This window comes from Euprymna scolopes, chromosome 5, assembly GCF_053919585.1.
Source record: "Euprymna scolopes isolate OS-2025 chromosome 5, ASM5391958v1, whole genome shotgun sequence".
NCBI lineage: Eukaryota > Metazoa > Mollusca > Cephalopoda > Sepiida > Sepiolidae > Euprymna > Euprymna scolopes.
Genome location: NC_136486.1, coordinates 9779824 through 9851912, shown reverse-complemented (window position 1 = coordinate 9851912; position 72089 = coordinate 9779824). Strand labels below are relative to the sequence as shown.

The 72089-nt window shown below is 34.3% G+C and overlaps 1 protein-coding gene across 1 annotated transcript; it reads left to right on the top strand.

Moving 5' to 3' along the window:
* Window positions 1-20780: 20780 nt before the first annotated feature.
* On the top strand, window positions 20781-46307 carry LOC145276699 (TM2 domain-containing protein 3-like). Its single transcript, XM_080127891.1, has 5 exons — window positions 20781-20955; window positions 22452-22690; window positions 30099-30258; window positions 38544-38619; window positions 42486-46307. Exons 1-5 carry the CDS (start codon window positions 20841-20843, stop codon window positions 42652-42654), a joined length of 759 nt encoding a protein of 252 aa, XP_079984017.1. The 5' UTR covers window positions 20781-20840; the 3' UTR covers window positions 42655-46307.
* Window positions 46308-72089: the final 25782 nt, after the last annotated feature.

Sequence of the window (72089 nt, the reverse complement as noted above, 5' to 3'; positions counted from 1 at the left end):
ATGTTGTGATTTGGTCGTCACCTGTAGAGGGTGGTTAACCTGAGCATTCTTCATTATCAAGGCTAAAATGTCCAACTCTAAACTTTGAACCATTTTACATACAGTTTTGCTAAAATATCTTCACCGTACACTACATATTGTTTCGTCATTTTTTCTTCACGGAAATAAAAGCATCAAATGCTTAACATTTTTTTTTTTTTTTTTTTTTTTTCGGCATAATTATTTTATGCAATTTTTTAATCATGAAACTCGCACATAAAAGTTAGCATGCAACTGATGCACAAACATAAACAAACCCCTCATTCACTTATTGAGCCATGCATAAACCTGTACTTTGAAGATCAGTTGGGCTGGCAAGCCATAAGAGTAAAAATATTTCCTATACTGTTTTTTTAAAAAAATTTTTTTTATATATAAAGCAACTTAAAAGTACAATTTGGCGATAAAGGGTTAAAATGGGTTGTAAAATCTATTCAAATTGCTTCAAAATTAACGCATAATTTTCAATTGTTTATTTTTTTTCTAAAATAAATTGAAATATGCTTTAATCATTAATATACATTAATTTGTCCTGTTCTAATTTGTTGAAATGTAAACTAAATCTTAGCACAAACTTTCCCGACATGTAATCATAAATATTTGTATGTCTTTATAAATTATTGTATCATTTAAGAATTCTTTGATTTATGTTTATATCATGGCACCAAATTGAGTATGTTACATATGAGTGTATATTTTTCATTATGCCTCTGTTTATCCTCTTAAGTGTATTCTTAATGACACAAATCGCGTCCAATAAGTAATGCTGTGTTTATTAAATAAATGACAAATTTTTTGGTTATAAAAAGCAATCACATTTTATGTGACAAATAGTTTGATGTTATCAAGTGAGGGTTCTAGATATGTTGAAAAACTGCACCCACAGGAATTTCTAAACTATTGTCCCGGTGATAAGATTTGTTTCCTAATTAAATGGTGAAATTTGAAATGCATGGTAAAATTTAGAAATGCATTCATCTTACTGAAAAACGAATACGATTTTGGTCCATATTGTAATTTTCAACTACATATCTGTTTAACATATGAAACAGTAGCATTCATCAAGAAAGTTAAGCTGTCTTCCTCCAAAGGAGGAAGTTCCTTGGGAATATTAAATTCTCAAGCATATCCCAGCCGCATGTATATCCCGGTTAGAGGAAATGATGTTAAGCTTTGCAATTCGCAAAAGAAAGTGTTGATATTCTCATACTGGTATTTCCAAATAGTCACCCATCTAATATTGACCGAGCTCAATGTCACTTAACTTCAATGATCTAACAATCAGTGAATCTGAAACCTATCCCAATGTTTAATTTTAAACCAACTTTTTGCAATCAGAAAATGGGACCATTTTTAATCTCGAGCAAATTAACTTAAATGTGTAAATGTTTTAAGAAAAATTAAAATAGTTATTTACTAATTTTCCCAAAGAAAACCAAGGGAGACGCATTTCTGCTGCCCTTTATTGGAAAAAAAAAAAAAAAAAAAATTTGGAATAAAATGATCAGTTTATCTCTTTAATTTTTTTATTTTATGATTGAAAAAAAAAAAGTAATTTATGGAAAAAATATTTACAAGCAGTGGACTGTTGAACACTGCTTGCTGAAAGATCCATTCTATTATTCACGGACAAAGGGAAATAACTCTGTACGTTTATTTTAAATAATACTTTTACCTAATTTTGTTATACATGGTACATCTTCTCTGGTAAGATTTGGATGATTATCTTTGACTTGCTTTACGACCCCCTCAAAAGTCAATTGAAAATCCCAGTGTTGGGAGTCTTGTTTTTAGGTAGATTTATCAGATAAATAAAACTAATTTAAGGCTAAGTAATATTTCTAAGATCATGTTTAAAAGTTGCCGGCATTGCCTCATCTTGGTTTTCATGTTTTATTAGTTCTCTGTTCAGCATTAAATAGATTTAATAATCCAAGTTTATGAAAGCGTTTATCAACCACCAAATTTAAAGTCTGTTCAGAAAAGCAGGTAGTTTCATTGAATATCTTGCTAGCTCAGCAGGCTCAATCAAGATGCTTATCCAAATAATTTAGAACCAAGACCATTTATAATTCTCAAACCTGGCACATCAATTAACAGACTAACACTCTGCTCATTTCCATGATGATTAATTGGAATGAAAATCTGTTGAAGACTGATGTACTTTCAGGGTTTTACATTAAGTTAAACTTGCATTTGCAAGTGATTTTTCTTTTTTTCTAGTGACAACTAGAAATAATAAAACGCTTATTTTTTGGTGACTGTCATTTTTCACTGAATGTTTCAAAGCTCGTTGCTTTCAACTTTTTGGTTTTTAAATAAAACTAGCAAAACCAAATTATTTATAAAAAGATTAATAGAACAATGATTGATTTTTTTTTTTTTTTTTTTTTTTTTTTTTTTTTTAAACAAAAGCTGGTTAAAAAAAAATCTGAATAATTTGAATGCTTATATCTTCAAGTCTCAACATAAAATTTCCTACATATTTAGAATTACATTTGAAAAATATATACAGAAAAATCTTTGTATGTACTCTTCATGAAACAAGTGTCATGTTCCAAAAATCATGTGAGTTTCGCTAGTAAATGAAAATATTTAACTGCCAAAAGTAAAGATAAATTTGTCTGTAAAGCCCTGACTTTGATCACATGTTCTCTACTAACAGTGAACCTTTTTCTATTAACTGTGCAATTTTCACAAATTGCCTTGGAAGTTTTTCAATCTAAAAAATTTAACATTTTTGTTTTATTTATTTATTTTTTTATTTTTTTTACTTAAAAATAATCCCAGGTCCTTTGTTGGAAAAGTTTTGCTTGTAAGTCAATCTCTTGCAATCACTGTATTAGCTTACTTCTAATAATTCACATTAGGGATCAGTGGATTACCATGAAAAACTCTTGTATGTGCCTACTCTTTCCTTGTGAACAATTATAGTACAGATATAATACTTTCAGAAAATTGTGGTTGATTTTAATTGAGGTGAAAATCTGAAAATTTAATCTGTGATATCAATCTGAAAAAAATTATGAAAATTCAACAATGAAAATTTTAGAGTGGGGATCACTACATTGACACTCAACTTAATTGTATTAAGACAAATAATTTGCTTACAAAATGAATTTATTAAAGTTTTTTTTTCTTTCCCTCAAGTCTCTCTTGCATGTAAATCTGTATTCATAATGGATGATTATTGCATGTCGTTTTGAGGTGAATATTTTATTCAAAATAAGTTTCATACTAAAAACAGTTTTTTATCATCCCCCGGTTCAGTTCATCGACAACTTGCGATTTATTTGAAGGTGGATGACATCAGTCAACTAATCATTGTAAACTTGCCAGTTTTCTTCTATACTGATGGACATGTTTGTTTGTGGAAGTCTGCTGGAAAGTAGGAACTGATAAGAAAACATGGATTCGAATACATAAAAATTATAAAATAATTAAAAAAAAACAAAAAAAAAACATACAGTAATTATGCAGCAAATTTATATTCATTTATATCCTAAAATATATTTTTATTTCACTATTTACGTCAAGTGTTCAGTACATGAATAGAAGTTAGTAGTATAAAAAGTATACTAATGGCAAGTGAGCTACATGTTTCATTCCAAGAAGGAATTTGTAAGGCTAACTGCACTTTAACAAATTCTTTTTGTTGGGATGACAATTATGTAGCTCACTTGCCATAAGCATATTTTTGTACTACTATGCTTTACTAATTGAGCACTGTTAAGGTCAATACTGAAAAGGAATATATTCCTAATATATAATTTGATAGAGGAGGGTGTAGTTTGCTTAAAGCATTGTGTGTAGTGTATAAGTTATAAGTTTTTTTTTCAGAGTTGTGACAGTGCGGTTTTGTGTGGAACACCATGGTCAATGTAGTAAAAGAATGACAATATTGAAGGAATTTAAATAATTTTCTATTATAGTATATTTACTTGCCAACATAATGTGTCGTACAAGATGGTAAGTTTTGTAAATTTCCCAAATTTCTGGTAATAAAATCTTTACCAATGGAAAAAAAAATGTACAACTACTCATTCTTTATTTCTTAATTTATAAATCAAATGTCAGTTGTACATGATTCTGTAGGTAAATGAATATATAATTCAAAATGTTTCAATATTGTCACTTATTTACTACATTGTCACAGCCTTCAAACTAGTGTTGGAATGATGAATTGGATAATCAGTACTTTTAGGGATATCGGTATTGGAAGTGGAAAAATTTGTATCTATTGTCCGATGCCAGAAACGATTTTAATTGTCTTTTAATTTATTTTTTAATTTAAAAAATTTTTTTTTTTTTTTTTTTTTGTTAAAAGGAAAATCTTGCGCTTGTAGTGTGCCTATTTTTCAATACCAAAAACAATTCTTTTGATTGTCTTTATTTTTTTTTTTATTTAAACCAAAATTTTCCACGGCTGATAGTAATGATAACATAATCAATATTTATTGATTTTAAACTAATAGTAAAACTAACACCTTTCCATCACATCTTACAAGTGTATTTTTCACGTATGAGAAAATATCTGCACATTTAATGTTAGTTTTTATCGCAAGTGGGGAAAAATAGCTATTATAGTTAAATATTTAGATTTATAAAGATTCGGAATTGGAAAGATATTGGACTCGTGCCATCACTACTTCAAACACAACTCCTTTTTCATAATTTGATAGCATGTATAATATATATATATATATGTGTGTGTGTATGTCCCATGCTTTGTTGGGCTGAAACCACTGCCACTATTTATTCTACATTAATTTCATTCAAAAGTTCATAAACTGTGATGTCTCTTTTAAAATCATCTTTGGTGCTTGTGTACTGCTAGTCACAATCGTTCATATAAAAACACCTTAATGTACATACGAGCCATAATGAAATGACTATTCTCGCCAAAAATTATATAAAAAAAAAAAATTGGGGATTGCCAAGAAGTTTTTATTAAAAGTTAAATATCTGTTTTAATGTATATTCTTGATTTACCATTGATAACAGAAGTGCCGGAAGGTGCGGTAAAACAGGGGAGATAAGTCACTTTCATTTAAACAAGTAGAGGAGATAAGTCTGTCTTTGATTTAAGTAAAAATGAATGATGGAATACGATGAAACTGCAATTTACAATAAAATTGATTTTTTTACTTGTAATGTTCTCATCGATCACTTTTTATTCGATTTGTGTGGATATTTATTTTAGCCAGACACCTAAGGACATCAAAGTTTTTTTTTTATTTTTTTTTTTATTTTTTATTTTTTTTTTATACTTGAAATGCAAATTTTAATTGTGACTAATACTAAAAATGCACACATTCTCATTGCACAACTAAAAATAAACCCCATTACTTTTATATTATTTATTCTTATATAAAAGTAAAGACTTATTAATTTGCTAGTGGTTGAATTAATGAGAGAATTACTTAAATGAAACCCTCTCTTATTTAATTATAAATTACGTTTTAGTAGAATAATGAAAACATAATCTGTATTTGAATGTTTTGGACTGTTTTTTGACTTGTTTGTTATTCTTGCAACGTTTCTGCCGATGTAGCCTCCATTCTTCAAGTGTATATTGGTAGTCGAATGTTTTAGTTTTATTTTTTTTTATTTTATTATTTTTATTTATTTTTTTTTTTTTTTAACAAACTGTATTTGTTAGAATTCAAAATGTTTTTATGAAATGGAGTTGTTTGCATTTTGTATAAATTCAGGTCAACACTAATTTCATATTTCTGAATTCAAATCATACATATCAGTCTTTATCTGAAATTTAGAAACAAAATAGATTTATTTTGCAAACATAACTCCATCCATGAAGTATGGTATGTTTTAGCATGTATTTTGTGCTGTTAATCAATACTTTGGATTTTTCTATAGAATTTAACTTTCATTTAGTATGAGATCCCGTGTGCGTGCACACACCCCTTTCTGATTTTTTTTTTTTTTTTTTTTTTTTTAACCTAGTAATTATTGGTCCTCAACTGGCTTACTGTAAGGATTCGTATCCCCCTGCTCCATGGTATCATTTTAAAAATTTTATTCATTTTATTTTTTATTTTTGAGATGGTCAGTTCACTCAACAATTGTGAAAAGTTTGTCTATTTAAAAAACAAAAAAATTCTTCGCCCGACATTTAAAGACTGAGTAAATGAAAGTCTTTCATTTTCAAGCATGGAATTCAAAACTTATATTAAACAAAGGCAACATTCTTATTAAATATCTTCTGAGGAATTTTATCAAAAAAAAAAAAAAAAAAAAAAAAAAAATCCTAATTATGAAGAAAAGGGTGGAAGAAAAATAAAATAATGAATGCTGAAAATCTAATGAAAATAAAGGGAAAGTAAGAAGTTGTGCGAATAATGATGGAATGATAAGTCTTGAAAAAAAAAAAATGTCTTTCTTTCACTGATCTGAATTTTTAATTTATTTTATTTTTTTTTTACATTGTTTGACACCCATAGCTATGGCACCTCTTGCTCAAAACAATCTGATTTAAGTGACAGTCCTATCGAGGTGGAAGATTCCACCCAGGCAATTGTAAAATGAAAATTAACACTTGTACTCTGGCATGACTGATGGAACAAGAACAATCTACCTCTATTCATTAAATAATGGGTTCAGCTTTAAATTCCATATAGATTTGGCGGCTCATCTTAAAAATAGTGGGTAGTTCCATCGGCTGAAACCTGAAAATAGATGAGAACAAAAATCTGGATATTTGGATTCATCGGACTACTGTTCTCGTCTTGTATGTTATTTTCATGTTTCGATCGATGTAACCTCCGACCTTCTTCAGGTGTATCTTGTCGAATTTGAGAATTTTTCTGTAGCATAGCGGATAAAATACTTGGTAAAATTCAGTTACTCTTAAGGTTTAAATTTCAATCCCTAGTGCAGGGTGACACCCAAAATACACTTGCAAATTACTTAACAGTGCTACCCAGTCATGGCTGACGGAATGAGAACATGGTACCCCCTTAGATTAAATAAAAGGCTTCTTTCGAAAAGATACACCTGAAGAAGGTTGGCAGTTACATCAACCAAAACGTGAAAATGACACTAAAGTTGAACAGTAGTTCAAATAATACGGATAACACTGGCCATTTTTATGTGCAATGACATAAATCCATTTCTAACCTTTTTGTCGAATTAGGCAGATTTTTTACTTTTGCAGATAATCTTAAATGTGAGTGAGCATAGCGAAAGATTCCATCAGGATATTTTGGTGATGGAGAAACATTTTAAAGGAAAATGTAACAGTGACATGTTGGCAGACTACTGAAATATAAAAAAAAGAAAAGGAAAATGATGTTTAACACAAGAGGGTTAAGACATGTTTTAATTGTCAATTCTGTATTTCGTTCATAACCAATAAAATGATTTGACATGAAAATGGTGCCTAATCAAGAGCAGTGGTTTTCAACGTTTTTATTTATTTTTTTTAACCAAGTTATCTCTTTTCCTTCTATTTTGGTGGACACCCATTCCATAATTTTTTCATTAATAATAAAAAAAAAGTATTATCAGTGGTTTATTTTAAAAGAAAACTGAAACCATCGTAATGTCCACATGAACCACAAAGGTTCATGTGGACCCCCGATTGAGAACCAATGATCTACAGAAATAAAGATCAGATCTAGTATCGGGATTTATTTATTTTTTTTTTTTTTACTTGAAATTTGTTGTGCAATGTAATTAATGCTCAGCTAAAAAAAATTCAGAACCCTAGTAATCTGGATCATGTTAACTTTATCTCTTCGAATTTATTGAATATTAGACATATTCTTCTCGGAAGGTCCACAAAAGAAATTTTTGATAAATATTGAAAATAAAAATGCTTTTTTTTTTTTTTTTTTTTTTTTTTTTTTTTTTTTTTTTTTTTTTTTTTTTTTTTCTCTCCAGCCTTTTTACCTCCATATGAGTGTTAAATATTTTAATCACTCACGTTTAGAAAAAAAATCTTTTTTACTTGCTAAAAAAACAAACAAAAAAAAAACAAAACTAAGTTTGTTTACAAATTCCCCTTCAATCAAGTTGAAAGATTGTATTCATTTCTTTTTGCTTTTATTTTATTGATAAATAATTTATAAAATATTAAATTATTCACTGGATACACATGTTTTTCCTTCAGCCTAAGAGTTTGAAGATGTTATGAATGATAAACAAAAAAAAAAAAAACTCAGTTTAATAAAAGAAATTGGCATAAATTAATTTTCAATCTTTGTTCCTATTTGTAATGTTTTAATTTTTTCATTGTTTATCTGGTCTTTCTTTAGCTACATAACCCCCCCCCCTACCAAATTAATGCCAAAATACAAGTACAAATGGATGTTTTTAAGAGTTAATTTTTTAATATAATCCAAACATTCCATACTGCCCGAAATCAAAAATTAACCGAAAGTGATGTTCATATTCTCGAATAGTTTTGCATGAAATTATAACCTTTTTGTTTAAATTTATTTTTAAAACTCACATTTGAGGGGAAATAACTCTTAACAATCTTCCAGACATTTACGCCCAGGTCATAATTATTTCAGTTTCTGTTGATACGACCATGTCTTTCATTAAATGTATTGGTCATATTATGATTAAATCCCATATCCATGTTTTGATCATTTCTAATGAGCATGACTATTCTTTTGACGTTATAAATCGACAACCATGCATACAAAATAGTGATGAGATGATTCTATTTTTTGCCGATTTCAGACCTTAAAAACCTAAATATTTAGCCTTTTTTTTTTCTTTTTATAAGTAATCCTTAAAAAGTGCATATATTTATGGCGGGATATATAGATTTGTTTTAATGGTCGTTTAAAATAAATATTCATTATATCATTAGAAATGGAAATTAAATTTAAAGCAACATCGCATATAAAAGAATCATTTTGGCATCAGAAAATAGTCGCAAATTTTTCTGACCCCCCCAAAAAAAAAAAGTTATATTTTCTCGATTTCACTTGTCTTAATCCTACTATATTAATGAACATAACCTCTGTTGCTATCGGAGATTTGGTATCTGTCTGAAACTATACTGTTACTACCCTATATTTGTGCTATCTTTTAAGGATCAATTTGGAGAGTAGTACTACAGTATTTTTTTCAGTTGGCATGATATCTCCTCCGTGCATTCTCTTTTTGGGGGGTGGGTAGCTGTTCTGTGGTCATTATCTTCCCAGGAAATTATATTTTTGCAAGTAATATTGAAAGGATATTTTATTTATTTATTTTTTATTTATTTATTTTTTTTTCCCCCTCAGTAATACTCATTGCATAACGATCAAACCCAAAATATAAATTTAAATGAAATAAAACTTTAAGAAAAATATCTTAATTCCTTACAGAACTGAAATTTTGTTAATCTTCAACAGAATATTAAGAATAGCAGACGATCAGAGCTTCTCATAGAAATACTGGGATGCATCTAAAAAAAAAAAAAAAAGAAAAAAAAAAAAAAATAATCTTTTGTTTGAAAGAAAAAAAAAAAATAGCATTTTTGTAGTCATTTCAGATTTTTAACTATCGTTTCTCAGGGAGAGTTTATTGGTTTGTCTGTGCCTTTTCAAAATTTATTGTTCTGTCCTGTTCTGGCATCAGCTCTCTGAAAATAAAACCAACAAAACAATAGGCACATCCTCCTACATCAAGGGGTTGATATGACATCAGCTGTAATTGATGGGCGGGTCTGGTCATTGTCATCATCGTACCGGGCAGCATTTCTATTGTCGTTAATGGTAGACATTATTCATGACAGGGCAGTCTCTGAAAATTGAACGCTTCGGAAAATATTGAACAAAGGCATTTATTAATAAAAAAAAAATATATATTTTAGCAGTGGAGAAGCATGTTGAAACCGATGTGTACAGGCTTCAACTGTTAACATCTGTTGCTGATGTGTTCATGGCCAAACTGTTATGCTTTGCCTTCTCGACAATAAAATTCAATTTTCCTTTCTTCATTGACAGTGAAAAGGAAGAAAAAGAAATGCATGCATAACATTTACATTGGATTGTCAGCAAGCAAGCAAGCATGACCTATCACCTCTTTGACAGGTGTTTTGTGGAGCTGGTACAATCTCCCATGCTGACTGCATCACTCTTTAAAAATGTCACTGAAATGTGAGTTTGGCATAAGGGCCCAAAGTATGGGAAGCTCAAGGCTCCTCCATAAGGGTTTCTCATTCATTGTGCCACACTCTTGCAAATTTTCCAAGGATTCAAAAAAAACAAAAAAAAAACAAAACAAAACATTAAAACAGGTTTTTTTATTTAAATGATTATAGTGCCTTTATTTTTATTTATTTTTTAACAATTCGACACTAGTACTGGAAAACTCCAAGTTTTTAAAAATTCCTTACAAAACTGAGACTTTGGAGATCTTCAACAGAATATTAAGAATGGCAGAAATGTTTGAATGCATCAAAAGAAAAAAAAATTTTTAACTGAAAGGAAAATTTTTTAACATCTTGCAAATTTTCCAAGTCCAGGGTTTCAGTCCGCCATGGATTTAACAGCGACAAAAACAGTGACAGCAAAAATGCATAAAGACTATTCTTTTCATTTAAATGATTATAATGCTTTTTTTAAAAAAAAAGTTGACACTAGTACTGAAAAACTATTATTAATGATGTCATTTTCACTATATTTTTTTCAATATTGTCATCAAACCATTATGCAAACGATGATATACTGAAATAAGTATCAGTAGCCGGATGTAAGTTTCACTGAACTAATGAGTTATTTCCCCTTGTTTTGGAACTTTTAAATATATTTAAAAACTTGATGTGTATACGAACCGTTTTAATAAGAGTGCAGAAAATAAATTAAAAACTTAATCAAATAAGACTTAGTTATAAATACAACAGATATTATAGTAAAAATAAGGTTGAATATTAACACAAGCCTTGTATTAAGTTTAAATAATAGACTTAAAAGAGATCAATTCCCAATTTTAGTGGAATAGCTCATTTGTGAAAGTATGCAGATTTGAAGGTTGAACGCGTCTAACGAAGGCAAATTTCTTGAAATATTACAGTATTCTCCATCTAACCATCCTGTAAAATGTGTGTGATCGTGTGTTTGGAATGATCTCTACCAAACCACCATGTCAAATTTTGGTCTACAAACTTGAAATTTTTTATATAGAAGATTCCAACCCGTGAAACAAATTTGATTTGGTTTTTAGTTGATAAAAATAACTTCTGAGAGGTCAAAATTGGAAGTTGGTAGACATAGGTCGACTTCAAATGTTCCTCTATGCATGCGCAAATATATATTAAATATATATTATTATGCTATGGTCCAAGATCTTGAGATCCGAGGAAGTGAAGAGAGTTTATTGTAAAATTAAGAAAAAAATATCGGCACGGAGTGTAAGGCATGTGCGTTGCGATATGAACCGAGCAGAGAATTATGTCCTGCATTTGAAAAGATATATTTTAAATGCAATGGGAATGCTATTAAATGGAGATCCGCGAGCAAAAAGAATATCCAAAACACAAGATAACAATAGTAGTGGTTTGTACTACAGACATGTAGATATAGTTACAACAAAAGAAAAAATAAGTTTTATAAGACCAGAGGTAATAAAGGCGGAGATGACGGTGAAAGGAAAGCTAATCGTTTTCTAGCTTTATAGTGGAGCATTGGTCAATATATTGAACTAGTCTGGGTGCCTGGCGTTGCCCCGGGTGTTTGGAGATATGTGTTAACCAAAAAAAAAGCGATCACCTGAATTCTTAAATACAGGGCATACTGATGAAATTTTCCAGGGAGATGGGAAACTATTCTCCTTAAGACAACGTTTAAACAGTTTTGTAAGCATGGGCGCTAGTTCAGGTTGAAGTTTTTTGAGTACTATAATTGGATAACAATTTGGCTAACTTGGAGAGAGTTGTCAATAAAGTAGAGGGAAAAGGAAAAACCATGGAAGAAGCAATATTGGATCATCACATAAAGCTCAAGAAGCTTTCCAATCCAAACTTTATAGCTAAAGCTCCCCCTTCAATTGGTGCATACTGGTTTTCAGCAGGTCTAGTGAATCGAGAGTCAGCAAATACAACTTTCCAATGTCCTGGCCCACAACGGTGGTCCATTGTGGATGGGCATGCACAATGTTTTTGGAGTAGGGTAAATCGTATTCCTGCTCGACTCCAGTCTGTAGTCAGACATGTTGGGCGATCTATTTCAAATGTTCGAACGCCATCCTGGATGCTCTCTAGGATTGTTTCTTTGGATTGCTGGAACAGTTGTTCCAATGTATCGTCCCAGTAAAACCTGCTGTTATGTTTCAGTAATTCTCTGAAGGGCGACATGATGGGTGCTTGAGCAAATGCATATGAAACTTGGTTAATCAGACCAAAGAAAGATCTAACTCCTGTAATGTTTGTCCGTGATGGGAAGTTTCTGATGCCCTCAAGTAATTTTTGAGATGGTTTGTACTCTGTTAGACTGATGTCGAAGCCAGCAAACTCTACATTGTTATTTGCAAATTGTAATTTTTCTGGCAAAGTGGCATTTGATTCAGATTTCTATCTCTCCTCGATAATCAGGTGTGGCAGGAAATGGCAGCTTGTCTGGCAGTGGTGGGCATGGTGATCTATATGGGCATCTGCAAGGGGCTAACACTTGGTCAGTTGGTTTGGGGTCCATCTTCGTTGTGGCTACCAGACTACTAAGTTGTGCTGGAAAGTCGTCGTTGATAATTTTTAGTTTTTTCAGGGCCGTCTGTGATATATACAGGCCCTTAATCCTTGAGCTGATGTATATCAGCTCCGAACATGCTGCCTTACTGAGTGACATTGTAGCAATTAAGGCCCCCATGATAGGCAGGTTGTCATCATTAACGACATGTAACTGGTGCCTCGTGCGCAGCAGATGTTCAGAAGTTTAATAAATCTACATCAGCTGTACTTGTCTGAGCTCTCGTGTCTGCTAAAGCGGCAATTGGATGGGTTGGTGTTTCATATTCGTATGTTTGAATCGTCCGAGGTGTCGGTGGGCCTTTGTATCTAATGTGATGGTAATATTGAAAAATGGAGGTGGCTCTGGTCGGCCTGGTGTGAACTTTTTGTTGGTCCATGCACGATGCGGGATTCCCTCTTCTTCCTCTAGTCAGTCAGGTTGCACAGTCATTGTCGATATAAATGAAGAAACTTCATCCTGGTTGTAATTTGGGTAGTCTCCCATTATGGCATTTGACGATGCTGTGCCGTGGCATGTAGTTGAGAAGTGGTTCTCTTTGCCACATTTGTGGCATGATTTGCCCCAAGTGGGGCATTGTTTTCGTCCTTTTGGGTGTGTCTTGTGTCCACAACCTTTGCATTTGCCATCGTTATGTCTTATCTTATTTGGTGGTAGAAACTTTTTTGATGCCGCAGATTTAAATTGGGCCACTTGATCTCTGCTGGTCGGAAGTGATTTGATACTCTGGCGGTAGATTCCAGTCAAGAGACGTCTAGTTAAATCATTCAGAATTGGCAGGGATGTAATCTCTGCTAAAATTTTGCTCTGGTGGGAGGTGTTCTGTAATCCGGCAATGATTTGAGATTTGATCAGGTCCTCGAAAAATGACATTGCACATTGCTGGTTGCCACAATTGAAAGTGCAGAGCATCGCTTGTGATTTCAACCGGGAAATAAAGGATGTGATAGTCTCCCCATCACTTTGCTTCATTATAAAGAATTGCTGACGGTATACCTCAGGATGGACGGTTTTCACTGCGATGGATTTAATATATTCTAGCAGTTGTTCCTCTGTGGTATTATTCAGAGCATCCGGACCAACGAAGTTGAACAACATTTTGTTTACAGATGAACTGCATGCAGCTCGTAGCTCATTTCGGATTTCTGTGGGGTCAGTAAGTAATGGTGCTGGAGGTAAACATTTCATCTAGACTGACGTTATCCACCTAGTAGTCAGGGATCCGAACCTTGGATTAACCACTAAGGAGGCTGTCCTATCAGCAGGTGCAAAGTACCGGGGCTGCTGTATTGCCATTTGGTGAATGGATTCTGGACCATCCAGTAGTTTCTGGTAGGGCCTCTTGATGCCATACTAGTGGGTAATTGTTACGGCTTTACCTTATCATGTGCAACAAAAAAAAAAATTTATTGTCTTTTTCTCTCTTACTTTCCCTCTCTGTCCTGCTCCAACCAAGTCTATCGACTTGCTCCACAAATTCCAAAACCTCAACATGACAAATCACAAAAAAAAAAAAACACGAATAAACTTAGAACCCCATCTTCCAACGTAGATTCCTACTACTGTTTCGTCGGGTCCCTGTAATTTCTATGCTACCATGTGGTGACCGCTGCTACTACATTTAAGAGGAGGAAGGAAAGAACCAGAAACGCGTCCGTTCACATCAAATACTTTATTTAGACTCCCCCTGATATTAACCAAGGGCAAGTAACTCTTTATTATTACACATCTCCGTTTGTCGAGATCCGTTTTTTTTTCCTTTTTTTTTTCTTCTTTATTTACAAGCAGTTTTAACTTTTATTTACAAACGGTAACATTTATTATCTTTGCAAACAAAGTCTTTCAAGTAGTTCGGTTTTTTTGATAATCGTCCTCTGCTTAACTTCACTTCTTCTGGAGGAGTTGTCTATGTTTTCCAAAATAGGTAGTAAATGTTTTCTGTTCCTTTTTAGACTTTCTCCAGAGTTCAACTTTACTGTATATGTCCTATTTTTCTTATTTGTTGCTGTGACTATACCAGTATTCCTCCACATTTTCTCTTCATCCATTTTCTCTCGGATTCTGTCTCCCACTCTTAGTGGTTTCAAGTCTTTACTTTATCATAATTTATTTTACTTTTTGTTTTGTAAACCCCATCTCTCTCTTTTACTTTTCGTAAATTTGGCCATTTGGGTTTTAATCTATCTGGATGACTGGGTAAAGTTGTTTTAATTTTTCTACCCATCAAGAGTTCTGCTGGGCTAACTCCCGTAGCAGTTATTGGTGTACTACGGTAAGCCATTAATGCGAGAAATATGTCTGGCTGTCGTAATATTCTTTTCGCAATTTTCACTGCGCTTTCGGCAGCTCCATTCGCCTGAGGGAAATGCGGACTCACTGTGGTGTGTGTGAATCCATATTGTTTTGCAAATTCTTTGAAATATGTGCTTGTGAACTGTCCTCCATTATCACTTACGATCTCCTCAGGTATTCCCCATCGAGCAAATATTTCTCGTAATTTCCCAATTATCGTTTTGCTGGTTAGTGGATTTAATCTCGCGATTTCCAAGTAACGGGAGAAATAGTATGTTATGACTTAGTAATATTCTCCCTCCAATTTTAGGATGTCTGTCCCCAATTTCTGCCACGGCCTATCTGGCAAAGTAGTTGGTTTCAATGTTTCATTGGGATTTGCAGCACAATGACTATTGCAAAAATCACATCGTCTAATGAGATCTTCTATTTCTTGTGATATTCTCGGCCACCATACTGACATTTTGGCTCGTTCTCGGCATTTGTTTAACCCCAGATGTCCTGTATGTATTGCTTGTAATATTTCTGCTCTGAGATTTTCTGGAACCACTATTCGATCTTGATAAAATAAAATTTCCTGATGAACTGATAGATCATTCCTAAAGTTAAAGTAAGGTTTAACTTCCTTGTTTAATCTATCCTCCTTGCTCGGCCAACCATTTGATGTTAAATGGATAATCTCCTGTAGTTTTGAATCCTTAGACGTAGCATTCCTAATTTCTTTTAATTTTCTATCAGTAGCTGATCTGGTCTTTATGATAGTGTCTATATACATTTCTACATCTTTCTCCGTGGTGCTTTCTGCTTTTTCGGTTGGACTTCTAGACAGTGCATCTGATACTAGCAAAAGTTTCCCAGGAACATACTCTGCTATAGGATTGTATCTCCTAAGTCTCATCAACAGTCTTTGACATCTCAAAGGAGTGTTATTCAGATCCTGAGTATTTATCAATGGTACCAAAGGTTTATGATCCGTTAGAAGACAAAACTGATCTAGTCCCGCGATGTATCTGTCAAATTTCTCACAGGCCCATACGCTCGCTAAACATTCTTTTTCAATTTGAGCATAGTTTTATTCTGTTTGTGTCAGCGTATGAGAGGCATAAGCTATGACTCTCAATATTTTATTTTCTTTCTGGAAGGTTGGAACGTAGACCCCTGATGTTGGAGAAGGAGACCTGGTAGTTGTGTAATAATAAAGAGTTACTTGCCCTTGGTTAATATCAGAGGGAGTCTAAATAAAGTATTTGATGTGAACGGACGCGTTTCTGGTTCTTTCCTTCCTCCTCTTAAATGTAGTAGCAGCGGTCACCACGTGGGGGCATAGAAATTACAGGGACCTGACGAAACATGGTGTCAGATTGGGATAAATTTTTTTCTTTGAGTAAGCAAACCTTATAACGAGAAAAAAAAGGAGCGGTAGAAGGATCCTACCATTTTCCTAGCGGCCCAGGCAACTGACTTGATGTACATGTTCCATTCCAGGTCAGGAGTAAAGGTCAAGCCCAGAAGGTTATAAAAACATGGAGCTTTCCCTAAATGAGAGCCATCCACTTCAATTGATGCCAGATGGGGATCAGAGCATTGATGATGTAAAGATAGGAGTTTGGTTTTGGATGCATTAAAAGTGACCAGCCACCTCTTCCCCTACTGTACCACGCGCTCAAGATCAGAGGAGAGAGAATCAGAGAGAACTTTGTCATTTATGGTCTTTGATGTGTTGCCATAGATGGTCGTGTCATCAGCATAGATGTCAATGAATGATTTAAGTATGTGTTTTGGGAGATCATTGATGTAGATCAAGAAGAGAGTTGGGCCCAGGATGGACACCTGAGAGACTCCAGCATTAATACTGTGGGCCTCTGATTTCTGCCCATCAACCACTACTTTTATGAACCTATCGGAATGATTTAATGATTGAGAAAATATTTCCAGTTATACCGTAGTGGGAAATCTTGTGAAGTAGGCTCTTATGCCATACCTTATCAAAGGCCTTCGATATGGCAAGAGCAATTGCCCTGGAAAGGAAGCCTTTGTCAAGAGATTCACTAATCCTATGAGATAACCATTAGCACATCTGCTGTAGATCTTGCGGAGCGGATCCATATTGCATGTCACTAAGAAGGTTGTTTGTGCTGAGGTGGTTGACTACTTTATTTAATATAGATTCAAACAACTTACTCATGATACACAGGAGACTTATTGGTCTGTACCGAGAGGGAGATGATTTTTCACCTGAGTTCTTAAATACGGGCATCCTCATGAGGTTTTCCAGGGTGTTGGAAAGCACTTCTCTTTAAGGCAACACTTAAACAGTTTTGTAAGTATGGAGGCAAGTTCTGGTTGGAGCTTTTTCAGCACTATAACTGGAATGCCGTCAGGGCCAGTTGGTTTACTGGAATCAAGGTTCTTGATTAGCTTGAAATCATGCACAGTTATTTGTATGTTGCATAGCGTGTTGTCTGTTATAGGAAGAAATACGGGAGTTGATAGCCTTCGTCACATAGGTAGAATTAGCTGCAAAGTTCTTGGCCTTGTCTGATGCTGACGAGATGATTGATGATGGTTGGGATAGAACGCACGCTTCTGTTCAGCATCCTGTTTGCTCTTTGCCAAAACTGGTGGGGAACCAAGCCGCTGATCAGCTACTTTGAATTTAACGGACTGAGCATATAGCTCTCTTGCATTTTTTATTACTCTTTTACAGTGGTTGCTGGCAGTTCTGAAAGCAGCTTTAGTCTCAGTACATCTATTAGGTTGGTAGCTATGGAAAAGGTGATTTCTGTGCATGATGGCAACAGCACATTTTGGGGAGAACCATGGCTGGCTGTTAGGTTTTTGTTGGAATTTTTTGGATAGTATGAATCGGTCTATGCCTAGAATTAACCATTCGGTCAGGTCTGATACTATAGAGGACACATCCTTTTTAAACATGGAATGCAGAGGTAGGTCAGATATGAATGTACGGAAGCTATCCCAGTCAGCCATAGAGTATCGGTATACAGTACGGTGGAGAGGTACGTCTGAAGGCTTATTACGTTTTATTTTTATCTTAACTGCTACAACGGAGTGGTCGGAGGATCCCAGAGGAGATAGAATGGAACATGAACATAGCTCAGGGGAAGTTGTGAGGAAAAGGTTTAGAAGGCTTGCCTACTGACCGGTAGTATCGGGCACACGGTTGGGTTTGTGAACAATCTGAGTGCGGTCATAGGCAGTGGCAAAATCATGACAGAACTTCCTCTCATCATCGGTCTTATTTGAGTGGGTCAGCCATTCCACATTATGGACATTGAAGTCACTGCAAATGTGAATGTTAGCCAAAGGATGAGCAGACAGGATGTGGTCAATTTTCTCAGATATGCTCTTAAAGATAGTAACCCCACTGCTGTGGAGGCGATAGAGGGCAAATATAGATGCAGTGGTGTAAGCTAGTACAACCTGGAAGCACATATAAGGTAAATTAGGGTCTTCTCTGGAGATATTCCTGCCACATGGAAAGCATCTTTAATATAGGCACATATTCCATGCCCATGGCGATCTTGGAGGTCAGATTTAGATGTTAAGTTAGAGTATCCTTTAATTATGAATTCGTCTAGGGAAGTGGTTGACCCTATACCAGTTTCACTTAGAAAGAATATGTCCGGTTTCGTCTCCTGTAATGTGTTAATGCTTTACAGGCACTCTCTAATAAAATAAATATTTCAACACAAGCTACTAAATAAACGAACAAACGACTTCGTAAAACTTGCAAGGAAAAGGTTTATTGAAGCAAGGGCATGATGCCATTTAGATATAGCTAGGATAGAACTCGTCTGCCTTTGCCCGGTAGTTAATCCCAAGTGGGAATTGTAGATACCGGTGTAGGCAGAGAGAGAGAGAGAGAGAGAGAGAGAGAGAGAGAGAGAGAGAGAGTGTGAAGAAACAGGTCCGTTCTCTTTGACGTCTCGCTGGAAAAGGGTAGAGTTTTTCTCGTCCAGGACGGAAGCAGTTATAGTTCCGTAAGAGGGGTAAGGAAGATCCCTGCGCTATGCCTCTGATTGGTCAGTATGTGCCATATTGCACAGTCAGGGGAGGCACTGACGCACAAGAAAAGAGTTCTATTTGTTTCTGCTACAGTTAATTTCTGGAGGGAAAAGAAAATAGTCATTAAAACATATATGCGTCTTGCATGTGTGTGTGTGTGTGTGTGTGTGTGTGTGTGTGTGTGTGTGTGTTCACTACATATGAAAATAACAGTTTGAAATAATTTGTTGAATAGAATTAATTCTTGTTTGAAATGGTATTTTCCATGATGAGAATTTAGGTGTATGATGCACGTGAAGCCATATTGATGATTTTAGTCCCACAAGACGGAGTCAGCAGCGATGTTTTTTTTCATAGAACTGTGTTTGCACTATGTAGCTTAGACTGGAACGACAGGCGAAGAGAGAAAGAGGAAAAGAGTTCATTCTCATCTGATATGGTACTTTCGTGTTGAAAATTTAGATGCGGAAAGTCCTGTTGGTGGTTTTATGCCAGCTGGCGAGTTGCTTACTGCATCCTGACTAGTTTGGATTTCGTGCACAGTGCCTTTTATACGTTCTCGCTGGCTCCCAGAGAAGGCTGTCAGAAAGAGATTTTTATAAAAGTTTTTTCTTTGAGTGTTGATTGAATAGAAAGTGGACACCCTGTCACGTGGTATAGTCTTGAATTACGTTCGCTTGCAGAGGCACAGATTTACTTCTTATTTTTACAGAATTTGCGTGGGTGGATATGACAAATGTTTACATGACTGAAACATTCTCTATCCATCCATTTTAATGTACGGCAAATACGCACATAACTGGAATGTTATTTATTTATTTTAATATCTGTGGTGTATTGCTACACTGGCTTAGCTCATCTACGTTGCAGAACTAATTCTTTATTCCGACTACTACTGACCATAACATGTGTAAACTAAACTATTCTTCCGTCAACAAGCCGGTATAATATTCATATTATCCTTACACACAAGCACACTTTCTGCTATCAACCCGTTTCTCTCTAACGAAAATGACAAATAAACTTGCTTTTAAATGTTAAAATGAGACTTCATTTACATTCTTTACAGAGGCAAAGTAACTTATAACTCGACATTTAAAGAAGAATTATTCCAGTTATTTTAGTATCAGACATAAGGAACCATATACATACGTCCAGTATAGGCCTTATATTTAAGCATACAGTGGATCCTTGACATACGAGATTGATTTGTTCCCAGATGAACCTCGTATCTCGAATTAAAATGGCACGATTAAGGAGATGTAGTGAAACACGACACACTTGACCACCTAGGGGTTGCATCTGGAAACTCATAACTTGGATTTTCGCTTATATGTAGGGGAAGATTTTTGCTTTGAAGCCATCTCGTATCTCGAATTTCTTGTATCTCGGGTATACTTGTATGTCGGGGGTCCACTGTACACTTATTCAAGAAATGATAATTTAAGAGTTTAAAAAAGAATGAAAAAATATCGGAAATTAAGAGCAGGAAAACTCATTACTGTCACATGACTATTAAGTAGATACTATTAGTCTGCCTTGAAATTAAATATAAAAAAATTTCGAATTTCGCTATTATAGTGCAATTGCACCAACAGCTTTAATGAATTATTTACAGCTGCAAATGAACTTCCACAAAAACTTAAAACCTAAAAATAATTTTGGTCTCTGAAAGGGATTTTAAATAAGAGGTGACTTTGTTTCGTTATACACCGCCTATTTCCGGTTGGCTTCCCGGTGATAAATTATGATGTTGTTTGTTCGTGATGGAGATTTACAATGATCAGCTTACGGAATGATCTATTCAGGACGGGGAGTTTCCCCTTTCTGCTTTCAATCATTTTGATTCTTTTTATTTTTATAGGGGCCGACATTTCCAGCGATAGTATCGATGGTGAGTGGTGGATTTTTAACAAAATTTTACCAAAGAAAAAATTACAAATAATTGCGATAACGAAGTATTTTCAATCAAGACGAATCAACATTTTGTTTTGTTTACTGATATTTCTTTTAAAACTTCATTGCTTACAATATAGATTTTTTTTTTTTTTTAATATATATATTTTTTAGAACATTTTTTTTATTCAAAAGAAATCGCAATGTCGTAATTTAAAAATGGAAAAGACATCAATTAACTTCCTAGTTTTCAGGCACTAAGTCCGGATATATTTATTGACGTTGTGTACGATACGAGTTAAAACTCACGAGTTCTGTAGTGTGTTATGTATTGTTTTTATCTTATGTTACGTATTTTTATTTAAAAAAAAAAAAAAAAAAAAATGGTGTATGTCCAAAGTTAACCTAATTAAAAAAAAAAAAAAAATCTTTGATGTAAGTACTCGTCAAGGAACGAAAATGTCATATTCCAAAAATCTCGTAAATTGACCAAGCAGTTTGTTTTTAATTAAGAAAGATTAAATTTTATGAGTAAGAACGTTGTGTTTTGGTCCGCCACATTTAATTAATAAAAGGAGACAACTCGATTCGAACTATGACGTAAAAATCAGCCATGTAATAATGGCTACTACAATTTACTAGTAGCAAAATCACTAAGTGTAAAAAACTGATTTTCTATGTATAAAAAGACGGAACTTCTGCATTACATGGACGGAGCCATTTTTTCGGTGCGGTGCGGTGCACTAAACTGTCGCCAAGTGGCGTTTCTCTTAATTAAAATTGTTTATTAATTTAAAAATTAAAACTTGGATTTGTTTTACTATCCACATAGATTCGAAAAAATTGTCAAAAAACAAATATATAACAAACAAATGTTATCAAAGGCAAGATAAGTTACTCTTCTACCTATCTGGAAAAGTTTTTAGTGGTTTTACTTTAAAACGTGTAATCGGTTTGAAAAGCATACAGTGTTTATCCATATATTTGAAAAAGACAAATGGCAGCAGGCTCTTAGTGGAATACGTTAAGTTTGGGAAAATAAGTTCAAACTAAAAAATTATACAAAATACTGTTAGAAACCTACCGAATATATGTCAACCTATGTCACGTTAACATATATTGACAGTGGTTTTAGCTGGATGAGTGTTTTTGTAAAAGTTTGGCAAGTGGGACGAGAGAGTTGAGCTCAGATGTACAGATTCTTGAGTTTAACAAATCCTCAGTTCAACAAGATACACCTGAAGAAGGTCGGAGATTACATCGGCTGAAACGTTGTAACATAACACTCAAGATGAGAACAGTAGTTCGAATAATATGGAGTAATTTTCATATATTTTTTTAATGGATTTCATATTTGATTACAAAAAATTGTACACTGGATTTGCTGATCATAGTATTCTTCCCAAAAATTGCCAACATATTTTTTTTTCACAGAAATTTTGAGGATTGATTGCCCATCTTTATTTTTTATTTCCTTCTTTTTCCAATTTAAAGTGTCCACGTTGAATAAAGGCGATATTCTGAGCACACCGCAGATCCCGTTCAACCAGGCCTCTAATGCCAGTACTAAAGGCCAGCAGTTTGTCCGTGATGTTTCTGCTGATCACTGTCCGAGTCGGACGCCTTGTGAAGACTTGGGTCCGAACTGCATCAACTGTAATTTTAATTACTCCTGTACTTACGGAAAAATCACTTCTGTCACTTGCGAAGCGAAGCAAGGAATTAATTGTACGGTGAGCAAAACTTTTTCATTTTTTTTCAATTAGTTTCTCTCTGTAATTTGTTGCTGTGATTATTTACACTATTTTTGATTGAAATAATGATTCTTCACTCTGTAATTAAGATCAATATGTGATGTAACGATTCTAATACAATTTTTGATTCTTTTAAAATCTCTAAACCAAGTCAACTACGATGGTGGATAATAAAATTCCTAAATACATGTACAAGGTGCCTTCAATAAGTTTCCGACCTATTTTCGTGTGGGCACTTTTATTGATAGTACACGCATAGAACTCTAGTCCACTTCGAAGTAATCTCCTCCTGCTGCAGTGCACTTGTTATACCGTTCCAACAATTTCTGGAAGGCCCATGAAAGTCTTCTTGTGTTGGCGTGTCAGTGACTCTGGTCACAGCCTCTTTCATCTTCTCAGTTGTCTCATAACAACAGCCTCTAAAGTTTTCCTTGACGTTAGGAAATAACCAAAAGTCACAGGGAGCAAGATCTGGACTATAGGGAGGATGAGAAATTGTCTTGATTCCCATCTTGGTCAAATAGTCTTGGATCTTCTCTGAGCACCCTTGGGACAACTTCATGCAAATCTTCTGCATCTTCAGTTCCTTGCAAATAATTGTGTATACAGTTCCTACACTGACATCAAACTGTGCACTTATCGTCTCTATAGACACATAACGGTCCTTATCCATGAAATTCTTTATTTGGCCAATTAACTTTGGTATTCTGACTTCCTTACTCCTCTCATCATCCCTCACAGACTCCCTGCTTTTCTTAAATCTCTTATGACACACAAGAACTGATGCTTAATTCATGCAAGATGGTCTAAAAGCAGTCTAAAGTATTCCATTTATGTGGTATTTTTTTTTTTTTTCAAGTTTAAAAGAATTTTATTGCATATCGTTCTTCTAAAATGTTCTCACGTCCATATTGCATTTTTGAAATTCACCAGCTATGACAAGCTTTAGTAGGGTGTATTCCAACTCCTGCTGTAACTGTTCATCTGCACCTGAAATCATAAAAATTGGTCAGTCATCTTATAATATGCATAGCAATAACATACTGAACTTTCAAGAATCTATAACAATTTTAAATGTCTGTATAAACATTTAAGGCACCTCATACCTAAGGAGAGTGCTGCATTTATACTTTCAGAGCCATGGCTGATGAGGGTAAAGTTCTGATTAGAGTAAAAACAGTAGAGAAAGTATAAGTAACATAAGTAGCAGTGTTGCTAGTCTAAAGCACATGAAGGCCTGGTCATCTGATTCTAGACTGTGCAGACTTGTCCCGTGTAGATATCTGTCAGAATTGTTACGGCAGAGAAGAAGGTATTTTGCCATGTTAAAACAGAGGGGATTGAGGAGTGAATGTTAGTTTCCCTTGATTCTAGGATATCAGGAGAGTTTGTAAATAATGTTACCTAGTTCTGCTTATGTATTGAGCATTGTTGAAGTAAAATAATAATAATAATAATATATATAGACTAGCAAAAGTACCCGTCGTTGACTGGGTTCAAAAACAGCCTACAGAAAATGGACTTTGATTTATGAAAGTATGATAGGTTATGAAAAGGAAGGGTTTTAAAGAGATATCTTCGAATTTGGGAGTATCAAAACCAAAGCAAAATATGATGAAAGTAAAAATAAAATAGATAAACCCCATAATTTATTATACCATACCTGTTCACACTGAAACACTTATCACAATATTCTGTGGATCTATATCAAAAAACCTTGTTAAACTTTGTGACATATTTCCATTCTATGGAGGTCATGAACGAACACCCCATAATTTTATTATACCATATTTCTTCAAACTGAAACATAATTATCAAAGTATACTTACGCATATGGATATGAAAAGTCTTTATTAAAGTTTGTGCTTATTTCCATTCTGTGGAGACCAGGTGTGAACACAGACCCCACAATTTTATTATACCATCCCTATTTTAGTTAAAACATACTTATTAAAGTATTATTATGTACATCTATATCAAAAACACTTGTAAACGTTTTTTTTTAATTTTACAATTTTTTATTTCCATACTTTGTGGACCAGGTGCATATGCAGACCCCACAATTTTAATGAACCACCGTTCTGCAGGATCAAACATACCCATTCCTGTGTCTCGATACATCTTCTATCATTATATGTAATCAGTTGTTTAAAATTGTCAACCATATAGGAGCCTATTCGTGACCAGATACATACACAGACGTTCAGCTTTATATATATATATATATATATATATATATATATATATATATATTAGTGTTGTGACAATTAATTGGGTATCGGAATCGAAAAAATTTGTGTCTATTTTCTGATGCCAAAAACGATTCTTTTGATTTTGTTAAAAAAAAAAAAATCTTCCACCTCTGGTAGTAATAATAAATATTTATTGATTTAAGCTTCCAGTAAAACTAAAATTTTTTTTTTTTTTACAAGGTAGTCACTTATCAAGGCCCGGAAGCCACTCGGGGATAAAGGTTATTGCATACAGTAATCAATGGGATAGTATCGTAGTAATCGTTAGTATTGGAGATTTGATAAAGTGTCTTATTTAAGGGGGCGGTTAATCAGGAATTTGTTTATGTTGGACTTGAAGATATTCAGGTTGTAGTCAGGTGGGAAACAGGCAAATGGAAGAGTTCCACAGGCGTGCACTTCTAAGAAAGAAGCTTTGTTCATGGAATCTACATTTTGGTTTTGGCACAGTTAAAGAATGGGGAAAAATTTTGACAATAGTTTCAGCTAGACAGGTGTTTATCGTGAAAGATTGGCGAGGGGGGTCACAGATTGGAGCTCAGACGAGCACTTGCCATGGAAATAACGACAAAACAAAGACAGGCTCGCAACGTCTCTCCTGTGGAAGAGAGATTGCAGGGAAGAGAAAAGGGCATCCCCCACTAAGCCACAAAGTCTATCTGTCAAGGCAGGATAGGCTGTTTTTAGCAGCTCCTGCAAAGATGTGGCATCAGCACTCCATCCTTGGACGTACTTGGCTTTTATACAGATAGAGAATTGCATCAGCAATGAGATATCTTCTGGAGCGGTAGAAGGATCCTACCATTTTCCCAGCGGCCCAGGCAACTGACTTGATGTACATGTTCCATTCCAGGTCAGGAGTAAAGGTCAAGCCCAGAAGGTTATCAAAACATGGAGCCTCTCCAAGACGAGAGCCATCCACTTCAATTGATGCCAGATGGGGATCAGAGCATTGATGATGTAAAGAAAGGAGCTTGGTTTTAGATGCATTAAAAGTAACCAGCCACCTCTTCCCCCACTGTACCACATGCTCAAGATCAGAGGAGAGAGATTTAGAGAGAACATTGTCATTTATGGCCTTTGATGTGTTGCCAAAGATGGTTGTGTCATCAGCATAGATGTCAACGAATGATTTAAGTATGTGTTTTGGGAGATCATTGATGTAGATCAGGAAGAGAGTTGGGCCCAGGATGGACCCCTGAGGGACTCCAGCATTAATATAGTGGGCCTCTGATTTTTGCCCATCAACCACTACTCTTATGAGCCTATCGGAAAGAAATGATTTAATGATTGAGAAAACATCTCCAGTTATACTGTAGCTGGAAATCTTGTGAAGTAGGCCCTTATGCCATTATAGATCATCACTTCACAAATGTGTTTTTACTTTTGAAAAAATATTTGCATATTTAATGTGTTTTTATCATAATTGGAACAGAATAACCATTTTACAGTTAAATATTTAGAGATTTACAAAGAATCAGAATCAGGAATTTAGTACGGAATCGGGGAAAGATATTGGTATTATCCCATCACTATTGGAAAAATATTGGTATTATCCCATCACTATTGAAAAAATATTGGTATTATCCCATCACTATTGGAAAAATATTGGTATTATCCCATCACTATTGGAAAAATATTGGTATTATCCCATCACTATTGGAAAAATATTGGTATTATCCCATCACTATTGGAAAAATATTGGTATTATCCCATCACTATTGGAAAAATATTGGTATTATCCCATCACTATTGAAAAAATATTGGTATTATCCCATCACTATTGGAAAAATATTGGTATTATCCCATCACTATTGAAAAAATATTGGTATTATCCCATCACTATTGGAAAAATATTGGTATTATCCCATCACTATTGGAAAAATATTGGTATTATCCCATCACTATTGGAAAAATATTGGTATTATCCCATCACTATTGGAAAAATATTGGTATTATCCCATCACTATTGGAAAAATATTGGTATTATCCCATCACTATTGGAAAAATATTGGTATTATCCCATCACTATTGGAAAAATATTGGTATTATCCCATCACTATTGGAAAAATATTGGTATTATCCCATCACTATTGGAAAAATATTGGTATTATCCCATCACTATTGGAAAAATATTGGTATTATCCCATCACTATTGGAAAAATATTGGTATTATCCCATCACTATTGGAAAAATATTGGTATTATCCCATCACTATTGGAAAAATATTGGTATTATCCCATCACTATTGGAAAAATATTGGTATTATCCCATCACTATTGGAAAAATATTGGTATTATCCCATCACTATTGGAAAAATATTGGTATTATCCCATCACTATTGGAAAAATATTGGTATTATCCCATCACTATTGAAAAAATATTGGTATTATCCCATCACTATTGGAAAAATATTGGTATTATCCCATCACTATTGGAAAAATATTGGTATTATCCCATCACTATTGGAAAAATGAGAAGACTTTGATTTTGGGTCAGTCTTTTATATTTTGTGTTTGAATGTGATTTAATAAATTTTGTAATTTTTTTGTCCCATTTTATTTTCATAATTTCAAAATTTCCTGTATTTATGCTCTATTTATAATATTGAGCATTTTCTTTTGAATAATATAAAATATTCAATGTAAAAATTAATTTTCTTTTTCATTCTTTTACTTCTAAATTTGAGTTAATTAATGTGTGTGTGTGAAATTGGTATATTCAGGCAGCATTTTTTCATTCAAACAGACATTAAATACAACGGAGATGCTTTGCCTTATGATTTTTTATTTTTCGATTTTCCGTATAATCTTTTTTATATCAAAATCGAAATTATTGATGAAAGTTCTAAAGTTATCATGAACGCTTTTGATTCAACTGTGAATTATCTTCAGGTGTTGATGAGGTGAAGATGAAATGGAAAATGAAAAATAAAATACACAATAAATTGTATCGCGTGATAGAAGGTTAAAAGTATATAAAACTTTTATTAAAAGTCGGTTAAAGTCTATTAAACATCTGAGTATTTGAATCAAATTTTAGAGTTGAAAAAAAAGGCAGTTAAAAGCATCGTCTATAGATACTTAACCCGTGTGGATAACAACTGTAGAATTTAATTTATTATTTACTGTAAGATATTTAGAACTCAAAACCTTGTGGTTAAAAACAACTCCTCCTTGGCTATAAAAACAGAGCAAACCAATATTGTGTATAACGTCAAATGCCCTCAATCTTAACATAAGAATAATACATACATTGGACATACAACAACACTGTCTTGTCAACTTACTATGCATTTAAATAACACCAGCGCCATATACCAGCATTTGATAAAAGAACATAACTGTCCCTGCCTCTAATCTTAGACAAATCCTTGTTGATAATACAAAAATTGCACAACACAAAAACAATTTTAAAAAGTTATCGAGACCTCCTATATTAGAACCCATCACCTACTATAAATAGCATCGCATTTGAGAAGAGCAGCAATGTCTTAAAATATCTGGCGTAGCACATAAACGACATATCACTCGATACAATTTATTGTATATTTTACTTTTTCACTTTCCATTTTCACCGATATTCATCTTCACTTTATAAACACCTGAAGATAGTTCGCAGTCGAGTCGAAAGCACTCATGATAACTATGGAATTTTCATCAATATTTTCGATATTGATATAAAAATAATTATTGAAAAAAATAATAAAAAAAGAATCGTAAAGCAAAATATCTCTGTTGTATTTAATAATATCTGTTTATATATATATTGATTTAAAGGTTATGAGGAGTTTTTTGAAGCATGAAAACGATGTTACTGCTTGTATTTAATATTTTTATAGTTATTTTTTATATTTCAAGCGGACCTCCGCTCTTGGTTACAAAAAAGTATCGAAACTTTTTTGTAACCAAGAGCAGAGCTCCGCTTGAAATATAAAAAATAACAATAAAAATATTAAATACAAAAAATAACATCGTTTTCATGCTTCAAAAAACCCTCATAACCTTTAAATCACTATCCTAGAAGCATACTTTTAACATTTTATATATATATATATAGTAAGTTGTAAAAATATATATTTTATAACTTACTACCTAGCTCTACCTATGTATTGAGCACTGTTGAAGTAAATCCTTAAAGTTTACGCATAAAATAATACGTCCATATATTAATTTATGTGATTAAATGAAGTAGTCATATATATATATATATATATATATATATATATATATATATATATATATATATATATAATAAAATAAAATTACAATTAAATTTACCAAAATGATCCAAGATGGTAAAACTAAAGTGTATTATAAATATTAAAGAATTAATATTCATAAAGTAATCTCAACCAAATGTAAAAGCTCGATAAAACCAAATAGGAGATAGAGCTTATAATTTTGTCATTTTGTCTGGGTCATTTTGACATTTGCTTTTCTATGTTATATTTAATTCTATCACCATTTTAATCTTTTTTTTTTCTCTTCTTCTTCACTGATTTTTCTTAATTGCACTTTGTCTCGGCAGCTGTGTTAAACCCGTATCTTATTTTTCTTTTATTAATATTATTGGAATTTTTTCCCCTTTTCCTTGTACATATTTGTGAATTATTCCACGGATTTCGGCCTTTTGGATTATTTTGGACCATCTTCCAATTACATGATTTCCTTGGATTTTACTTGTGCAAATGGAAATTTAATTAACTTTCTTGGATTTACTTTTTTGGATTTTACCGTCATTGGATACTTTGCCTTTCACCAGACTATCCATTCATGTGAAATCACCTTTTTCTTCACCATGTTTCCTCTGCTTCACTTTTTGTTATCAAGTAAGATCTTTCACTTACTTGCAGTTTCATCAAATACTTTTGTATGCAAAATCCGATCCCGTATTTTGCTAATTCCTACCCTCTGATGAGAAGGAAAGTATTTCTTTGAAACTCCGCGGATTAAGGACTATCGACTTATTAAGTTTCCTTTTCAGATTAAATATGTTTTTAACTCTTTTTCAAAGTGTTTTTTAACATGTTTCATTAACTATTTGCTCTTATATATTTATATATATATATATATATATATATATATATATATACATATATATATTAGATAAGTTTTTATTTTTCTCTCTTGCAGGGTCCTGTAAGTTTTGAACGAAGTCTTGAGTGTCAGTTTTGTTATCAGCTTGATCCGTCAAATTACACCTGCAATGCATCCACGTCATGTCGTGTTGTGGCTGCTCCCAGACAACGTTACATTGCTTCGTGCAAAGTCAAAGAAGCCATCATGTGCATGGGTAAGTCTGACATTTATTTAGTGATCGTGATTATTATTATGTATTTTTTTGATGTGTCAGGATTTACTTAAACCAAAAAGATACTTTTCAGATCATCATCATCATCATTATCATCATCATTATCATATAAGAAACTAAAAACTCTAGATCTTGTGAATTGCATCAATGATTACATCTGAAGACATCGCATTGATCAAAGACAAGATGAAGACACTTTCCAAGAACTGTGCAGGTCTTCGGGCCGGGATCAAAGTGTAGTATCTGTTTCAGCAGATACTGCAGGCAAAGACCATATGTGGGGTCAACCCCACATATAAGACCTTGGTCAATGTAGGGGAAACCCTTCATACCAATTGTCACTATCCAGCTCCCCTACTCCCCGGGGAGTTGGTCCCCATTTCCCCTTCACTCCTCACCTTAAAAATCGGCCTTGTGCCTAATTTGCTCAGTGGGGGAGCAAATAAATACCTCCAAGAACTGTGCAGTTAACCATAGGTTAAAGGTCATAACTATGGCAATATTTTCCTATTATTTCACTATCAATGCTCTTTTTGGAATTCTTAAAATCCAAATCGTAGAATTCTCCAATCTTCTATTACTTTGTTTTACTAATAAAGCAAACTGTTATAAAAATTGTAGCCTTAACTACACATCACTGATTGGCCAACGAACCAACACCTCAATTCCTATGCAAATTCGTGTGCCAACAGTTTGGTTTATCTGCTTTATGGTATATCAACTCTGTTTATGTTATTTAATGCTAAAACGATATTTATTGAAAACAAATGTAAAAGATTTATTGAATACCAATTGTTATTTTATCCATTTTTATGCGGCATTGTAACACTATGTTGACAAAATGTCTTCTCTAAACTTCCAATTATTAAAGGGGACATAACTCTAGATAGGAATAGTAATTAACACTGTCCAATAATAAGGGAGTATATTTCTCTAGATGCACCTAACTCAGCAGGTGTGTGTGTGTGTGGAGAGAGAGGTTGTCCTCTCTAACTTTTGCACTGTATAGCTATAACTTTTTCGGTCTGTGTACCATAGGAAGACATTTTCCTCATAAAAGCATTAAGATATTACAATTTCTTATAATAATATTTAAAATGTGTAATTATTACTACTATCGCTTAGAACTTCTTATATACCCTGTAGATCATAATATGTACGAATTGTGAACGTGCATCACGGCTAGATTTATTTACAGTGACTTTTACACAATTCTTGCTATTTTGTCTAGAAAGCAATAGATGATTGGTCAATGTCAATTTTCACCATCATATCAGACAATTGCTTTTCCCCTAATAAATGGGGGAGCTGGTTTTCCCCAACATGTTGGGGAAACAAAACCAGACAAATCCGCAGTAAAATTAAGTATGGATTTGACCTCATTAAACATGCATTTAAAAACTGTCTCGCAGAAATTGTTAACTGCGGAATAGCATGATGCTTGACCTCAATTTGAACTTATTCACTTTTTAATCGCTAAATTTAGCGTCTTACATTGCCGTTGCCATAGCGCAGAAGCATGTCATAAGCCTATTGGCCTCAAGGCTCTGGGTTCGAGCCTAACTGCCCCACCCTTTTTTTTCTTTTACATCTACAAAAGATTTTTTTTCAATTTTTAAAATCGCTGTTTTTTGTTTTATTTAAAAAAAATTGTTTTAAGAAGTTTAACATTAATTCCTTCATCCTCAACTATGCACTTTTCTACAAGGAGGTGTTGCTTTTTTGGCCGATATTTTCGAAAGTCATCCTCTCTTTTCAATTGCCTAGCCTTAATTTAAATCTATGTCACTTTCAACTGTGCAATGGGTGTAACAGCAAATACATCACATTTTTTTCACTTTCTTTTCCTCCTTTGTGGTACGGGTTCGAGCCTGCCTGCCTACTACCACTTCTTTTTTGCTCAACACACAGCTCCAAACACCCGGGCACCCAGGCTAGCGTACAATACATACTTTTTTTAATTTTTCTTTAAACTCTGAGTTTTATTTATTTATTTATTTATTTTTTTAATATATGTCATATGAGACTAGACTCGAACACATAACACTGTAATTCATACTTTTGAAATCCATATAACTTTTATAGATCTAACTGCAATTTAAAAAAAGCTTATCAAGCTCTTTCTATATATACCAATATTGAAATATTTTAAGCCATTTAAATTTTTTCATGTGTATTGCTAATTAAAAAGCTTGTCCAAGTCTGAATACACTTGATGTAAAATTTCAAATATTTAAACCAAAAATTGGCTGAGTGTGGTTTGAGTTGTCCCCCTTTGCAAATTGGCTGTTTGGAGAAATGGAAAACTAGATGGCTCTGGTTGATAGTCAATTTGCATAAGTGGAGAAATGGCCAGCATATAAACGGTACTTTTTTTTAAGCAGGGGTGAAGAGCGCAGAGAGTGAAACGATGGTTGGAAGAAGTGACGGCGAATTCTTTTTGTGACGGTGAATTATTTTTGAACGTTGAAGAGCTCGACATTTTGGAAGGAACAGCTGTGTCTTATATATTTTTTAAAAAATTTCTTTTTTTTTCTACTTCACTACAAGCTATTTCGGCAGGAACTATGGAAGCAAAGAGGATCAACAGTGAAATGCTTAAGACGTTCTCTGGAGAGGGAGATGTTATAACCTGGCTGACCAAGGTTAAACTTGTCGCTAAGTTGCGGGACATCGCAGATGTGGCCAGCTTGATACCGCTGTATCTTGATGGTGATGCTCTGGCCCTATATCTGGAGATGCGGGAGGAGGATCGACTGTCTGTCGACGCCATTGAGGAAAAGTTGAAGGAAGCATTTACCGAAGGACCGTTTGTGGCATCTGGCAAACTAAGCCGCATGGTGTGGACCGGAGAGCCTGTCGATGTTGATGCCAACAATATCAGGAGGTTGACGGGACTAGCAGGATTCAATGGAGGAGGCCGTCGACAGATGGTTAAGATGGCCTTTATCAATGGCTTCCTGGACCATATTTCTATAGCTCTGCAGCAACTGCCCGGTGTAAATACTATGGAGGTGGCGGAGTTGATTACACAGGCTAGGGTGCTGGCCAGGAAAAAAGAGAGTGAGCAGGGAATCGTAGCTGTCGCTCAATGAAGCAAATTGCAGCAGGAACTTGTGAAGGACGAAAAGCAGAGAGGACTGTGGCAGAGACCCAGGTTCTCTGGCAGATGCTACCGATGCCAAGGCCCCCATATGGCGAGGGAGTGCAGGGGGCCAAAGCCAGAAGTCACGTGTTACCGCTGTGGGGAAGTCGGCCACATCAGCAGATTCTGTTCCCAGGGAAACGAACAGGGGTAAGCCACTGCGCCGGTGGCTACCCCACTTATTCGATGAAGGCGCTTCAGGGTATGTCACCACAAGTAGAAGTGACCCTAAATGGACGAAGTGCAAAAGCCCTTGTCGACACGGGCTGTACTTCAACAATTGTCACCAAAGACATGGTTGACACATGCAATGGAACCAGCAGCATTACAGCAGTTGATGGCAGAGAGGTGAAGTGCAATGGCACAAGTATCGTTCGGTTGATGGTACGTGGGATATCACTAACAATCCAGGCGATTGTTATTAACAAAATTGTCACGGGTGTCGATGTGGTGCTAGGGATGGACGCAATTGCTCGACTAGGGGGCGTTACGGTATATAGGAACTCCGTGAGATTTGGAGGACATCAAGGGGCTGCAGGTGTGCAATTCGAAAAAGGTGTCACAAGAACGGTCGGGTTAGACAAAAGTTGCACGATAGAGGACCAAGATTTCTCTGCACACTTTGATGGTGAGAAATGGACAGTCAAGTGGGCATGGAAGGGAGAACCTCCCATACTGAACAACAGAGTGGAATGCTACGAGCATACATTGCGAGGAGGCACAAGAGTTGAATTTGAGAAGGAGGTGGACCGATGGATCTCAGAGGGGATTTTAAGACCATGGACGGAGAAGGTGGAAGGTGTGCTGCCGTTAATGGCGGTTGTTCAGCCCACAAAACAAAAAGTTCGGCCAGTACTGGACTTCAGGGAGCTGAACGTACACGTTGCGTGTCACACGGAAGGCGATGTGATGGACGTGTGCGGAGAGACCATGCGAGAGTGGAGGCAGATTCAGAAGGCTGCGACGATTGTGGATTTAAAATCTGCATACCTACAGATCCACATTTCACAGGAATTCTGGAAATACCAGCTGGTCAGATACAAGGGCCGAACGTACTGCCTGACTAGGTTGGGTATTGACCTGAATTCTGCACCAAAAATCATGGCAGCGATCCTCAAAACGGTGCTAAGCAAGGAGGACACAGTCAGAAGAGCCACCAGTTCCTACATTGATGATATTTTGGTGGATGTACCCAACAGTGCAGAAGGTGTTGTGTGGTGTGATGCAAGCTGTATAGCAGTGGGAGTCACCTTGGAGATAGGTGGTGTTACTGCAGAAGATGCTGCTTGGTTGCGGAAGAAGGACAACGTGGCTCACACATAAATGTGGTGGAACTGGATGCGGTTATGAAGGGCATCAACTTGAAATGGGGGCTACAGAATGTTGAGGTGAGGACCGACTCAGCCACTGTGTTCTTTTGGATCCAGTCCGAAGCTACAGGAGAAAGGAGGGTGAAGACGAAAGGCGCTGCCGAGATGCTAGTAAAGCGTCGATTGATGATGTTAAGGGAGCTGATTAGGGAATTTGATCTTCAACTTAGGGTCACTATCGTTCCTTCAGCGAAGAACAGAGCAGATGTGATGACGAGGGTGCGGAAGACCTGGCTAAAGGCGCCGAATGAGGCGGCTGTTGCAATATGTTGTTTGAATGAAGACACTCTGAAGGATTTGCAAGACATGCACCATTTTGGAGTGGATAGAACCTTGTTCTTGGCCAGGAAGGTGGACCCCAGAATCACAAAGGAGGCCGTTAGGACAGTGGTTGAGAGATGCAGCCGGTGTCAATCAATCGACCCTGCGCCGAGTAGACACGAAGCTGGTGAGGTTCAAGTGGCAGAGAACTGGAGCAGGTTGGCGATAGACGTAACGCACTATCGACAGAGGCCGTATCTGTCAATGGTCGACTGTGGACCAGGAAGAGTAGCCACTTGGAGGGAAATCAAGGCAGAAAATGCAGGTGAAATTGCAAAGGTCTTGGAAGAGGTGTTTTTGGAGAGGGGTCCAGTGACGGAAGTGCTAATGGACAATGGAACTGCCTTTCGCTCAGCTGCCATGGAGAATGTGTTGGATAAGTGGGGAGTGCGGCGCTATTTCAGGGCTGCATATAGACCAGGCGGAAACGGAATTGTGGAGCGGCATAACAGGACCAATAAGGTTATAGCTGAAAGGGGACAGATTTCGCTGCCAGAAGCTGTCTTCTGGTATAATATGGCTCCAAAGTCAGGGCAAAAAGTGGAGTCAGTGCCGCAGACAGCAGTCTTCAAGTACGAGTGGCGGCATCCCTGAACTGCACAGGTACCCGCGGAGGAAGATGAGAAGCGAGCGACTGTGCGAGTGGGAGAGGAAGTGTGGATCAAACCGCCTGATGCTCGCTGTACCACACGCTGGGGGAGGGGCATTGTGACAAGTGTCCAGTCCCCGAACAATGTATCTATCGATGGCATCCCTCGACACATCCTTGATGTGCAGCCGGTAGTGGTGTCATCAGAGGAAGACAGCGACGTCGAGCCAAGTAGCGATGTTCACGAAGAGACTCTGCGGAGATCGCAGCGAGAGAGACGGCCGCCATGTTGGTCGAGCGACTACGTGATGGGTTGACATGTGATGATCGTGTAGATCAAGGGGGGCATGTGGTTTGAGTTGTCCCCCTTTGCAAATTGGCTGTTTGGAGAAATGGAAAACTAGATGGCTCTGGTTGATAGTCAATTTGCATAAGTGGAGAAATGGGCAGCATATAAACGGTACTTTTTTTAAAGCAGGGGTGAAGAGCGCAGAAAGTGAAACGATGGTTGGAAGAAGTGACGGCGAATTCTTTTTGTGACGGTGAATTATTTTTGGACGTTGAAGAGCTCGACCTTTTGGAAGGAACAGCTGTGTCTTATATATTTTTTTTAAATTTCTTTTTTTTTCTACTTCACTACACTGAGTAATTTGGTTGAGACCACAGAGGTCATTTTTTTTTTCTTTTTTAACTTTGACTCCAACTTAACATTTATTGTTTTGGGCTCAAATTAAATTATAAAAGTTTGATCCATGTCCAAAGAACCTATATCTAAAAGATCAAGTGTTTAGACCCAAAATTGGCAGAGGAGTTTGGTAGAGTCTTCAAAGGTCAAATCGTTGAACTGTGACCCCTTAACGACCAAATTTATGGCCAAAATACCCCTTATGTCAAACTTCGAGTCTGTAGACCAAAAATTGACAGTTATTGTGTAGGGAAATGTACACAGACAGACAGACACACATGCACAGACATCTTCACTTTTATAGACATATAGATTAGCAAAAATTGAGTTCTGCTAAAAAATAAACAGGAGAGTTGGAATCGTAACAAGGGAGGTAATTATTATTTTTTATTACATTTTCACCCCAAACAAGGCACATTGCCACTTTGGTGTAGGGGGCTACTATCAGGGGAAACAACTACTGGGGCACTATGTTAGGATTTGGGCAGCAAGATGTCGGTTCATGTTGCACTTGAACTTCTGCATGTCAGTACAATTAGGGAAGCAGGAACCTGGAATGGAATTCCAGAGTCTAGCGGTTCTGGGGAAGAAACTATTGGAGTAGAAAGATCTTTTACATCTAGGGATCTCTACTGTGTGGGGGTGGGATTTAGCTGCCTGTCGGGTTTGTTGAGGGTGTCTACGTCATGGGGGCACAAGTGTCTGCAGTTCGTCAGAGCATTCACCATTAAAATACTTGTAGAACAGGCAGAGGGATGCAACATTACGTCGACGGGACAGAGGCTAGAGCTTAGATACCAGTTCAAGGCCTATCAGATTGGCGACTCTTTTTTGAACCTTGTCTAGGAGCGAGAGACTATTAGCAGATGCACCAGCCCAAATATGACAACAATACTCCATACATGGGCGAATGGTGGCCTTATAGAGGTACAGGATACTTTCAGGTGTCAGTAGTCCTGAAAACTTTGAAAATCTTAGGCCAATTTAGCAAAACTCAATTTTAGCTAATTATTTTCGGAAACAGTTTCCATTAATAATTAATTTTCCATCTTATCGTTTTTGTAATTTTTGGATATGTTCATTACTGCGATATAACAATTAAGTAGATACCATTGGTTTTACTTGAAATTCAATATTTCAGTGTTGGAATTTTGCTATTATTACAGAGAAGTGCAGACTTTTTTTTTTTTCTTCAGATATCTTTATCAGTCATTCTTGTGTTTGAAATAGCATTTTTGTCATTTTGTAAAGTTTAACTTTAAAGACCACTGACAGTAAAATGATTCATGCCTTTTATCTCTTCATTATATTTTTGAAGTGTTACTACTTTCAATCAACTGAATGGTTTATCAAAGTATGCAGTATCATGATATATAGAAGTTAAACCTAGCTAATATGAGTCAAAGACAGGCTTAGATCTGATGACCTCAGAGGAAGATTAAATCTGAACAGCATCGAGAGACGTGTGCAGAACAGGAAACTTTGATGGTTTGGTCACATTTAAAGATTGGTTAAAAATGATTTGGTTAGTAGATGTAGAAGAGCTAAGGTAGTAGGATAGGCTGGGAGGAAGTGATAGGGATGGATCTATAGAGAAAGATGAATACCTGGCCAGAGATAGGTTAGTTGGAAGTTAATTTCTAAAAGTGATCCCCCCCCCAGCCAAGCTTTCACAAAAAACACTTGTCTAATTACAACAACGATTATCAGCAGTCTCCCTCTCTCTATATGTGCCGAAATCTAAACGCAAGTTCCATGAACAGAACTTCTTTTCTAGAACTACCCGCCTGTGAAACTTTATTCTGTCTGCTTTCCAGCTGACTACAATATGATCATTTTCAAGTCTAATGTAAACAAGTTCTTGTTGAGCTCCCTTTCTAAATAATCCATTTCAACCCATTTTCACCACTATCTGTTAATATGCTGTTGTCTCAGTGACTACTGGACACTTATTAACCCTTATTGGCATGAGTGGTGTTTGGACTTTAATCAGTGATGACTCGCATGTAAAAAAAAAGTGGTCCAATATTTATTAGCATGTAAAACAGATGCTAAATTGAATATTATGATGATGATGAAGCAACAATAATTTTAGTCTGATTCTTTAACAGATGTCAGAGTTTTGTATATTTTGATGATTTTTTTTTTTTTGAAAAGGCAACCGGATTTTCTACAAATATCGAATTTGTAACTGGACGAGTGGTTACAGGTGGAGCACAGCCCTTTTGTTCAGGTGAGTCAGTATGATGTCTTCCACTTTATAAAACACAGATTCTCCTCTGCTTTTATTCTTTCGATTTCAGTGATATCTAGTCGATTGCTATGAAACTGTACCCCCCCACACATAGATAAAATTTATAGGAAAATGATAACATTTAAAATAGAGTAAAATTATTCACTTTTTTTATTTAAAAAAAAATTTCTTTTTAAAAATTCTTTTTCACCCTAAACAAAGCATATTGAGTCTCAGGATCTTTGTTCACATTACATTTAAACTTCAGATTAGTACAGTCAGGAAAGCAGGAAACTGAGAGTGAATTCCAAAGTCTAGTAGTCCAAGGGAAGAAACTATTAGAGAAGAAGGCTTTCCAGCATGTATGGATATCAACAATGAAGTGGTGGGATTTTGCTGCTGCATGTCATGTTATTACATATATTAATAACTACCCCCATTCTCCCCCATTTTTTTTGACTCCTTCCTCCCCTGTAAATAATATCCACGTTGATATACACCTCTACTTTATTACTGAGTTTAGACTTGTAGTACAATTCGATTTACTAGTTTTTTTTTTTTTTTGATAAGACAATTCTAGAAAGGTCTTTGGGAGAGTTACTGCCCTTGTCCGAAATTTCTAGATGTTAAAAAACAATGTGGTTTATATCTTTTTTTTTTGTATGTTTGCTTTGTTTTAATTTAAACTCATTTCAAACCATAGCGTATCATTCCCATAAATAATTAGTTTAGACCCCCCCCCCTTCCGCACCCGATGGTATAGTTATTTGGAAAAAAATGCATCTATTTTTTACTAAAAATTGCATAATTATCCCAAAAAGTGAATTTATTAATAGAAACTGGTTTTTGATCTATCACAACAAATGATTCTTGAAACAGAGTTTTTTATGGAAGCCCAAAATTTCAAAAAAGTCAATTTTTATTTTTAAATTAGCAGGCCACCTGGCGTTGCCCGGTTTTAAGATATGCTTAAATATGATATTTTAATTCATGCAGATTACATATTTATTATTATAGAGACAATTCTTTATCAATTATTATATTGAACCTAATATATAGTAGTGAGATCAAAACTAAATATATATGTTTGGTAGAGTTCTCAAAGGTCAAATCGTTGAACTTTGACCCCTTAACAGCCAAATTTCTGGCCGAAAACCGATTAAAAAGATTTTCCCAAATCTCAATACCCCTTATGTCAAATCTTGAGTCTGTAGACCGAAAATTGACAGTTATTGTGTAGGGAAATGTACACAGACAGATAGACACACACAGACATTTTTACTTTTATAGATATATAGATAAATAAATAATGGAATTATTATAGTGGGGAGGGGAAGAACGTCTTTACCCCCCCCCCACCATAATAATTCTATTATTTATTTATTCAAATGTAGCTGCAGTGTGTGCTATGTTGGGCGAATGTCTCAAAGAATATATAATAGGGTAAAACATGTTCCATCCAAAATTTGGAATGGAAACTACCTACCTTCGGACGTTTTGAGCAATACCCATGGCTCATCTATAGGGGAGTACCTTATAAATAATCGTATTTGCGCTTCGAATTTTAGTGCCGACTTTTTTTCCATCCTTAGCAAGTCGCACTCTCGCTACAATCTCAAAATTCTAGAAACAATATATATTAAGACTCTAAACAAAAAGAGAATTTCTTAGAGCTCAATCTGGTTTCTATTTAATTATTAGTTTTCCCACCTTTTCTTTTTTTTTTTTTACCCCTGCTTTTTCATCTCCATTTCATTGTCCCCCCCATTTTTGTTTTTTTTTAAACGTAATTATTAAGCTCGATTTTAGCTCTGTTGAGCAAGCTTCGAAACCGGTCGGCTGACGTATTCATTTTTTATTTTTTTATTTCACAATCTAAAATAATGTTTTCGAACAGGTTTAAAATTAGTCTTTACATAGCCATCATAAAATATTGTACCCCGCAAAAAATAATTCAGATTTAATAGTTTTGTTGGCTATTGGTAAAAATGCTCAAATTCTGAAAATATCGACCGTGTCTGTTCATCAATATTTTTGTTTAGAATTTGAAATAAAACTTTTGTAAAATGTTTACGGCGTTACTTAAAGTATTTCTTTTACATGATGATTCAATTCTTAAATTTAGTCGTAATGATTTATTTTTTGCAAAAGTAACAGAATTGGTGATTCTCTAGAAATAACATCTAGATGATTGTACTGGGATGCAAATCCTGTTTTTTGTTTTTTTTACAATTTTGTCCATCCGTACTTCTCCAAATTAACCGTTTGTAGAAATTAGTTCATTTTTGGTCCCCCGACAAATGAAGGGTGGACCTGTAAATTCACCCTCGTCTGTTTGTCTGTCCGTATTTTTCTCGATAACTACGCCTTGAAATTTTTTGAAATTTTGTACAAACATTAAACATGATATGAGTAAAAAAGTAACAGAATAGACTTTCTGGGAAAACTCCAGCCCCCCCCCCTAAAAGGGGTGCCTTTCAGGTTAAAATGGTTAAAGTTGACATTACTTTTGTGATTATTAAAAAAAAATTGATGCCTTGGATTTTTATAAAGCTTTCTGAAAAGTTGTAACTGATTTCTATTTAATTTTGTTTGTCTATACTTCGCGATAACTCTTGGGTGTGCCCCAGGGGCTCTTTTGGGGCTAATAAAAACACTCCATTTTTGGGACTATTTTACTATATTTGTCCAAAATTTTCTGTGTATGTCTATTGAGCAGTTTTCAATGGTGCTGAACTAAAATTTAAATATGTTAAGGCCTTGGGGACTTTTTGGGCTAAATAAAGGGAGGGGCCAATGATGGACTTAGCCATTTCTTTTTTTGCATGTGTTAAGGCCTAAAACTGCACTGTTTGTTCATTTTCACCAGGATTTGACATCCCCTGGAGACTTTTATGGCTAAATGGTGGTGGGGTGGCAAATGCTGAACTTAGGCATTATTTTTATGCCTCGTCCACTGTGCACTCACGGGGGACCATGCATGCTTCACTTGTTAAAAATATTTTGCTTTTAGTGACACAGTTCCTCAATTTTTTATTTTTTTGTTTAAGATCATAAAAAATTTCTTATGTTGATGTTTACATGTTCATTTTTTTTTTTTTTTACAAGGTGGTAACCACTTATCAAGGCCCGGAAGCCACTCAGGGATAAGGGTTCATGTGTATAAAGGGAATATTAGAATATCGTATTCCAAACTATTATTAAAATCACATGAAATATGTTTTGCAATTAATTTTTTTTGTTAAAATATTAAATAAACAATGCTTAATTCAATGATAATATCGATAGTTCGAGAAATTAGTTTTTATTAGTTATATTGATTTTGACTTTAGGGTTTTTTTTTTTTTTGTAAGATACAAGAAATATTGTAAAATATTTTTTAATTGTTAACATGTATTAATATAATGTTTTTATCGTAATCAAATTTAAAAAAAATGTTGACGTTAATTAATACAATGTTTTATTTTAATAAAATTAAAAAAAAAATTGTTAACATGTATTAATACAATGTTTTAGTTTCATAAAATTTAAAAAATTTTTTTAACATGTATTAATATAATATCTTATTTTTATAAAAAAGGAAGAATAAATTTATGCGTTTTGTTTTGGTACTAAAAACCTATTTAGTAAAGATGTTTTTCTTTATACAAAACAATACTAAGATTAAAAAATTAATGGGTTCATTACTGTGATTGTTAAGTAATAAATACTGAAAATTTCATTAGAATTGGTTGATTTTTCCTGAATTTTAGTGAATGTTTAAATGAAGGAAGGGATCAAAATGTTTTTACATTTTTGGGATTGACTATTCATTTTGCATGTAAAAAAGAAATTTGTTACAAGTAAATTTTCTTTTTTAATTGCAGCATCACTCTTGGAGGATTTGGTGTTGACCGATTCTATCTTGGCCTGTGGAAAGAAGGAATTGGCAAACTCTTCAGTTTTGGTGGACTCGGGGTGTGGACCATTGTCGATGTTATTTTGATTGCCATTGGTTATATCGGACCTGCTGACGGATCATTGTATATTTACTAATGCTAGTCGGTTTTTATTTATAATTTAACATGATTCAAAAAATAAAAATAAAAATACAGACAAATCTTTAGCATGTATATACCCACCACAAAATGAAGACATCATATTCCAAAAATGATGTAAATTTATCAAATAGTTTTTTTTAACTAGTAAAATCAAATTTTATGACGAATGAGCCAAGAGACACCATGTTGTTTTAGAAGGTGTTAAAATTAAAAGACTATAACTCCATTCAACTACTGAAATTTTGTTTGTATTCAAAATCATTTAAACTTTTTGTTTCACTAAAAATTGTAAATTTTGATTTTCTTAGTTAAAAATACTACTTGATTAATGTATGTGATTTTTGGAATATGATGTCCATGTTCTATGATGAGTACATACATCATGAAGATTTTTCTGTATTTTTGTATTTTTTTTATGGGATTTTGAAAATAGAATTGTATAAAAGGAGGGGAAATGGTCATATGTCATCATTTAAATTCTTCATTTGCATCTGCCATGTCGGACAGCGTTGAATTCTCATAATTTCCCGCTTCAATCATTCTAATGAACTTTGCTTTGACCCTTTATCAAGGTTGCCGAGAAGATTAATGGGATTCACACTGACAGCATTCTTTTGAGTCGCATAATGTATGAATTCAGAATTACCAAACTTTACGTGTGTATTCTTCAGACATTTTGTGATGAAAACCTTATACTATATGTGTGTATGAAATGAAAAATATTCCAAAACGCTATTATTTAAAAAGCATATTTCATTCTCAAACAAGTAAATGTAAGCAAGTAAATGTTAAAAAACATGTTATTGTTAGAAGAATTTTACCATAAAACATGCTGGTATTGACATAGTTGTTAGCAAGAACTTTATCTTATCTGAAAAAAAAAATGGCTTTAACAAAAGATTAGTATTACAAAACGTTGATAAAAGATTATTATTGCATTTGTAATAAATTCATGCCGAAAAATCATTAATAAATGAATCAGAAATAATAACATCGAACAATTATTTGATATGTAGATTATTCTGAGTCACCTAGGTTTGAAAAATACAAAGTTTTTTTAGAATTGCAGCAAAAAATAAAAAAAAATAGAAATGAAGTAGAAATGTGGAATTTCTAAGGACACCAGAGATAGATTGCTTGGCTGAAATATTATTGAAATTAATTATCCTAAGCCATTAATTATTGTAAATATCCATAAACCTCTAGTGATTAAATTAAGTGAATATGGTTCTTTATCTCAGTAAATAGTGAAAGATATTTAATGCCACATGACTCACCAAGGTCTTTAGGGATCCCACCAGTCCATGAAAGTTTAATTAAGAATATTTTACATTTGATTATCACAATTTCTTTTTGGGTTTGTTTCAACGCTCAGCATTTTGAACTTTTGCTTTATAATCTGCCTCGAGGAGTAAAGATGTCCTCTTCACCCCTTTCAAGAGATTGAAGAAAGAAAATCACAATTTTAACTTTAAGCAAGATTATTTTTATAAAACTTAATGGAGCATATATGACATAGTCACTGTGACACATCAGTTCTCGTTTGGCCACTGAAGTTAAGCAAACTTGAGTTTCATCAGTACTGGGTGGGTAACCATTTGGGAATCACAGATCGCAGTATATGAAAGAAGGATAAGATCCAACTTTCAAATACTAACATTGTCAAAATTATCTCCCCTGGGATATACTTGCAGCTGATAGGAACTGCTTGTGAATTCAATGTTCCGTAGGCAATTCACAGGCAAATGAAGGAGGGAGCCAGTTCAATCCAGCCAAAAATACTGACTAATACAAAAAATGAACTAAATAGGGATTATTCTTAACTATGAATTGCTTCTTGACTGTCTAGAATGGATTAGTAGACTCTAAGTCGAGGGGTCTTAACATCTTCTATTTCTCGGGATCATACATGATGTGTGACTTAGCTAAAATGAATTTCACTTCAATCTTCATATATTTCCTAGATCATGTGGTTATCTAAACAATCAACTGTCTAATTTCCATAGTGTGTTCTATCTGCCCAGAAAAAATTGTAGAGAACTATCTATAAACTTCAAATAAAAAGTATATTACTACTAAGAAATATGTAATGTTCAGTTGGATGCTCCATTTTCATGACCTTGTGTTTGATTAATAGGATTTTCATAATATGATTAGATGTTGAGAGTTTACAGGACTTACAAAGTAGTGAATGATGACGTCTCGTACAAAATTATTTGATTGAGTATCCACATTGTAGGCAACATGGTAAGTAATATGGACACCTTCTTATTTAATTTTTTGTAAACGTTACCATTTTGGGGTGTCCATGTGGAGCTGCTGAATTAGCCCATCCTTCAAAATAAACAAGATACAATATCCTTCAAAATAAACAAGATACAATATCCTACAAAATAAATGACGTCTTGTTACTTAAGTTGTCAAAAATAAATGATATTTCATCATTAATGAGATTGATACATGCGTATCTCTTATGTATTTGTATGCAAATGTGTAGCTTAAAATTTTGTTCATATTGCTTGTACCCATCCTGATGTGGGTGTTCTTCTCGTTTCTTATTGGATCAAATATTAATTGTAAAAAAAGGGTTGACATGCCGTAAAGCAAACCTTGATCAGTTCTAATCAATTTCTTTTTAGTTTCAGTTGCTTTTTATCTGAACTCTGTGGCTTTTTTTTTTTAATTTAAAATCCTTTTGAATGTTTCTCCATTTCTGTTTTGTTCTTCATATGAAAAGTCATATGATGAGTGTTGTAGTTGTGTAAGAATCTGAAAAGAAAAAGACAGAAGCTGGTGTTTAGTGGAAACAAAATATAATGAACAGAAAAGCAAACGCAACAAATGATGAGTGTGACGATAAGGCAGTCTAACTGCCATGAGTGCAAGACTCGTGTGTTAAAGCTGAGAAAGATATTCTCCCATTCTTTATAAGTGGAAGAATTCATTATTATCCATAGAGTGGACACACCACAACAATAAACCTTGAAGAGTTTAGATCAAAAGCAGTCAAAGTTAAAAACTGAAATACTCATTAAAACTGATAATGGCTGACTCTGTTCTCTCCAGAAATTTTATGAATATAATAAAAAATATTTGAATGTTGGAAACAATTGTATTTTGAAATCTTAAACTGTTGTAAAAAGTTTATTTGGTTCTTGTCCAGAATTCCACCTCTATAAAAAAAAAAGAAGAAAATATCATGTATTAGAAATGACATAAATTGATCAAATAGTTTTATTTTTATAAAGAAAATAATTTTTAAGTGATTAATGGGAATTCATAGGCATTACAACATAAATTTTGTAAGTTTGAATTATGTTGAGTTATCTCCCTTTGTTTTTATTTATTTATTCATCTCATTTTTAGATTGTTTTCAAAATGGTGGACACGATAGCTGTTCTTTGGTTTCTAATAAAATTTGATTTTCTTATTTAAAAATAAAACTATTGGATCAATTTATATGATTTTTGGAATATGATATTTTTGTTTCATCACAGGTACATGCACCATGCAGATTTTTTCTTTTAATATAATTGGAATTCTGGATAAGAACCGTTTATTTAAATTTTGAAAAAAGAAAAAAAAAAAAAAACTCTAAATTTGTATAAAAAACAAACACTTTTGTATTAAAAATACTGTGAAATTGTGGAACTTGTTTTGTTGATTTTAATTATGTTATTGTTTTCTCAAATTTTAACTTATTTCTTAGTGAACAGGACAATCTGTTTGAGGAATCAACTGAGCACCAACACTTGTCAGATTGTCGCAATATTACATCCCGGTTATACTCAGTTAACATTAGGGACTGCCAAAAGTCACCACAGAATTACCCCACCCTATATGTAACACGATGTAACTCTATTATAAATTTATATTATCAGTATAACCCCCCCCCATTTATTTTTTTTGAAATTTGAACAAAATATATTTAAATCTATCGAAATTTCTATTTATTATGAAACATAAGAGTTCAAATAAGTAAAAAATACACATATTGAACAAAAATTTAACTTGAAGTTGCAATAAAAAATTGATATAAACTTATATTATTATGCTTTTTTTTAAAAATAGCATTTTTTCGAATTAATATACACTATAATCAGTTGAATTGCCAAGAAAAAGAAACTTTGTGAACATTAATTAATTTTTAAAAGATTAAAACGATTAAAATTCATTATTTCAAAATGTTCTGTTACAAATAGATTTTTAATTAATTATGTTTAATTTTTTTTTAAAATATTATGTTTTAATATAAATATGACTCTTGTCAGCTATTTTATCGCCAGATTAAAATCAATTTGAAAATATTATTGCACAAATATTAAGCATTTTGTAGTCCCCCCCCCTCATATTTTGTTTGTCTCTTTTTACCGAACAAAATATGGAACCCCATAGGTAATCAAATGAACATTCAGTAAAACCGTATTTCATATTTAATACACAAATGTTTATAATATTATTAATCATTAAACTGTGTAAATCTTAAAACCTAACAAAATTATAACAAAGATTAATTATTAATTGCAGAAGATAAACAAAGGTTTTAAAAAATCATTAAGTCGCTTCTGCTTTTCCATAGTTTGTATAGTACACACAACTCTGACGTCACGGAAACATGCGGTCCAATCTTCACAATCGTTTGGCAGTCCCTAGTTAACATACTTCTGGCATGGCTGCTACTGGGAGTAGTGACAAGGCAAATAAATTCCTTTGTTTTTTTTTTCTCATGTTTATTTCTCGACTATGCATGGGCATTTTTTATTGTTTTTCCGAGCATTCTTTTTTATTTAATTAAATTATTTATTTATTGAAAAGTTTTTTTTTTCTTTTTACACAGTGATCACCACTTATCAAGGCCCGGAAGCCACTCAGGGATAAGGGTTATTGCAAGTACATTACGTTAGTGTGGAGATTTGATGAAGCGTTTACTTAAGGGGGCGGTTCATTAGGAATTTGTTAACGTTGGACTTGAAGACATCCAAGTTGTAGTCCGGTGGGAAGCAGGCAGACGGAACAGAGTTCCACAGACATGCAGTTCTAAGAAAGAAGCTTTGTTCATGGAATCCGCATTTTGATTTAGGCACAGATATAGAGTGGGGGAAATTTTTCACAGTGGATTCAGCTAGACGGATGTTTTTCGTGAAAGATTGGCGAGGGGGGAACAGAGATTGGAGTTCAGACGAGCACCTGCCATGGAAATAACGATAAAACAAGGATAGGCTCGCAACGTCTCTTCTGTGGGAGAGAGGTTGCAGGGTAGAGAAAAGGGCATCCCCCACTAAGCCACAAAGTCTATTTTGTACTCTGTCAAGGCAAGATAGGCTGTTTTTAGCAGCTCCTGCCCATATATGGCAACAGTATTCCATCCTGGGACGTACTTGGCTTTTATATAGATAGAGAATTGCATCATTAGTGAGATATCTTCTGGAGCGGTAGAAGGATCCCACCATCTTTCCAGCGACCTTGGCAACAGACTTGATGTACGTGTTCCATTTCAGATCAGGAGTAAAGGTCAAACCCAGAAGCTTGTCAAAACACGGGGCCTCACCCAGACGAGAGCCATCCATCACAATTGATGCCAGATGGGGATCAGAGCGTTGATGATGTAAGGATAGGAGTTTGGTTTTTGGATGCATTAAAGGTAACCAGCCACATCTTCCCCCACTGAACCACGCGCTCAAGATCAGAGGAGAGAGAATCAGAGAGAACTTTGTCATTTTCAGCCTTTGATGTGTTGCCGTAGATGGTCGTGTCATCAGCATAGATGTCAACAAAGGATTTTAGTATGTGTTTAGGGAGGTCATTGATGTAGATCAGGAAGAGAGTTGGGCCCAGGATTGACCCCTGAGGGACTCCAGCATTTATATTGCAGGCCTCCGATTTTTGTCCATCTACCACTACTCTTATGAGTCTATCGGAGAGAAATGATTTAATGATTGAGAAAATATTTCCAGTTATACCGTAGCTGGAAATCTTGTGAAGTAGACCCTTATGCCATACCTTGTCGAAGGCCTTTGTTATGTCAAGAGCAATTGCCCTAGAAAGGAAGCCTTTGTCAAGAGATTCACTAATCCTGTGGGATATAACCATCAGCACATCTGCGGTAGATCTTGCAGAGCGGAAAGCATATTGTGTGTCACTAAGAAGGTTATTCCTGCTGAGGTGGTTGACTATTTCTTTATTTAATATGGATTCCAGCAACTTACTCATAACACACAGGAGACTTATTGGTCTGTACTGAGAGGGAGATGACTTAACACCTGAATTCTTAAATACAGGGCAAACTGATGAGGTCTCACAGGGAGTCGGAAAGCACTTCTCCTTAAGGCAGCGCTTAAATAGTTTCGTAAGTATGGGAGCGAGTTCTGGTTGAAGCTTTTTTAACACTATAATTGGGATGCCATCAGGGCCAGTTGCTTTACTGGAATCTAGGTTCTTGTATTAGCTTGGCGACCTCATGCACGGATATTTGTATATTTCCTAGCTTGTTCTGTGTTATAGGAGGAAACATGGGGAGTTGATGGCCTTCGGAGCATAGGGTAGAATTAGCTGCAAAGTTCTTTGCAAATAGTTTGGCCTTGTCTGACGCTTACGAGATGACCTCTGGTCCATTGATAATGTTTGGGATAGAACGCACACTTCTGTTAAGGATCCTATTTGTTATTTGCCAAAACTGGTGGGAACCAAGCCGCTGATCAGCTACCTTGGATTTAACAGACTGGGCATATAGCTCTCTTGCATTTTTTATTACTCTTTTACAGTGGTTGCTGGCAGTCTTGAAAGCAGCTTTAGTCTCAGTGCATCTATTACGTTGGTAGCTATGGAAAAAGTGATTTCTGTACGTGATAGCAGCAGCACATTCTGGGGAGAACCATGGCTTGCTGTTAGGTTTTTGTTGGAATTTTTTAGATGGTATGAATTGGTCCATGCCTACAATTAACCATTCGGTCAGATCTGATACTATAGAGGACACTTCCTTTTTTAACATGGAGTGCAGAGGTAAATCAGATATGAATGTACGGAAGATATCCCAGTCAGCCATAGAGTATCGGTATACAGTACAGTGGAGGGATACGTCTGGGGACTTCTTACATTTCGTTTTTATCTTAACTGATACGACGGAGTGGTCGGAGGATCCTAGAGGAGAATGAACGGAACATGAACATAGCTCAGGGGAAGTTGAGAGAAAAAGGTCTAGGAGGCTTGCATATTGACCGGGTGTATCGGGCACACGGGTGGGTTCGTGAACAATCTGAGTGAGGTCATAAGCAATGGCAAAATCATGACATGCGGTCATATTTTAATTAAGAATTATTGAAATTGGTTTTAATTTAAAAAAAATGATTATTGAAAACCCTTTTTAAACTATTTTCAGAATATTATGTATGGGATACGTTTTTTGATGATGTTCGGAATATTATTTTGATTTCAATAATTTCATTTGTTATCTTGATTTCAATAATTATACTTTCATAAACATATTTATTATATAAATCCAAATAAAAAATTATTTTTAAAATAAAAAAAAAAACAACATTTTTTTAATTTCATAAGCATGTTTCTTATAAAATTTCAGATAAGTAGTGGGGCAGGTTATCTCAATATTCCATAAGAATATTTCACTTAGTGATACAAGCACCAAGTGAAAGATTGTTTCTGCAATCTGCCCCACTAAAAATAAAAAATTATTTTTTAATTTTGTATTAAGTGCAAATGAAAAGTAATTTGTGATATTTCATGTGTATAATTTTGTTAAATTTAATTGTAAATTTTTCGATGTCCTTTTTCTTATATTTTAATAAATAACATCAACATAGAAATGTTGAAGAACAATAAAAATGAAGGAACTCATTTGCCACTGCTTCCGGTAGCAGCCGCACTGAAAGTTAGGAAGATGTTAGCTAACTATAACATACATATCTGTAGTTGTTTTACAAGTACTTTCATTTAATGTGTTCTAACCAACTTGGAGCATATGCGCCACCTTAACGAGGCGATTCTAATATTTTTCCCAATGCCGATACAATTATTGATTCTGTACTAAATTACCGATTCAGATTTTGTATAAATCTCTAAATATTTACTGATAGAGTTGCTATTTTTTTCTGAATTCTGTAAAAACACATGTTAAATGTGCAGATTTTTTTCTCAGATGTAAAAATACAGTTGGTGTGGGGGGGAGGGGAAATAGTCTATAGATTTTAATTTTATTGGTTGTTTAAAAAAAAAAAAATATATATTATTTTATCATCAGTACCAATAGTGGAAGAGTTTGTTTTAAACAAAACCTGGGAGTGTCTTAATGAATAGCAATTGTCTGATATGAAGGGTTTTCCCCACAGTGATCAAAGCTGATTGCCTTATTCGCTTTTATTTTGATTTAGTTTCGCTTTTATATGAAAAACACCAGCAAACATGTGACAGAACAGAATAGCATAAATTTTATAAAAGTCGATCAAAATAAATTTAGAGATGACGTCCCTTTGCAAATCATACATATTATAATCTAGGGGGTATATAAAAAGTTCTAAGACATAGTAAAAAATATTAATTCCTTCACTCTCAACTGGCCACTTTTCTACAAGGAGGGGTAGCAAAAAGTCGTTCCTTCATAACAATTTAACCATACACGCATGCACAAAAAACGTTTTTTCTTGAATTAATTTAAATATAAAAAATACCCCACACATTTCCGCTCATGCAGTCATAGTCAGTTAAGTAGCAGCATCATTATCTTAAGATTGCACGTTCGAGCCAAGATGTCAGATTTTTTGTTTTTCAATTTTTAAAGTTTTAATATTGAAACGGGGTTATTTATGCCATTTTTTGTTCTTTTTTTTTTTCCATCACGTTCGCTGTTTTTTTTTGTTTTTGTTTTTCCGTAATAATTTTATAATATTAAAACATTTTGTTTATAATATTTAAACATTTTATTTATAATATTTAAACATTTTGTTTTTAATATTTAAACATTTTGTTTTTAATATTTAAACATTTTGTTTTTCATATTTAAACATTTTGTTTTTCATATTTAAACATTTTGTTTATAATATTTAAACATTTTGTTTTTAATATTTAAACATTTTGTTTTTAATATTTAAACATTTTGTTTTTAATATTTAAACATTTTTTTTTAATAGTTAAACATTTTGTTTTTAATATTTAAACATTTTGTTTTTAATAGTTAAACATTTTGTTTTTAATATTTAAACATTTTGTTTTTAATATTGAAACATTTTGTTTATAATGTTTAAACATTTTGTTTTTAATATTTAAACATTTTGTTTTTAATAGTTAAACATTTTGTTTTTAATATTTAAACATTTTGTTTTTAATAGTTAAACATTTTGTTTATAATATTTAAACATTTTGTTTTTAATATTGAAACATTTTGTTTTTAATATTTAAACATTTTGTTTATAATATTTAAACATTTTGTTTATAATATTTAAACATTTTGTTTTTAATAGTTAAACATTTTGTTTTTAATATTTAAACATTTTGTTTATAATATTTAAACATTTTGTTTATAATATTTAAACATTTTGTTTTTAATAGTTAAACATTTTGTTTTTAATATTTAAATATTTTGTTTTTAATAGTTAAACATTTTGTTTTTAATATTTAAACATTTTGTTTATAATATTTAAACATTTTGTTTTTAATAGTTAAACATTTTGTTTTTAATATTTAAACATTTTGTTTATAATATTTAAACATTTTGTTTATAATATTTAAACATTTTGTTTTTAATAGTTAAACATTTTGTTTTTAATATTTAAACATTTTGTTTTTAATATTTAAACATTTTGTTTATAATATTTAAACATTTTGTTTTTAATAGTTAAACATTTTGTTTTTAATAGTTAAACATTTTGTTTATAATATTTAAACATTTTGTTTTTAATATTTAAACATTTTGTTTATAATATTTAAACATTTTGTTTATGATATTTAAACATTTTGTTTATAATATTTAAACAGGGTTATTACGTTCGCTTATTCTTTATTTTCCATTTTGTTCTGATTTACATCCCATCCTCACACCTCACTACACCCGGTAAACGCCAGGTACCCCCACTGGTTGTAACTAAGGGGCAACTCCACATTCCCCACTGCCTCCAATGGGGCCTCGCAACTGGATGTCTTTTAAAGTCATACCCAGGACCAGAAATTGTGTGGAAGGAAATAACCATTAAATAGTTTCAATTGTGTTCTCAGATTCACAAGTGGTCGTCTTTGACAGTAGAATCACAATTGACTAACTATTCCTTGTGACCTCGCTCTGGAATGTCATGATTTGAAATGTGGTAGAGGAAAAAAGCTTGTTTGACCCGACCAAGGTGAACGTCATTGCAAATGCAAATGAGATGTATCCTAATATCTTTGTTGATCATGCTTCAGTTTTAATGGACACATTTTAAGAATAACCATATTTATTTATTTATTTATTTAAAAAAAATTTTGTTTTGTACTTTTTTTTCATCCCGAACAAGGCACATTGTCAGTTACAAGTAAAGGGATACTATTTAGAATCTTATGCACATATGTCTAACGGAACTGGGGAGTTGAATTGCAAGACGTCAGTTCACAGTAGATTTAAACTTCTGAAAGCAGGAAACAGGGAGGGAATTTCAAACTGTAGCAGTCTGAGGGAACAACTATTAGAGTAGAAAGTATTGGTTTTTATTAAAAAAACGAAACTTTATTTCTGTTAAAAACGTTATAGATTGTTGATATAGATTGAGTGCGTTATGCCAAACTGATGGTTAGATATGGTTAAATTTGTGCTCATTTTTGCATTAAATACTAATCTATATTATTAATCCCTAACTGTGCATCGAATGAATACTGTAATACCTAGTTCGCTGTACCTTATCATAACAAAGGTTCATACAAAATTTCAGTCCAGTAGTTTCCGTAAAAAGTGGAGCAGATAAATAGACAAAGAAAAATATTAAAATAAAACTATTTTTGTATTAAAATAAAACTATTTTTGTATTAAACCCCAAAATAATATCCTGTAATAAAAAAAAAAAAGAAAAAAAAGATGTTGCTATTGCGTAAACTAACAGTTAAAACGCAAAAAAAAAAAATTTAGGAAAATTTGAGTTAAGTAGACAGAGTTTCCATTACATGCAGTGGCCTTGCTGTTTTAACAGCGTTAGTGACCACGGTTCTCTAAATTGTAGAGCTATGATAATCACGGGAAGACAAGTAAAGACGACAGTTTCCCGTTGCTTTTCGTCTTGATAAGGGGATGCATCTCTCTCCATGTGTTAAAGTGCCTCCAGATACCAACCTGGAAATTTCTACAACTCGGCGCAGTACTAGGTATGTCAGAATATTTTGGGAATTTTTGACACCTTTAACACAAAACTGCGAATAAATATACAAAACTTGTAATTTCTCTTTTTAAAGTGGTTTGTTTAATTTCTTTATGGAATATGCTTCCAAAATAAGCTATTAAAGTTTTTAAAAAAAATATTAGAAATATTATTTTTTATTTAAAAAATGTGTTTACAAAGTGCATGCGCGCGCTCATGCAGCCATTTTTTGTACGTAATGAAATGAATCGAATTTTACGAGTTAAAATTTTTTTCAATTTTTTCAATTTAAAAATCTATCAAAATTTTTCTATTGGTTCGATTTTTAAGATATTTTCAGGCTTAATGTGAAATTTTATGCTCTTTTTTTTACATGGGGGTCACCACTTATCAAGGCCCGAAGGCCACTCAGGGATAAGGGTTATTGCGTGTACCGTAATCAATGAGATAGTATTGTAGTAATCATTAGTATTGGGAGTTTTGATAGAGTGTCTTACTTAAGGGGGCGGTTTGTCAGGAGTTTGTTTATGTTGGACTTGAAGACGTCCAAGTTGTAGTCAGGTGGGAAACAGGCAAGCGGCAGAGATTCCACTGGCGTGCAGTTCTAAGAAAGAAGCTCTGCTCATGGAATCTATGTTTGGATTTAGGCACAGATCTTTCCAATAAACTGAATATAATATTCTAGACAAACGTCTTTTTTAAATTCAGCCCCCCCACCATTTTGAAATGTCTATTAAAAAAAAAAAATTAATTTTATCACCTAAGGTTTATATATCACAAATTGAAGATAAATAAAATATCAATCAATAAAATAATCTAATTTAAATAAAATAATCTAATTTAAAACAAAAATAAAAGAATAGTTATGTGCAAAATTACCTGTACAGTCAAAAGTTTAAAACCTATTTTAAAAAAAGACACATTGATTTTTTTAAGTGAAACTTCATATTTTGAAAATATTGTCCTGTAAAAATTGGACACCTATATCAATTTTTTCTATTTCATTCAATGTTGTTTTTTTTTAGATTTAAAAAAAAAAAATTCATTGCATAAAGAAGAAATAAAATATTTTAAACCAAAAACTCATGTAATTCTTTAAGAAAATTTAAACAAATGGAAAATTTGTCGCCGTTTTTTTTTTAAAAAGTAACTTACTTTGATGAGTAAAATGTGATCATTTTTCAAATACGGTGACCCATATTTGATAAACTTGATTGTTGACAGCAAACACATGTCAGAAATTCAAAGGGGAGATAAGACACATATCAGCACTTCAAATGTTTATTTCTTTATATAGTTACTACCGGGAAATATATTTGGTCTAATGTGCTGTTTTTATGTTTTTGAAATAATTAATTATGGTGGTTTTCGGCCTCTGTATTTGTCAACTGGAAGAAAGAGAGGCAACTCTGCTCTGTGGATACCTGTTATTAGATTATAAAATCGCGGTCTTTTCGGATGCTTGCTTAAAAAATTCTTTTATTTAAAAAGTACATGGAATATAAAATATAAATATGGACAAATTCTTATAAATGAAGAATGGAAGCACCCATTGGTTAGTATTTTTTATAGGTACGTGATTTTTTGGAATTTATTTTATTTTATTTTATTATATTTGGAGTAAGTTAAAATTCGTTGAATTTCTTGAAATCTTTTTTAAATAAAACCGATTTAAAAAAATATTGCATATTTTCCTATGTCACTTTTTATTATTTTAAAATTTGGTCTTTGCTCCTTTTATTGAAAAAAAAATTAGGGTTTAAATTACATTTTTCGAGTAGTTATAAGCTTTGAAAGATAGTGAGTCTAATTATTCAAATTTTTATCACTCATTTTTAATGGCGCAGTACATACAGCGCCTAGCCTTCTCAAATGGTCACCTATCTGGTACTGGCCAGACTCACCGTTGCTTAACTGCGATGATTTGGTGAGAACTGTTGTATCAACATGATTGTACCCTATATCTATTACAAACGGACACAATATCTCTATTATAATATATTCATACGTTAATATTTTTAATTTGATCATCTTAAAATGGCCTTCATTTATGTGGTTTTGGTTTCCCGCTAAGGTAAAGTTTGACACAAGGTTGTCTTTTTTTAATGTGGGAAAATTCAGCTCCCCAAAAAGAGCACTCTCGATTGGGCCAAAAATAAAAATCATCTCAATCTGAAATGATTTTTTCCTTTTCTGATCGAAGGCACAAAAGATGAAATCTTACAATAAATTCTGCACATTCACCTTAACATAAAATAGGTAATCGCATGTAAGGGAGATTAATCCGTTTTATTTAATTTGAGTTATCTCCCTTGAATATTTTCAAAATTTATTTTCTCACGGTTTCTTCGATTTTTTTTAATAAATTTATTTTTGATTTTCAATTTTCTTTTGGCTGTCAATGAGGTATTCTACTGGATGCCCGACTGTTATCACTGTCTACTACTTTTCAATCGAGAGATCTTTTTAAGATTCAATAACATTTTTAACTTCTCTTCAAACTTCTCTTTTTTTTTACATCGACTGTATCTCAAGAAGCACCCAAGTTTTATTACAATTGAAAAATGAAACGAGTCAACGAACATAATATAGGCAATACCCGAAAAGACTAAACCGAAAAATCACAATACTAAAATCCAAGAATCCAAAAAATAAATATCAAAATAGAATCAAAGCACCCCTACCCTTATTTCAGAAGAGCCAGTCCCCCCTCCCTACACATACACATTAGTAACGACCTCGGACCACAGCCGCCTACCTAAGGAAGCAAATAACCCCAAAATACTATAAAACAATATACACATTCCCAAACCAATAAAAGCAAACACACACACGCACACACACGCGCACACACGCACGCACGCACACACACACACACACACACACACACACACACACACACACACACACACACACACACACACACACACACACACACCCTACCCCACCCTAAAGGAAAAGAAAAAAACATTAGCAGAAAGAGACAGCGACTACAGCCAGGTCAACGTCTCCCTGGACAAGCCCAATAAAAGAGCAATAAAAATTCAGCATACCAATGAATAATAAACACTTACAAGCCTCCACCCCTTGGAAAAACTTCAAATTAACTACGAAAATCGCCATTTTTACATCTCCAACACATTTGAAAATAATTTCTGACGAGGACGCATCACAGACCGTCTGATACGCGCGTAAACGATTTCAATGACTTAAAAACATTATTACAATGATCCAAACATAATTCTCAATGAAAAACCAAGACACGGAATAATAAAATAATGTTAAAAAATGCATATTGTTGGTGACTACTCCCTTATTTAAATATACATCTTTCTTTCGTTGGAATTTCTTAACCCATTATATATATATATATATATATATATATATATATTTAAAGTGATGGTTGTGTAGTTCCAACGAGAGAAAAAAATGTATATTTAAAAGAGTGTAGCCATCAACAATTGTGGTTTTTTTTTAAAGGTTCTCATCATATTTTTATTTTAAAATATTTCTTTTTTTTTTTTAATATTCTTTTAAAAAATATTCTAAAAATATTTTAAAATAAAAACATGATGAGAACCTTTAAAAAAACCCACAATTGTTGATGGCTACACTCTTTTAAATATATATATATATATATATATATATATATATATATATATATATATATATATATATATATATAATATTTATTATGACACTATATATATATATATTTCAAGGTCGTACCATTGGTTTCGATACACCGAAAACAGTAATAATATACTGTGGAAAATCGGTATAATCTCTTCGGCGACAAAGAAAAAACTGGAAGTAATGCAAAATGAACGAACATAGAAAAAACGCTAGACGAGCGTTTAAGACTCAGAATTTCATATTTAAAAAATATCCTTTTAAAACCGACGCTAATAGATTATGATTATGGAATAAAGAAAGGAAGAAAGTGTGTGTGTGTGTGTGTTTGTGCGTGTGCGTGTGTGTGCGTGTGTGTGTGTGTGTGTGTGTGTGTATGCATAGCGGGGAAAGGGGTTGCTATGGAAAACCCTCTAAAAAATATAAATGTCCTGTTAAAAATATGATTTAAAAAATTTGTTAAAAACTATTTAAATTAATTAAATTAAATAAAATAAGGATAAAGATAAATAAGGTAAATTTAATAAATAAAAAATAAGAACTTTAAAAGAATTATTAATTTTTTAAATTATTAATATTTTATTTATGAGAGAATAATAGTGAATGGAGAAATTTAAGATAATTAAAATAATTAAAGGAAATTAATCAATATTAAAAGACTTAACAACTATCAGATGCAAAGGTTGTGTGGGGGGGGGAAAGGGGAATAGTTTCTCTATAAAGGTTATCCTTATTATTGGGGGGTTTTTATGGTAAAGTTAAGGATATTAGGTGGTGAGAAAGGTTGAGATATGATTAGAAGAGAGTTGGTTTGGAGTTTAGAATGAGAGGTGAATGTGGAATTTAGGTGTCTATGCGTGAATAGGGTGTCTTTGTGTAAATAGGGTGTGTGATACTAAGGAGGTAAGGTGGCGAGGAATGTTGAGGTATGATTAGAAGAGAGATGGTTTAGAGTGAGAGGTGAATGTGGTATTTAGGTGTCTATGTGTGAACTAGGAGTCTTTGTGTAAATGGGGTTTGAATCGGTTAAGTTATGCTGTTGTTAGGCCATTTGGCGAGGAGGAATTTTCTTTTGTGGGGACATTGTCTGAAGATTTCGTTTTTAATATTCATACAGGCTATGGATGGGTTATTGATAGCCTGAAGGATCCTAAATTTTTCGGTAGTGCAAAGTGAGCAGGTCTTGGAGGTTGGGTCGTAAGATTTTTTAATATCCATGATCGACCATTTTATTTTATATGGAGTATTAGATTCTTTAAGCGACCAAATCTTGGTGGCTAAAGATGTGTCAAATTTCTTGACACGCTATATATATATATATATATATATATATATATATATATATATATATGCTTGTATTTTTTACATGTATGTGTGTATATATGTGCATATATATGTTCTCTCATGATTGTGTGCCTACATTATAATACATTATAATACATTATTATACATTATAATACATTATAATACATTATAATATGCTAATTTGTAACCAAGGTAAATCTAGTACATTTGACCCTAAAATCGAGTACCTCAAACAAAAGTAATAATTCAGGTCTCAAGGAACTACCCTAGACCCCCCACTTATTTTTTCATAATCAAATTTAACTTAACTATTATGACTTTTAACCCTTAGCCATATACTCCTTACACGTCCATACTCCTCTTCTATCTGCCCAATCCCATATAGACTTCCTAATAACCATTTACTTAGAAGTATAACTTAACCTCCATTTCACTACTCTTTTTTAATTAATTAATCAATTTTATACTTTCTATACATATTTTATATTTTCTATTCATATATATTATCTTCTTCATATTTCACGTCTTTATTTATTTATTTCGTTATTTATTGATTTATTTATTTACTCATTTATTGATTTATTTATTTATCTATTTGTTCATTGCTTTATTTAATTAGTTTAGGCATTTTAGGTATTTACTTATTTATTTATTCATCTATTTATTTATTTAGTTCCTACTAATATGTTTTTATACTTATATATATATATATATATATATATATATATATATATATATATATATATATATATATATATATATATGGATGATGACACCACGCTCTATAACAGACACGACAGGAAAACAAATGAATACATATCTAAGAAATGGCAGAAACACGAGAGGATGACCTCCAATCTGTAGTGGAATGGTGACAAAAATGGATGGTCACTCGTCCTCTTTAAGCTATCGCCTCCAAGCCAAGTCGAACGCTATGGTTCCCAAAAGCTAAGAAACTTGTCTGTTCATAACTTTTGCAGCCTATTAATCTAAAAACACTAACATGTCTAGTTTTTTTATTATTTATTTTTCCTTATTACAGGTTTTACTCTAATCCTGAATATTTGTCTTGTTTTCTTATCTTTCTCCTAAATGTTTTGTCAAAAATACGATTATTAACCAATATTTCTTTTTCTTATATTTAAAAAGAAAAAAAGAAAAAAGTTTCCCATGAAACCGAACATGTCCCAAATTATATTTGCATATTACCTGAACTCAAAAACACGCGGCTTTTTTTGTATTCTTATTTATTTATTTTATTTATTTTTTTCTTAAGTATGCATTACTTCTAACTTTACTGCTAAAGTTAATACAAAATTGTAAAGGTATTACTTCTTAACCAGCTTTTTAAACGAGTTAAAAATAACCAGACTTTTTCAATTTGATAAAAGTTCCATTATAGCGTATTTATTATGGGGTGGAACTGGAATGGGTTAACATCTCAGCTCGACCTAGATAAAGACAAAGTATCCATGCATTAACATGGGAGGGGAGACTATCTTCAAGTATTATCCTAAGCCAGGAATGGGTAAAGGACTTATACTAAGTAGATATTAATAAGTCCTTCTCACCTTTTTTTATTTTTTATTTATTTTATTTATTTATTTTTTCAATAGACAGTAGATAATGCATGTGGATGTGTTATCGGCAGCTCCAGTAACTCTCGCTTCTCCTTTTTTGTCCTTCAGTCACCATTTCCAATGAGTGATTTTTCTGACAAAGGGTGAAGAAAAAGCTGCTTTCTAGGTCGATAGTACTTTGTAAAGAGTAGTCTGAGATGTCGGAAAATTGCTGTTTCTATGTCTATCCTTGTGGTCATGTCACTAGTAAGAGTGCTGGAGGTAAACGTTTCATCTGGACTGACGTTACCCGCCTGATAGTCAGGGACCCGAACCTTGGATTAACTACTAAGGAGGCTGTCCTATCAGCAGGTACAAAGTACCGAGGCTGCTGTATTGCCATTTTGGTGAATGGATTCTGGACCATACAATAGTTTCTGGTAGGGCCTCTCGATGCCATACTAGTGGGTAACTGTTACAGCTTTACCTTATCATGTGCCACAAAAAAAAAATTTCTTGTCCTTTTCTCTCTTATTTTCCCTCTCTGTCCTGCTCCAACAAAGTCTACCGACCTGCTCCACAAACCCCAAAACCTCAATCATGAGAAATCTCCAAAAAAAGAAATACGAATAAACCTAGAACCCCATCCACCAACGTAGATCCCTACAACCAGGTCGCCTTCTCCAACATCAGGGGTCTACGTTTCAACCTTCCAGAGGTTGAAACACAATTACAGGAGAGGAAACCGGACATATTCTTTCTAAGTGAAACTGGCATAGGGCCAACCACTTCTCTAGACGAATTCATAATTAAAGGGCACTCCAACTTAGCATCTAAATCTGACCCCCAAGATCGCCATGGGCATGGAATATGTGCCTACATTAAAGATGGCTTTCCATGTGGTAGGGATATCTCCAGAGAAGACCCTAATTTACCTTATATGTGCTTCCAGGTTGTACTAGCTGTACTTACATGTGCTTTTGGGTTGCACTAGCTTACACCACTGCATTTATATTTGCCCTCTATCGCCCCCACAACAGTGGAGTTACTATCTTTAAGAGTATATCTGAGAAAATTGACCACATCCTGTCTGCACATCCTTCGGCTAACATTCACATTTGCGGTGACTTCAATGTCCGTAATGTGGAATGGCTGACCCACTCAAATAAAACCGATGACGAGGGGAGATTTTGTCATGATTTTGTCATTGACTATGACCTCACTCAGATTGTTCACGAACCCACCCATGTGCCCGATACTACTGGTCAATATGCAAGCCTTCTAGACCTTTTCCTCACAACTTCCCCTGAGCTGTGTTCATGTTCCGTTCTATCTCCTCTGGGATCCTCTGACCACTCTGTTGTAGCAGTTAAGATAAAAATTAAATATAATAAGTCTTCAGACGTACCTCTCCACCGTACTGTATATCGATACTCTATGGCTGACTGGGATAGCTTCCGTATATTCATATCTGACCTACCTCTGCATTCCATTTTTAAAAAGGATGTGTCCTCTATAGTATCAGACTTGACCGAATGGTTAATTATAGGCATAGACCGATTCATACCATCTAAAAAATTCCAACAAAAACTTAACAGCCAGCCATGGTTCTCCGCTGAATGTGCTGCTGCCATCGCGCACAGAAATGACTTCTTCCATAGCTACAAATCTAATAGATGTACTGAGATTAAAGCTGCTTTCAGGACTGCCAGCAACCACTGTAAAAGAGTAATAAAACATGCAAGAGAGCTATATGCTCAGTCTGTTAAATTCAAAGTAACTGCGCAGCGGCTTGGTTCCCACCAGTTCTGGCAAATAGTAAACAGGATCTTGAACAGAAGTGTGCGTTCTACCCCAACTATCATCAATGGACCTGAGGTCATCTTGTCAGCATCAGACAAGGCCAGACTATTTACCAAGAACTTTGCAGCTAATTCTACCCTATGCGACAATGACCATCAACTCCCTGTATTTCCTCCTATAACAGACAACACGCTATGCAACATACAAATATCTGTGTGTGAGGTCGCCAAGCTAATCAAGAACCTAGATTCCAGTAAAGCAACTGGCCCTGATGGCATTCCAGTTATAGTGCTGAAAAAGCTCCAACCAGAACTTGCCCCCATACTTACAAAACTGTTTAAGCGTTGCCTTAAGAAGAAGTGCTTTCCAACACCCTGGAAAACCTCATCAGTATGCCCTGTATTTAAGAATTCAGGTGAAAAGTCATCTCCCTCTCAGTACAGACCAATAAGTCTCCTGTGTGTTATGAGTAAGTTGTTGGAAACCATATTAAATAAAGAAGTAGTCAACCACCTCAGCAGAAACAACCTTCTTAGTGACATGCAATATGGTCTCCGCTCTGCAAGATCTACAGCAGATGTGCTAACGGTTATATCACATAGGATTAGTGAATCTCTTGACAAATGTTTCCTTTCCAGGGCAATTGCTCTTGACATATCAAAGGCCTTCGATAAGGTATGGCATAAGGGCCTACTTCACAAGATTTCCAGCTACGGTATTACTGGAAATGTTTTCTCGATCATTAAATCATTTCTCTCCGCTAGGTTCATAAGAGTAGTGGTTGATGGGCAGAAATCAGAGGCCTACAGTATTAATGCTGGAGTCCCTAAGGAGTCCATCCACGGCCCAAAACTCTTCCTGATCTACATCAATGATCTCCCAAAACACATACTTAAATCATTCGTTGGCATCTATGCTGATGACAAAATTCTTTCTAATTCTCTCTCCTCTGATCTTGAGCACGTAGTACAGTGGGGGAAGAGGTGGCTGGTCAAAACCAAGCTTCTATCTTTACATCATCAACGCTCTGATCCCATCTGGCATCAATTGAAATGGATGGCTCTCGACTTGGAGAGGCTCCATGTTTTGACAAGCTTCTGGGTTTGACCTTTACTTCTCATCTGAAATGGAACACGTACATCAAATCTGTTGCCAGGGACGCTGGGAAAATGGTGGGATCCTTCTACCGCTTTAAAAGATATCTTACTACTGATGCAATTCTCTATCTGTATAAAAGCCAAGTACGTCCAAGGATGGAGTACTGCTGCCACATCTGGGCAGGAGCTGCTAAAAACAGCCTATCCTGCCTCGACAGAGTACAAAATAGACTTCGTGGTTTAGTGGGGGATGCCCTTTTCTCTTCCCTGCAACCTCTCTCCTACAGAAGAGACGTTGCGAGCCTGTCTTTGTTTTATCGCTATTTCTATGGCAGGTGCTCGTCTGAGCTCCAATCCCTCGTCCCCCCTCGCCAATCTTTCATGAGAAACATCCGTCTGGCTGAAACTACTGTCAATAATTTTCCCCAGTCTTCATCTGTGCCTAAATCCAAACGTAAATTCCATGAGCAAAGCTTCTTTCCTAGAACTGCACGCCAGTGGAACTCTCTGCCACTTGCCTGTTTTCCACCTGACTACAACTTGGACGTCTTCAAGTCCAACATAAACAAACTCCTGACAAACCGCCCCCTTAAGTAAGACACTATCAAAACCCCCAATACTAATGATTACTACAATACTATCTCATTGATTACTGTACACGCAATAACCCTTATCCCTGAGTGGCCTTCGGGCCTTGATAAGTGGTGACCCCCATGTAAAAAACAAAAATTCAATGCTGCTAAGACTAAACTTGTTTCCTTCAATAATTACAAGAAACCTTCTCTACCACAATAGCAATGGCCAAAGACTTTATCTGAAAGTACATCTTTTAAACTTCTCGCCCTAACGTTCACAGTAAACATGAGTTGGAACAATTACACTGAGAGTATTGCGAGGACCGCTGTGAAGAAAGTAGGTTCTCTCTACCATACTAGAAAGCTACAAACGCCTGAAAGTATCCTGTACCTCTACAAGGTCACCATTCGCCCATGTATGGAGTATTGTTATCATATTTGGGCTGGTTCATCTGCTACTAGTCTCTCGCTCCTAGACCACGTTCAAAAGAAAGTCGCCAACCTGATAGGTCCTGAACTGTCATCTAAGATTCAGCCTCTATCCCTATTGACAAAATGTAGCATCCCTCTGCCTGTTCTACAAGTACTTTACCGGAGAATGCTCCAACGAACTGAAAACACTTGTACCCCTTGACGCAAATCCGGCAAGCAGCTAAATCCCACCCCTTCACAGTAGAGATCCTTAGATGTAAGAGCCTTCTATTCCAATAGTTTCTTCCCCCAGAACCGCTAGACTTTGGAATTCCCTTCTGGGTTCCTGCTTCCCCAACTGTACTGATATGCAATTCCAATAATATTAATAAAAGAAAAATAAAATATGCGTTTAATACACTTTAATTACACTTTGTCTCGGCAGCCGTGTTAAACGCATATCTTATTTTTCTTTTATTAACATTATTGGAATTTTTTTCCCTTTTCCTTGTACATATTTGTGAATTATTCCACGGATTTCAGCCTTTTGGATTATTTTGGACTATCTTCCAATTACGCGATTTCCTTAGATTTTACTTGTGCGAATGGAAATTTAACTAACTTTCTTGGATTTACTTTTTTTGGATTTTACCGTCATTGGATACTTTACCTTTCACCAGACTATCCATTCATGTGAAATCACCTTTTTCTTCACCATATTTCCTCTGCTTCACTTTTTGTTATCCAGTAAGATCTTTGACTTACTTGCAGTTTCATCAAATACTTTTTATTCGAATATTGGCCCGCCACATAGAAAATATGGATTGCAAGAAAACCAAACAGGAATTATCTCTGCTGTTCAACGAAACATGCATATATATATATATATATATATGTATGTATGTATATATTTTATATGCAAAATCCGATCCCGTATTTTGCTAATTCCTACCCTCTGATGAGAAGGAAAGTATTTCTTTGAAACTCCGCGGATTAAGGACTATCCACTTATTAAGTGTTTCCTTTTCAGATTAAAAAAATGTATTTAACTCTTTTACAAAGTGTTTTTTAACATGTTTTATTAACTATATGCTCTTATTATAAGCTCTATCTCCTATTTGGTTTTATCGAGCTTTTACATCTGGTTGATATTACTTTATAAATATTAATACTTTAATATTTATAATATACTTTAGTTTTACCATCTTGGATCATTTTGGTAAATTTAATTGTAATTTTTATTTTGTATATATATATAAACGTTTTTGGTGGCACCAATTATCAAGGCCCAGAAGCCACTCGAGGATATGGTTTATGAATGTAAGATCGTGGTGTAGTAATCGTTAATGGTGTAAATTGAGTAGAATTTGATTATTTATGGGGACGGCTCAACAAGAGTTTGTTTACATTGGATTTGATGGCTAACATGTTGTATTCAGCTGAGAAGTTCTGGGAAAGAAGCTTTGGAACAGTTCTGGGAAAGAAGCTTTGTTCATGGAATCTGCGTTTAGATTTAAGCCCAGATAAAGAGTGTGGGAAATCGCTTATAGTGGTTGTAGCTAGTCGAGTATTTTTTGTAAAAGTTTGGCAAGGGGGAACCATAGATTAGAGTCGAGCACTTCCCATGAATATAACATATGCAATTTTAAACTTATAGACACTAGTGTTCCATGATTTCACAATCATCAGTGTAGGCAGGAAGTAGCGATTACTACTGGTTGGGAGATTTGAACCCAGCTAAAAACCCACCTTTGACTCCTTTTGCTTGGAGCTTACCTGCAGGCCACTAACAACCGCCATGAGAATTAAGGGAAATTAACAACTATAAATGCCAAATACAGACACAAGGTTAGGACAGTCAATATGGATCAAATGACCGAAAATTGAGATCTTGCACATAACCAGTTGACCATCTTTATTTCCTAGAGAGTGCTTAAGTTTAAGAACTTTCTTATTTTCTTAATATCATGATAAGCCGGCTTTCATAATCATGGGCCCTACCAGTTTTCACCATTAAATTACATGTACCTAATATATATATATATATATATATATATATATATATATATATATATATATATATATATGTATAAATATGTATATCGGCATATATATATATATATATATATATATATATATATATATATAAATAAAAGTTACAATAAGTTTACTAAAGTAATCAAAATGATAAACTTAAAATATATTATAAATATTAAAGAGTTAATATTTACAAGTAAAATAAACTCAGCCAGATATAAAAAGCTCAATAAAACCGAAAAGGAAATAGAGCTTATAATATGAACAAATGATTAATAAAATATGTTAAAAGACATCTTGAAAAAGAGTTAAAGACATATTTAATTTTAACAAAGGAAGCACAAGATAAGTGGATAGTCCTTAATCCGCGGAGTTTCAAAGAAATACTCTCCTTCTCATCAAAGGGCAGGAATTAGCAAAATGCAGGATCGGATTTTGCATATAAAATATATACATACATATATATATATATATATATATATATATATATATATATATATATATGCATGTTTCGTTGAACAGCAGAGATAATTCCTGTTTGGTTTTCTTGCAATCCATATTTTCTATGTGGCGGGCCAATATTCGAACGTTCTGTTCGAGTGTAAAATGAAATTTGCCATGGTAGCGAACGTTTTCGACTTCCATGAGTCGTCTTCAGGCGAGTGATGAATTAAAAAAGTGAATTTATTGAAAAAGTCGATTAAAATCGTTTAAAATCATTAAAAGCACTTAAGCGTGCCTTCCCCCTCATTTTCAGCCTGATTGATGGCGGGCTTGTTCATGCGAATGAATAGGGGTTCAATGATTAGGAGACGCAGATGGCAATCGTGGTGTTTTTAATTAATATGGTCCTAAATTCGTTTTTTGGGATGTCATGTGCTGTGAGTTGTTGGTAAATGGAGCTGTTTGCCGAAGATAGGTGACATGTTAATCGGCGGGGGCGACTTTAACTAGAGTAGGCAATCGATCGATTTGATTAAAAAAAATGGTCGATTTCACTGATTTCGATGACGATAAATTTTTTTTTTTTTTTTTTTTACACAGTGATCACCACTTATCAAGGCCCGGAAGCCACTCAGGGATAAGGGTTATTGCAAGTACATTAATTTAGTGAGGAGATTTGCTGAAGTGTTTACTTAAGGGGGCGGTTCATTAGGAATTTGTTAACATTGGACTTGAAGACGTCCAAGTTGTAGTCCGGAGGGAAGCAGGCAGACGGAACAGAGTTCCACAGACGTGCAGTTCTAGGAAAGAAGCTTTGTTCATGGAATCCGCGTTTTGATTTAGGCACAGATAAAGAGTGGGGGAAATTTTTCACAGTGGATTCAGCTAGACGGATGTTTTTCGTGAAAGATTGGCGAGGGGGGGACCAGAGACTGGAGTTCAGACGAGCATCTGCCATGGAAATAACGATAAAACAAGGACAGGCTCGCAACGTCTCTTCTGTGGGAGAGAGGTTGCAGGGTAGAGAAAAGGGCATCCCCCACTAAGCCACGAAGTCTATTTTGTACTCTGTCAAGGCAGGATAGGCTGTTTTTAGCAGCTCCTGCCCAGATATGGCAACAGTATTCCATCCTTGGACGTACTTGGCTTTTATATAGATAGAGAATTGCATCAGTAGTGAGATATCTTCTGGAGCGGTAGAAGGATCCCACCATCTTTCCAGCGACCTTGGCAACAGACTTGAAATATATATGGGAATGTGAAACATTCGTTTATCATCATTCAATTCCCGCCTCCCTGCTAGTAGTTCATAGGACCCGACGTATGCAAGGTAGAACTTTTACAAATAGTATAATGAAGAACATGTCAAGTTGTTGTTTCAGTGATCAACTCAAATGTCAGGCTTAACTAATAGCGTCTGCAATGATTTAATTTGTTTCGAAGATAACCGACATGGCGAAGAATTAATCCCTCTTTCTGACAAACCAGTTTTCTGTCACTTCAGATTTTTTCGACTGTTGTTGGCGTTGTTCTGTCATTTCGTGGTTCACACAGAACCAACAGGGACGTTTATCTGTCACAGTCTCATTCTCACAAGTAAAGTTTGAAACTCCGAAAACAGGTTTTAGTGATTTAAATTTTGTGTCTTAAAAAGAGATTTCGATAAGAACGAAATTGTCTTTGTCTAAGCCATTCATAGGTTTAAAACTATATCAAAGTTTTCACACCCCCCTCTCTCTCTCTCTATCTCTCTATCTCTCTCACTGAATTTATTCTCTATCTCTTCTCTGTTTTCCGGCTCTATCTCTCCTCATTTCTCCTCTTTCTTTCTCTTTCCCTCTCTTCTTTCTCTTCTCTTCTCTCTCTCTTCGTATCTTTTATATTTTTCTTTTCTCTTTCTTTGCTCTCTCTTCATCTTCTCTCTCGCTCTTTCTTTCCCCCCTCTCTATTTTCTTTATATTACAGAAGTCGTCAACAAATATTCGACACAACCGTATAAAATGCTAGCTGTCCCGATTCGGCGTTTCTCGCGATTTTTTTATAACTTTTATTTTTGTTACACTTTTAAAATTATTAAAAAAAAACAACTTATTCTCTATTACTAAACAAATAATTGCCTATCATTTCTTTTACTACATTAATATTTCTTTATCATGATTCTTAATTATTCGTTTTAATGAGATGTCAATTTCTTAAGTCAAACCAAGACGCAATTTATAAATTACCCCAAAAGATATGAATCAATCATCAACTTATTTTAATTTAGAAGCTAATTGAGAGAGAGAGAGAGAGAGAGAGAGAGAGAGAGAGAGAGAGAGAGAGAGAGAGAGAGAGAGAGAGAGAGAGAGAGAGAGATGAACAGAAATTTGCAATTTTTTTTATAAATGTTTATTTGGTCACTAATTAAGAGTTTCAGACGAAAAGCTAAAAATAAAACAAATAAACGACAACAAACACTCGAAAATATCAAGCCTGGCCCAGACTGTATTATCTCCTCCTTTCAAAGGAGAGGGGAATAGTCACCTGCGTTCATAAAGTTATGTCGATGGGAGTACATGGTGTTGCAACAAAATCCGACACTTGACAAAAAAGTAAACAAAGTAGAGGGAGGTGCTGAGGAGCATGATGGGTCCCCGGACTGACGAGACTACCACAAGTCGTCCCTACGTAGTTCAGCTGGTCTTCGTTCCTGCACATAAGACTAAGATGTTCTGGAAATGGACATCATCGAATCGTCAGAAATGAAAGATTGGAAAATAATACCTGAGAACGACAACGAAATGTTTAGAAACGAAATTATATAGTACAAATTTAGTTAAAGAAATAAACGTTTAGGTAATATCACTAATAAGATACTCTAGGCTAGATAAAAGGAGAACTTAGGCAGCTTATCTAAAAGACTAAGACTAGGATATTAATGATCATACGTAATGCACTTCATCCGAAAGATGGTACTGAGCAACTCTACGTGGGCAGGAATGAAGGGCATAGAATCTAAGAAAGATTTAGAAAAATTCATAAGCCAGCACTTAGAAAAACCTGCTCATTGCAGAAAGACCCAATAAAATTTCAAATAAATAATACAGGGAGCAGTGAAACTACAAACAAAAACACAAAGAAAAGAAAAAAAATCGAAAGATACACAGAAAGAAAGAGGCCCACGAAAACACGTGGGTATGCTGAGCAAAGGACACATAAACAGATAAACGGAAACGTTATTGAGCGCTTCACGGAAGAATCCGATAGAACTAATTGCATTAAAGCTAAACTAGACCAAACTAAGGAAAACAGTAAATATATGCTCTGTGGATAAAGAGACGGTAAATCACTTAAAAAAGTGAAGGCAGTAAACCAAACTAAAGAGAAAAAAAGAGACACGACTACGTGGGGGAAAGCAGTAGATAGGAAGACGACTGAGTTTTGAATATGCAGAAAAAGGATACATATACAAATGTGACATCACATGCTACCCCACCGACAACCTGCAGACCCCAAACGTTGTGTGCCGTGGCTTTGTTCTCCATCTTCTGTTCTTCTTATAGCCATATCGTCATTTTCTCACACTGGCGGCTGTTGAAGAAACGCACGGGTTCATAAGTAGAAAAATAAAGTAAACACAACACAAGAAAACCACATACGCTGCTGCTTGTGTGTGTGTGTGTGTGTGTGCGTGTGTGTGTGTGCGTGTGTGTGTGTGTGTGTGTGTTTATGTACATGCTAAGGTTAATATCGATTTTTACAGTTGAGGCGATTTCCACCATTCACTTCATCTACCAACTTGCTCAGTGCCATGATCTGTCGTCAACTGCGCCCAAACTCCAACCGTCCCGTCGGACCTCCGAACAGCTGTCTTCATTGGAGTTCAAACTTCAACTGTTCCTGTCAAGTGTACTGTCATCAAGTTCCAACTCCAATATTGATTACTGTAGAAGCAATAACTCCAACATTGATTGCTGTACAAGCAATAACCCTTACCCCTGAGTGGCCTTCGGGCCTTGATAAGTGGTGACCCCCATGAAAAAAAAAACAAAACAAAAAAACTCACGACTGTCGTAACAAACTCACTGACTGCCGTTAAGTCCAGCTTTGTTGTCCTTCAATCGTTTCTATTGTCTCTTACTCATAGCCACTCCCAATAAAGCTAAATATATCTCTTTTCATTGTTCGGCTTCATAATTTGTCACACACTAACCGACAATCTCATATCAGGTGTCTTTTGTCTACCTTCCTAACTATTGTCGTCTAAGAAACAATATTCTCTATTTCTTTTGTTATCCGATAACCTATTTTAATTTCTTTTGTTATATATATTTGCCTCCCTTCTCTTCACGTCCTAACGCCTATAATAACTCACAAAATGAAGACAGTGGTGGAAAACGAAAATCACAAAAATCAAAATACAACCAAATAAACTCACACAAGCAAGGAGACCGGACATCATAATAGTCGACAAGAAGGATAATATCTGCCGAATCGTACAGTATGCTGTACCAGCAGACCACAGAAAATGATGGAAAAACGATGCAGGTACACGGATTTTATCATAGAACTGAAAGGAATATGAAACATGACGAAAGTCCATATAATAGCAATAATCGTGGCCGCATTAGGAAAAACCTAAAAAAAAGTGAAATTAGAATCGAAGGAGAGAATGATTGGGGCACATATACAACGGGACTCATGTACGATAGTGATGATGAGGGAGAGACGACATTTATATATATTACACATAACTTGGAAGGCTTTACAATGTTCATTATACTATGATAAACACATTACGTTTTTGGTTTGTGAAGGATGACACAAGACAACAGTTACAACATAATCATGACTTCTTTATTCGACCGGTCGATTGACGCCAGGAATTCAAATTTGGATCTACATAGTCTAAATGTTCTCCCTTCGCTTCCGAGGGGTTAATTGACCAACTCTCTGGCTCTCTTGCTGACTGACTTTTTCTTTTTCTCACTGACTAAAATCCGAACCCATAATATGGAGAAATGTCTTTTGTCTATGACGTCAGAAGTGTGTTTTTCAAACGTGACCAATTTCACGTGGCTTTACATATGTTTGTCCAACACACTTTTGACAACAAAAGAATCCTCAATTCTATCTAACCTATTTTAAACAATATAATTTAATTTGCATTGTTCATTCTTTTAGCTGACATTTTTAATATTCAGATTTCTAAAAGAATTAACAATAGACTTAATTTCTAACATTCGATTTCTTAACTTTG

Coding starts and splice junctions, on each gene's coding strand:
- LOC145276699 (XM_080127891.1), top strand. CDS start 20,841: ATGATCAGCTTACGGAATGATCTATTCAGGACGGGGAGTTTCCCCTTT. Junction 20,956..22,451: donor TTCCAGCGATAGTATCGATG/GTGAGTGGTGGA, acceptor TCCAATTTAAAG/TGTCCACGTTGAATAAAGGC. Junction 30,259..38,543: donor AGAAGCCATCATGTGCATGG/GTAAGTCTGACA, acceptor TTTTTTGAAAAG/GCAACCGGATTTTCTACAAA.